We start from the raw sequence: 72,089 nt of genomic DNA on the forward strand, positions 1-72,089 counted from the left end.
CCGACTCCCGGCAGAAAGAGAGCAAGTGAGTCTGCCAAAGTCATGACAGCATGAAAGGAAAGATGGCTTCTCTTTTTACCTTTGGGGCCTTTTTCTTATTTGTCTGGTTATGTTTGTTTTATCTGGCGATTAATTTATACTTAATGATGCATTTATGTTGAAATAGTATGAAGTTTGCCCTAAATGCCGATAGTTTAACATTTACATTTTTTTTAGTTCAGACACATGATGCGATCAATTGTTTGTTCCCTTTTATTTAATTGTGTGTAATTGTTAATGTATGTTATGATTTTTTGCTATATGAAAAAAAACTGAATGGAATTGAATCAAATATTGATATTGTGAAACACATACTGCAAACATAATTTTACTATATTTAGACGTTTTAACTGACAGCAAATTAAATTATATTAGCTCTAAAGACCATGGGGAGGACAAACACCTTAATGGTTGTGCCCTGATCTCCAAGATTAAATTCAGCGTGGTTTTATCCTTTGAATAATGTAGTGACAATCTGTTAAATCCAAATTGTGCCCTTTAAGACCATATCTGCAGCCAACATACTGTTTATTTAATAAAGAGAGGCCTCTGCAGTGGGTCATGTGTTAGGTGTACCTCACAAGTACCTTGATTTCCTCTGTGTACAATTGCATCGTGTTGGAGGGTCTTGATTCATGCTTCATTTGTTCTCCCATGTTTGCTCCTCTGCTCAGTTACCGATGTTGACACTGCTGCCCAGGGGCTTGAACACTTTGTTCAGACTGCTCAGAGATCAGTCCATCGTCTCAGCAGCTCATCTACCTGCACGGCTACTGGCCACTCTAATGAGACTGAGCCTGCCTTGAAACTCTGGCGTCTCAGTGTTGTGTATTTACACACTGGCCATCTGTGTACATAACACTTCTGCAACACAGTGATGCTGCACAAATTCTGTCTGAAAAAACACTTTGGGCATATGCAAGAAAGTTGGCTTGCTGTGAATGAGCATTGATTTTATTTGACTTGGCCCCATTTCATTGGTTGGGTTATAGATAACAGGATAATAATATTTTCTGTAGTGGAAAATTTTGCAAGATCTTGCAAATACTCTGGAGGATAGTTTAAGTATTTCCATGGAGGTAAATAACATGGTGGCTGTGACATCTGACTTGCACCACATTAATTGTAAACACAAATGCAAAAGCCACATCATGAATGCAAATGTGACACATCTACCACACAATGGAAACACAATAACAATGGAAGTGAGTGATACCTGATAACTGATGCTTAAAATTGTATGATGGTCTATATGAGGTGTGATGTTTCTGGTGATTGGAGTTTATATTCAGGAGCTTCCTTTTTGGCTGCGGCAAGCTCCTGTACTGCAACCCCTCAAGCAAATCTTGTTGTGGCTTTCTCATTCATGGTTTCCATTGATGCACTTGTGGGAGATGTCTCGGCCACCAAGAAATGCAGAACCTTCTGGCGTGTTTTTCCCTGTATTAGAGCATTTAGCTTGTGTGTTTATTCGTGTGACTCATCCAGCAGTGATCCCCTGCTGTTCTATGGATCTCTACACTATTGTTAAGCAATCTCTAATTAAAGAAAAAAACAGAAGAATAACGACACGCCACCTAATGTTTGTGATGCAGGGAATCAACCCCCAAAGCTTACAGTGAACATAGAGGAAATTACTTCCTTACATTAATTACTTTATACATACCTCTGTGTGGTTGATTTTCAGAGTTTTGTCTAAAAATTCATAATAATGGCTGCAGAAGGTAGATAGGCGTTTATGATTGCCATCTTTTGCTACAAGGTGCTTTCCGCTCTGCTGTAAGATATGAAGGTTACCATGTGAACCGAATGACAGTCTGGAGAAGCTCGGCTGGCATTTCCAGCTGGGGATGAGTAAGCCTCCACGTCTGAGTGGGCAACAGCAGTGCGCTTTCAGCATTTGCTCTGTTGCAGCAGTAATCATCAGATCTTCTCTGTGGACCTTTAGTCAGCAAAGTGGTTTCGGCTGCCAAAACACAAATATAAAACCTGTTTATTCTTTCATCACACCCTCATTTTTCCACCTAACGGTGCATTATTGAATCTTGCGTTGTCACCTACCACTAGGGCAAGTGAATGGACCTTACAGAAATACACATGGCCTCCTTCAGAGTCTGTTGTGGCTGGATGAGTCATTGTTTAGTTTCCATTAAGGTAAAAGTCTCATCTGACGTCTTGGTGTTCATGTAGTGGGATTATCAGATTTACAGTCCTCTCTCTCTCTGGAGCCTCTCATATACACTGGGACTGCTCTTTCAAATTAGCACCTTTTTCCAACAACCTTACATTTTATTATAGATCTCAGTTTAGCCATTTTTGCTCCTGTTACTTTCCCTTCATCACTTCTTTTATACCATAAAGGCCTGTGTTAGTAGCCAATAGTTATTTCTGTCTGTTGTTTTTCTCTTTTTAATTCATTATCATTCCTCCTCTTCCCCTCTGCCTTGCCTACAGTATTCCCCCTATCCTCTCTTGCTCTCCTCCCTTTTGTTTCGCTTCAGTTGTAGTGTGTTACACTCATAAGACATCAGCTGGCAGGTAGTGTAATGTTCAGTGGCTCAGAGAGGTCAGACCCTGGTGATAGTGGCACCTTCATTTGTGATTCTGCAGCACGCCGAGGCTTGTGGCTCATGGTGGGGAGGGAGAAGAGGGGGAGCATGTGGAATCCAGACTGGGTTATTCCTTTTGCCACTGCTGCATGATGTTTAATATGCCTGATAGAGGGCGACTCGCCGAGGTCTTATACCCTGGAAAAAATGCTGCGGAGCTGAGGAGCTTAGACGGTAAATCCTGCCTCCATCCGATTTTTCATTTTGCCCATTCTCTGTTCTTTTTCATTTGCATTCATAGTGAGGACTCTCTACTTTTACATATCTTTCTCATGATAATACACTGATTCACAATCACTCTTGTTACCTCAGTCTTAACCCTTCTCTTTGTCTCTCATTCTGGGTGTGTGTGTCTTTGTTGAAGGATCCACTTATTGACCTCTGGGAGCTACACATGTTTTTCCTGTAAATCTGTGATTCAGCAGTCAGTCTGTATGTTGTGGTGCATATATACACACACACACACACACACACACACACACACACACACACACACACACACATACTATTGCAGGCGGACTGACGAGTACAATATTAGTGGAGTGCAAGCATCTGTGCCTAAGCATACAGACTTAAGCAGTAGAGGTTATGTAACTTACTCTGCCATTTTAAATGATTTGAAACCACGAGTGCTTTCTCTGCCGGACTAGATTACTGTGGGTCGGAGCCTTGAGAATCTGCAGTATACTCATATACTACATGTTATACTACATATACTAAATGTGCTTCATGGGTGTTGTGTAACAGTAGGGAATCCTCTCTTCAAGACCTTGACAGCACAGTGGCTTGTTAACACTCAGCATCTCTAGTCTTTCCCTCAGGCTTGTTAAAGGCTTTTCTTTTAGCTACAAGAAACAAAGACACAATAGTAAGAAGTCTCTCAGAAGAATAAATGCGTCTCAGGGATAACAGCTGACATTTTGAGAGGCAACAAATTAGCTGTACAGCTCCAGCATGTGCCACAGATAGAGGTGATGTACTATTTTTTTTCTGAGTGTAACCACTCACGGCAAAAAGGTATTTTTTTTCTCTTGGTGTCCATCAGTTTTATTACAATGTAGCTCAGCTGAGTTGCAGCACACTGTGTGCCTGCATATTTTTTGAGGATTCAAATTCTATGTCATAATTAGATGTGAAGTTAACTTAAAAGATTTTGCAACAAGAACGGAAACTGCTGTAAAAAAAAAAAACTAATCCCAAGGCAAGTTGTACTCCTGTGGATGTCTGTCTATATTTGATATCTCCATCAGATTTCTGCTGTTTGCATAGAATCGCCCCCTGGTAGAAAACTTTTTTTTTGCTCTGCCATTGGCAGGATTATTACCCATCATTACGCATCATGCATATTCAACGCAACAAGGGATGAGAGCTAGAGAGAGAGAAGAAATGAGAGAGGGAGTAATGAGGTTACCCCTGCTCACCAGAGATTATACACAGAGCTTTCCCAACTACAAAAGATCAGAAGACTGAACGCTGAGAATAGGATGGGGAAAGCCTCCTGTGTTAATTAGTCAGTGCAGAAGTAATGGTGTAGTATGTGGACCTCATTTCATCAAGATACCTGTGTGCACTGAATACACAGGAGAGAGCCAGAAGCAACAGAACCAGTAGAGGTAAACTGTACATGTATACACCATATGCTACTGGTGTATGAGCTCAGGGGAGCTCTCCATGGTGCTGAAAACAGAGACAGCACTGTTTGTCTTGTTATCTACTTTTGTTGACCTCTTGTTTGCTGTAGTTCTAGTATTGTTAATTATAATTAGATGTAAAGACTGTAAATATTTAAATTTATTTAAAATACTGTCTGTAGTTTTTGTTAGAATGAGTATTTCTTTACAGCCCAAGCGATGTGGGCAATATTATATAGCCATTAGTATTCAGTGGATTACACTAAAAACTACTCACTCTTTAGAAAGATAGAGACACATGTGCTGAAATGATTATTATTTTCATTATTCATTAATTTGATATTAGAGTGCTTACCATTTTGTCTATAAAATGTTTTCAATTAACAACAAATTATAATAGTAACCTAGATCCTAAGGTGTAACCCAAACCCACTTATATTTGATAGGAATAAAATGAAAAGCAGCAGGTGGAACCTGAAAATGTTTGGTATTATGCTTGATGATTAATGATTAATGAGTTTGATAAAAGGCTAAGTTAATTCCCCTGATGGACTTATCGTATTTTCGATAAGTACATCACTAATTAAATAAAGATTTTCTGATCATGAATCTGGATCCCATCTAAAGGCCAAAACATAGCATTGTCATCTTGCACTACTCTCTCACATGAAAAATAAAAGGTGCCATTGCCTTTTCAAAGATGTACTACCGTCTGACAAAATCACCAAATGGTAGTTCACCATGAAAACTGCCTTAACTGCACAGCCGTGAAAGAGGCGCTGTGGTTGCACCTTTCTTGTGCATGCATTTGCATTAGTGCCACTGAGGCACGAATGCTAGATCCAGCCTACGGGGATAGTCTACCTCATCTGTCTTCATCTGCTGTGTAGTAAAAGCGTCTTCACTTAAACAGGAGCTCATTACTCACAATGGCAGCCGTTTGAATCTTTTATCAGAGGGGGATTTTTAATTGAACATTGGCAAATATGCTCCAAACAAATGGTCCTGGGAACAAGCCGTGTGTGTGTGTGTGTGTGTGTGTGTGTGTGTGTGTGTGTGTGTGTGTGTGTGTGTGTGTGTGTGTGTGTGTGTGTGTGTGTGTGTGTGTGTGTGTGTGTGTGTGTGTGTGTGTGTGTGTGTGTGTGTGTGTGTGTGTGTGTGTGTGTGTGTGTGTGTGTGTGTGTGTGTGTGCAAATGTTTGGTTGAAACATTCATCGTGTATGTCAGTGCAATGTCATAGCCGTCTGGTTCAGAAAACTGCACACATTAGATACCAGCCCACATGGGAGATGGAAAGCTGTGTGCAGAGGCTGTGAGTCTATATTGTGCTTATGCATACTTTTTGGAACTTGTTCCATACTTTTACCCTTTTTGTATTTTATATTTAATACATTTTCTTGGTTTTAAAAATATAGGGAATAAGAACGGTGGGGTTTTAGTATGTCTTAATGCACTTAGAAAGTGAAACTTAGAAAGTCCATTAACACCCACGGTAGTTATTATTACTCCCTGATGAATAAGAAAATGAATCATCTCTCATTGATGTCACAGTAAATGTCCTTATTTTTTTGTGGAGATCCTGAGCACAAACATGTCTTGTTTTACTGGCTTTTGGTTGTTGAATGTCATGTTTTGTGAAACGTTTACAAAGCCTAACCTTATCCATTTTACTTTCAACCATAACGCTTACAATACATTTAAACAAATCCCAAACATACAAAAACATTTGAAAACCTCTTCATCGTGAAATCCTCTTTTCTGAGAACATTTGTTTTCAATATCTTTGTGTCTCTGTGAGGGTTTAATTCCTTGACCGGATAGAAATAGTAGAGCATATGCACACATTGTGAATGCAGTTGAGCAGGATCATTGGTGGACCAGCTCCGACAGATAAAGGGTCAACGATTTATTCCTACCAACTGTCACATGCCTGAGGTAAAACACCACAAGGTCACAGATCATGAAAGGGTCAAAGCTTGTTCCTCCTCCTTCTGCTCCTCCTGTTCGCTGAACTTATTGCTCACTGTTTTGTTAAATATTGTTGGCACTGGTGCTGGTAAAGAGGTGAATCAGCAGATGTAGCAAAGAGAAGCATTTTCCATTTAAATGGATTTTGATCTATTTTCAAAGTCAAACCAAGCTGTGAGCGCTGGGCTGGCTTTGATGAAGTGCACGTTGATGAAGGGTATATTGTGCGTTGTGGGCCTCTGGTGGCTCCGCTGGTGCTTATTTTAGTTTTGTTCAGGGACACATGGTGCCATGCTAGTGTGTGTGCGTGCGTGCGTTCATGTGTGAGTGTGTGACACAGATTAAGCCATTTAATTCTATACCCTAATCTTGGAACATTCAGCTGCACTTTCACTCCCGTCCATAGACGGATGTTCTTCATACACTGATAGAAAGCTCAGTCTGCTGATAAACACAGGATCTGGTATGTGATGTAACACTTTCATGTATTTTGCTTTACTGTAATAGCAGTGCAATAGCTGGCTATGCATTAAGTGAATGCACACAAGGAAGATGTGCACTCTCTGCTGGGTTTACCTCTCACTACCGATTTCATTACCTGTGTTATGTCCAGATTAAAGTGAGGTCCCAGATATGTGCAGGAGGACTGAACACAGGCTTCTTTGATGGGGGAATCCCACTCCTAGCTGTCTCCTCCTACTGAGAAGCCAGCAGTGATGAGTTCTCTGAACAGCGCTGATAGACTAAACAAGTTATTCTCCCTGGAAACTGTGGCAGACTTTAGTCATGTATTGGCTCTAATCCTACATTGTGAAGAAAACTGAATTTATTCTGTTCATTGTAATTCCAGCTAACTCAGCATTCAGCTAGCAGCTCAGTTAAGTGGCTGCTTGATGGAAGCATTACATGCAGTTCAGACAGTGAGGAAACATCAGTTCAGAATATTAGTTGTCAGCGAAGCATTGAGGGAACCTTATTACAAATGACCAAAGAAGGCATTCTCCAACACATGCAAACATATTTATCTTTGTTTGATCTCTTCAACTTATCTATTTGTTCATTTCGATTTTGGCTGCACGATATAAGGAAAACATGCGATATGCGAGAACGTTGTTTAATATTGTGATGATGATAAATAAACATGAGCAGTCCCTGGCTATGGACGCAGAGATCATGGACAGCTCCACAGCAAGGAGAAGACACATAACCCGGCCGCAGTGCCACCAAGTCAGGGGCAGACACCAGGGAGCCATGCAAAGCTCCACTATGTCCACTTACAGTGTTAATTTGGATTCTTGTTATCCTTGTTTGGACCGTGAAAAGTTTTTTCTGTCAGTAATTTACATCCTGTCTTGTGTCTCTGTCATTCGCGCTGTGCTCCGCTCCAACTGTGTCAAACCAAACCGAGTGTGACGCTCTCTCCTCCAGCTCTACAAACATTTACTCAGACTGAGTTTACACATGTGTCCGATCCCCCTTTTTTGTTTGTGGGGTAGAAAGAACGAAGAGAGAGAAAGGAAAAGAGTGAGCCTGATGGCTGATGAATGTGCGCGCTGCTCTGAATAGAGATTTAACTCACGCTCTACATAAGTATCGATCATTATGTGATGATCAGTGTTGATAATGTGGCAGCACACAAATACATTTTAAACTGTAGCGAGTCATGAGATTTCAGCTGAAGGAGAGAGAGAGAGAAATACACACACACACACACACACACACACACACACACACACACACACACACACACACAATAGCAGAGTCTGTGTGTGCATGTGCGAGCTGTTACTTCCCTCAGGTTCTCAGATCATTAATAAGCTTCACAATTCTTTTATATAATCAACCACTCATATTGATGAATCTGACCAGGGACAAACATGATCACTAGAAGTTTCCACAGGAGAATTTAGTCGGAGGAGGTTGAGCAAGATTTGACGAGGCTGCGTCGCTCCGTCAAATCTCTCTATTCTCTTCATATTCTCTTGTTCACTGACAGAAAAACCCGTCAATGATCTGAATTGTCTTTTGGCTAAATATATTGACATGCAGAGCGTGGCGCATGGAACACCATTTACCGCTGTTTTTGCTGTTTATTGCGATAAGTCTATCGCTCACGATGATATCGCAATGACGATAGATTTGTGATATATATATATATATAGAGATATATATATATATATATATCAAAGGCTGCATTCCATTCAGAAGTCCACAGCACAGTTTGTAAAAATCTGAATTTTTTTTCAAAAGACCAAGTTTTGCAGGTTTTTAAACAGATTTTGGGAGTTTAATCATGAAATTAGAATAGGGCAAGAACCTTGGGTGATGAGAGGCATCCTCTTGCCTCCTCATTTAAACTGCTCCCATCTTGTTATTGCCCCTGTCTGTTTACAAAAATAGATAAAAGATGTTCCTCAAGCTGCAAAGTTTTATGCACATAAATAAATAAGTCCTGCAAGTGTGGACCAAATGTCTACTTCTGTCAATCCAGAGCTGCTAAAGTTTTAGTGTAAGTGTTTGTTATGCTGGTGTGTGGAAAATGGCCTGTGATTATGCTGCAAACCAATTTCCCTATAGGGACACAAATAATCATATCTGTTCATCACAACATCTCATTCAGTTTTCACCTCAGTTGAAGGCTTCTTGATGTAAACCTTCAAAGTTTTGTGAGGTGTTTAGAGACTTCAATTTAACACCCTCAGGAATTAGTCAGCTAGGTACTGATGTCGCCTCACAAAATGATGGAAAACATATTGTGCATATCCAAACATAATGGGTTGACAAATAATTAACATGGGATACAGAATAGACATTTTAGAAAGTCAGCTTTTTGAAATGTTACAGCAGAGGAAGCATATATGTAGCTAAAGGTGCATTTTGGAGTTTTGGAGTTTTCTTGAACACAAACTAAAGTTGTGTTCATAAATCCTGCATTGTTTACATCCATGCTTACTAGCTTATACATTTCTTGAGGTACTTGAAAAACAAAACAAGGACCGAAGCAACTTGAGGTCTGAAACTACTAATATTAATTAGGAATCTGCTATTGTGGATGCTGCCCAACTAGCAAAGCTTTGAACAGAGCCACTGTAACAATTGTAATAAAACATGTTTTGTGCCGTGAAAAAAGTTTTTGAACCCAACAACTGTATGTGAATAAGAAATTTGAAATAAGAGCACATAAAGGAAAGACATGTTTAGCCACAATCATTGCAATTTTATCAAATAAGGTTTTGGTAAATACACTAACGAAATTCCCTTAATAATAATTAGTTTAATCCTGACTTAACATACATAAGCATGCTATGGTAAACATGACATTTGATAATCAACTTGTTACCGTAGACATTGTGAGCAAGTTAGCAAGCTAAGTGTGGTGGGGGCACTAAATCAGTTAATTTGGTTTCCACAACACCACCATCTGGGGGAGGGACTGGCACCCCAGGATCTGCAGTTTCAAGGTCCTTCTCTGGACACCAATGGTGTTTCTCACAGCCAGGACAACAGGGCACATGCAGGCTGTAATGGAAGCAGTCAATTTAGTGTGCAAGCCACAGAAAAGGAGCCTGGCAGGATAGGGAGTCACTACAGCCCCATGCCAGTATAACTAGCAGCCACAACCATGGCAGGACAATAGCAGAGAGGCTCACAGGTGCTTTATATAGCCTGGCAGGTTAGAGGAGGAGTCCAACCTGGCTCCAGCACTGCTGAACACTATGTTCACCCACAGTGAGGATTTGTCTCCGCAACATGATGTAAGAATTTAAGTCGAATCACCTCTGTCCTTATGTACAATCTCACAGAGCTACGAATGTTGCAGTGCGTTTGTTTCTGTTAGTTTTAATAATTACAAATTCTGACTCGGTCAGTAAAGAATAAAGGCTTTTTAACAAGCTTTAGTTTGATCTTTTTCATAACATTATTTCTGTTGGACCACACCCTTACTCATCTGTACCTTACTCTATTAGTCTATTTTCCTGCAACAAACACATTTTATAACATCTATTATCTCTGGAAATCTCTCTCCATGTCTCTGTTGCACACGTACAAACACCCGATCACAGACATGCACACCTAAATACTGCTGAATAATGAAATGCTCCTGCACCCTCTCTCTCTTTCTCTCTGTCTAGTTCTCTCGGGAAGCTTCTGTTCCTGACAAACCATAGCAGCCGTTCTCTGCTTTTTCTCTCTCCCCAGGAGACTGAGATCAGCACCAGAAAGAAGGAGTGTGAAGCACTTGAAGCAGAGGTGAAGAAGAAAAATCAAACATGTCAGACTTTGGTAAGTGCTCCAAAAATATACAACACCTTGGCCTCTGAGTGAAAGGACAGAGGCTAAATTTGATTTGTACCTGAGAGCCTCGCCTGCTATCATCACAAACAAATGTCCCCTGTGAAAATGAGTGGCGGGCCACTGTAATGAAAGCTTGGTGTAGGCGTTGATGACTGAAATTGAAAAACGGGACCAGTTAAGTTGCAGTGTCTGTGGGTTGCGTTTTGTTTGCGTTGGAAATACGTCTGAGAATGAGAGAGAGGCCTCGCTACAGTAATTATATTCTCTATGTGATCATGCACCATCACGGGAAATACAGACTCCGGTGTTATGAACAAATGTGTGCATTACTAGTGGTATCTTTAGATTGACTATATTATTCTATTTTGTATAAACATTAGTTTATGGAGCTATAATTACATCAGCAAACAGGATTGTGTGAGTGTTTGTTGAGCCATTGCTACAGAGGCATTATGTTTTCGAGGTTTCCAACCCTCCATCTGTTTGTCACATTCCAATCAATGCAATATCTCAGAAACACCTTGAGTGGATTTTTATTACAAATTTGGCACAAACGTTCACTTGGACTCAAATATGAACTTATTTGAGTGATCAAAGGTCAAGGTCTCTTTGACTCATGTCATTCATGTCAAAATTTTCGAACAAATGCTTGAAGGAAAAGAATATGGCACTCAATTTAGACTGAAGGATGAGATCATTAGAATATGGTGGTCGAAGGTCAAGGTCACTGTGACCACACAAAACACAATTTCGGCCATAACATAAAAATGAATGTGCTAATTATTACAATTGAGCCCAAATACTTGCTAGAATAACAAGATGAAGTGGCAATATTTTATGTCTAAAAGGTCAAAGTACAACTTCACTGAGACTTCAACAATGTTCACTACAAAAACTTTTATGGTCATTATTCAACTGCCTAAAAGATTGTTACTATATTTCAGGCAACTTAATTGATTAGCAGAGGCAAACAACTGCAAGATGGAAATTCTAGTTCAGGCTATGGTCACTGCTGTAAAAGGTCAGAGATATGCTACACAAGTCTTTTATTTACATATGTTGTTTTGAGCCTCTTGAGTGATTTTTTTTTCATAATGCCCTAGAAATGTCACTCTGTCAGCTGAAGAGGCCTTGACAGAGGCCAAAAAGTAAAAGATTAAGAGAATCTGCTGATAAGAAACAAATTTGCATGTGTTAATTATCAGAACTGTAGACTGACAAACTAAGTGCCCTAATGAGATTTTCACCATTAGTGGTGCTGTTGAAGTCTTTTGATTAGTTTTCTTTTTGTTTGTTTGTTTCCTTGAAGCATAAAAGACCATAAAAATACACCATAGCAAAACATAGCACACACCATTGTTTTTTATGGTTATCTTGCCACTTGAAAGGAGTTACTAGGGGTAGTGGTCGAAATCTTCCCTTATGATTTGGGACAGCACTTTATAAGCTGTTACACCATCAGTTGTCGTCGTGGAAACCCTGACACGTCATCAGTAAGGTTGCACATCGCAGCTCACCAAACATTTAAGGCAGCACGGCGTCGATCTGAAAGACTGGACAGTGTTTAATGTCCTGGAGACTCCGATCCCGAGTGTGTCATCTTCAGCTAGCCCTAGTAGCACCTCGCTAGCACCTCCACTAGAGCCTGGGGGAGAGGGAGTCGCAACGGCAGCAACACTTGGTTCTCACTGGCATTCAAGGAAAAGTTGACTAACATGACTTGTATGAATTATGTCAGTAGGTTTCTGATAAATAAGATGTACAACAAGCCGCTAAAAACTTTATTATCCACAAATGGTTTAACTTCTACTGATTTCCACTTTGAGAGATTTTTTGAGGAATATATGAGAGATTAATAGTCATTACATATCTTAAAGTTGACAATTACTGATGTAACATTACTTTACAGGGACAATTAGAACATTTTCTTCTACTAATCATCAAAAAGTACAGCCGAGTTGTTTGGTTAATTTAAACACCAGTATCTTCAAGGCAAAAAGTTCCAACATTGCTTCTATCTCAGTTACTGGGTAATGTGTTTAACCTGTAAAATCAGAAGTAGGCACAGAATAGTGCAGATGACTTGGAGTGAGATTTTTACGATGATTTTTTTTTAAAGGCAGGAGCTGTAGGGACTCAGCAGTAATTTAAATGGCAGTGGTTGGTCATAGACCATTTGAATACATTCCCTCATGCCCCTAAGACGTCTTCTTCAGATGAGCTGCTCCAAATTTACACTCCATTAGGACTGTTTACTGTCCTCCTCTCACGTTCCCTGCCCACAGCAGTGCTCCCCTCCTCACCCATTGTCAGCCTGCTGAGTCCGAGGGACGTGGCCCAAAGGAAACACTGTCCCCAAATGGCGAGCAAAAATGGGAGGAAGGTCTCCACAGACTGTAGCACAGTTCTTATCTCCTCCGCACCGAGCTCTGAGAACAGAGACGCAAACACAGACAAGACCAATGTAGGCTTTTGTAAGGGGACAGCAAGTTGACAGTAACGTCACTCCCTGTTTGGTCATGACTGTCTCACCTCTCTCTCCTGTTTTTCTCCTTCTCATAAGAGTGCACATAATTAGATGCAGCTGTTGGCAACTCGGTCGCTCTGCGGGTGGATTTTTAATAGTCACCCTACCAAACACTGTCATCTACTCATTATACAGGGAAATACGTAGATTTTTCAGAAATTCTAACTGGTATTAATGCCACGTTGCCTCAGTTCAGCTGTCTTGTATATCAACGTGTAGTCTGACTGAGTGTGTGCGACAGTAAACACTGGCATAGCCATCTGGCACCTCCACCTTCGTGAATGTCAGGTGTATAAAATTAGCAGAGAATGCCTCCAGTATTTAAGGCATGTTACCATGGTAACAAGCACCAGTGGTGCCAGTGTCACTCAAATATGTAACCGTGCTAATCGAACATCAATACTGAGGCAGACAGGAGGAAGACTCAATAAGTCCGAGGATTAGACCGAGGAGCTGTGGTCTCAAATATAGCTCAATAGCCGTAGTGAAATGTCTGCCTCTGTGGTCGTCTGCTTTCATTTTGTGCTGTTTGTAAACACAAACACCTTCTGTCGAAGGCGTGATTGGCAGCTCTTGTTGTTTAGACAACATGGCGTGCATTATATGTGCCTAAAGCAGGAACTGTGAGAAATCAATTGCAGGATAGACTTCCCTTTCTCTGTTTTAAATGTATCTATGTATTTATTTTTTTCCATTTTACATAGTGCAGTCAATTCAGACATGTAGTTGTCTTGTAAAGGCTACCTGGCTTTGCACTTACTGATTTGTTTATTCATATAAACCAGAGAGAGCTGTGCTGAAGAAGAATTCTGGTTTGTGGTGTTAAAGGTGTGCACGACCACAATAGAATTGAATGTGACTGTGGGTGGTTGTTCGTCTCTGTCTGTTGGCGACCTGGTAGGGGTGGGAGTCTCCAGGCTCAATTTGATATGATTCCTATTCAGTGGGCTACGATTCAATGATGAAACGATTATGGATACATCAAATAATTTTTTTTATGTACATGATTTGCATGAGGTGCATCTTCACTAGCCTCATGATTTGTGCTTCAATTAAGTATTTAAGACTTTTACAAAACAAGGTTTTCAATTCAAAACTACAACAGTCAGTCTATAACAGTGCCAGTGCTCTCCACACTGATTTGACATTGATTCAGATTAGACTTGTGAGCTGCATCTTTAGCCTTTACCGTATCAGGATGCCCCCCCCCTGGCCCCCCCTAGGCAGCATTGAGGCGCATTACTCCGCCAGTCAACGAAAGATTCTGCTCATCTCCTTTTTTCTAATCACTCACACTTAGAGCTGATCTTTATAGAAACCTGCTGAATTTATATTTATGTTCCTTGATAAACTGGGCGTTGCTTCCTCTGCAAAAATATTGGGGGGAAAAACTGCATTGTTTGATAATCTGCGGGAACTTCTCTCCTGTCTGCGACCTGTGTCTGTGCCCTTCTCTGTCGCTGACAAAAACTGATAACCACATGTATTTAGTTATTAATCGATGGTGTCGGATCATGAATCCGGTTTGTTCCGGTCACTTTAACCCTGATGTCTCGGCTGTGTGGGTCTTGTATTGTGTGTAGCAGATGAACTATGTGCGCACTTTAATACGTGAGATACGTGCCTCCTAAACGCGAACGCCACTACTGTTGAGGTTCTAATAACTTCTGATTAGTGTCGGTGTTTATTGTTAATGTGTAAAGTGAGCGCAGGTCAGCGGTGGAGGAAGCACACCCACACAGGAGACGCTGACAAGGTAAAAGAAGACCAGACCTTTAATGTACGTCTGTCCTCATTCTGAAGCAGTGCTGGTTTTACTTATGCAGTGGTGGGACATCAATAAAAACTATTTATGTAGCGTAAAAAACATGAAGCGGTTATATCCTGTTACTGCATCTATGTCGAGTCGTCCAAACACGCATCGCGATGCATCTTAGAATCGAGAAATGTCCCCACCTCTCTACATGTTTAAAATTGTGATCATTTTACAGAAATAAGAACCAATCTGAAAGGGTTTAGATGATCAGTTGTGTCACACTAAACAAGCAATTGATGCTGCTTATGCTAACTGAATCTACAGAACATGAAGTGAGTGAATAAAATGTTTGATTTGATCCAGTCTTAAATGGCTGGACAAAACACACGTCTGCCACTGTAGTCCTCCCAATAAGACTGACAACTATCCTGGCTTGTCAAGAATGAATCATGTGATTTGAACTACTCAATACATAGTATTTTTGTAAAATGAAAATTATTCAAATATTATATTGCAATAAATGAAATAAGTTTGTAATAGGTTGTATGTATTTTTTATTATCTATTCTATAAAGTATCACAAATCTATTAATTTATGTTGTGTCCATTTCAAGTGCACATTGGTCTGGGTACTCAAAGCGAATCTCAAAGAGCAGATCTCACGTCAGCAGAAAATCTCAGCTGAATAATGTCGGAGGCAGCTCAATGTAGGTCATAGTGCGTTCTGCCTGGAGTTCTCCCTCCATCACTGGGCTCTCCATACACATGTGTCTTGCCAAAGGATTATGGCGTAAAAATGATCTTTTTAAAGCGTAAAAACGTCGACAACGAAGGACAAAGAAACAGCTGATTCTGTGTTCAAGACAATTTGATTTGCACCACCGTCACATCCAAATTCCAAAAAGGATTTTAGATGGGAAGGCATTCATGTTAAAATGCTTAAAACAAATACAAGCTTGAAGAATTTCCCGACCGTTTCTCACATCAGTGTTCATACTGTTAAATGTGAGCTCTGTTTTTTTCTTTTTCCAGTAACCGTTTGTCCTTCAGACCGAACACCTGGAGGCTCAGGCAGCCCACACCAACTCTTAACTGCAGAATCAATGGATATGAATAGGAATGCCAGTGCAATCTAGCGCTTGTACGGGAAGCATTAAAATTGACTGGACACACTTGATACAGGGTGAAATGCCGATATGTTTTTTTTTTAATGTGAGTGAAATTAGATTAATGTAACAAACAGCAGATCTCAGTTGTGACTTTGCTGCTGTCTCCAGGCTGTTGTTTACTTATTGCTGTCTGTCCTTCACAGTATTTCTCCTCTATCGTGTGCATTTCGTTGGTACAGTTCATGTCCATGTCAGAATTTATTATCATCATTATTATTAGATGGAGTGAGTAGTAGCAGTAGGGGAATGGAAAAGTAGTAGTAGTAGTAGCAGGAGAATATTTGAGCAAATATGGATATATCACGTCATACATGATACATAAAACATGCCTTTGTGCATTTCATAATCTTCTAAAATACAGACATTAAAACATAGATAGCATGATATTATATTTTAATTTAAATAAATGGATATTTTATATTTATTAAAAGACATGATGACATGATTTAAATTCAAGTTCAATTAAAATTGCAATGTATTCAAATATATAACAATTATTAAATATAATGTCTAAAACCAACTATGTTATATATTTGGCTGACTTATGTACCAAAAATATTTACAACAAAGTTCAAACCCAGAAAAATCCACAATTTTATTCAAGTTAATAGGAAATTTCATTTTAGGGTCCTAATTGCATCAAACCCGCTATTTGCCCATCTCTTCTCTGCTATAACTTCCGGGGCAGATGACATAACGAAGGAAAAAGTCATTATCAACCAGTAAGACAGTCTGTTGTTGTTTTCCTTCAATTGTTTGAATTAGTTTGATCACAATTATTCTTAGCTGTTTGCTACATAATGTGAATAAAACATTAGTACATTACCTCATCACCTCAGTGGCTGTGAAGACAACAATTCCCATGATCCCACGCTGCTTCCCCATGTCATCAAACTAGATCTGGACTCCTAGCAGCCAAAGGGACATATTGTATGTTTGATTAATTTAATGTAATATTAATATCTTTCAAAATTAAATACAAATTCTATCTCATATTTATACAAATATTTGATTAAAATGTAATGTGAATTGTTAATGTATATATAATTAATAAATTGAATAAATACTTTCATATGCCCAAAAATATAAGTACAGGCCAGAATCATTTATAATACGTGTAACTGTCCTGTAGAAATTTTATAATTTTAGTGGGTTTCTCTTATTTGTATTACAATTCATGGTCCTGAACAAAGGTCTGAATGTTTGTCAGAAAACATATTCATTGCAGTTAAATAAGTATTATGTAGTTATCATTTACTTATTTGCATTTTGACCTTTCATAAGAGTAAAAGCAGAGATGTTCCTGATCACTCCAACAATGTCTCTGTTCTATTCCCTGGATACCATGTCAGTGTAACAGTGAGACAGAAAGCAAAGGCCCCTAAAACTGAAGCAGCTACGTGAATTCAGCAGTCATGACCAGCACCTATTTCATTTCGTGCATTAGCCAAGGAACTGAGTTGTAATGCGTTTTGAGCATCTCTGCAGCAAAGGAAATGGCTTAACATATCTAGCCTGTTAACATGTCTACGCTTGCATGCTAGTTTTTCTGTTTACTCCTGTCTTCATTTGCCCTCTGTATCCATCCTTCATAAGTAAAACATAAGGGAGCAGGAGCAGGCACGCCCTTTCTAGCCATTAAGAAGCACTGTATTTACTGTAAATGTATCATGCATGAGCCGGTAGGTTTCTTAGCTCCTGACAAGCACAACACTTGGCCTACATGCGGCTGTGGCTGCTGTGAATTGCATGTCTCAGAGAGCTCTCCAGTTGACACTGCAAATTGCATCCATGGCACGCCTCGTGACTGTTGATTGAATGTAATTAAATTTTCCTCCTCTGCAATGAAAGGATTTTTTTACTCCCATCTGTACACACTTTGTTGAAAACAGTGGAGAGAGGAGGCTCTTTGTGTGTGTGTTTGGTTAAGATGGTATCAGAATACATGTTTGGTTAACAACCACTCACAGGAAAACAATTCATTACATCTGTTACAGTATGTTAGAGACATTGAGATAAAAGCTTATATTATAATAACATATTGTTCTGTTGTATGATGGAAGCTTCTTTAAGTCACGCTTTCTAGAACATACCAGAAAACCTTGCGCAGCCTCCTCTGATAAATAATGCATGAGCTATCACTAACTAAATGCTGGGTTTGATTGCTGTGCTCTGGTCTAATCATGGCGACATCTTGGGCGCTCAACACTGTTTTCTTTTTTCATCTCAGGAGAATGAGCTTCAAGATTTCCTTCAGGAGAACAAGCACTTGAACCTCCAGTTGTTCAACAGCAGCCCCAAGGCATCTGGGAATGAGAAGGTAAGAGGCTAAATGGCCTCGCTTTTTAACATCGCAATGCTACAGAAGAGTATGCTGTCACACCAGAAAATAAAGAAAATCATGTTTTTAGGTGTAGACCAAAATATCCATGTAATTATTGCCATTGAATTGTGTACAGACACTCATTGTCACCAGCTCTGTGACTTGTACTTTGTTGGATAACTCTCTTAATAGTCCATAATAAGAAAATATTGGTTTCTTCAGTACTTTGGTAAATGACCAGGTACCTATAGATTAGCAACCAGGAGAGCAGAAGGCCCAACGGTCCCCTCAAATTCAATCAAGCCTCCATGTTGAAAAAAAAAGAAATTCGTACAACTCCACCTATGTCCAGATCTGTTCCAAAAAGGGTGGGATACTGTCTTGGCCAGTATCCCACCCTTTCATCAAGTTGTGAGGAAATCCATTGTCTAGTTGTGTCATAATCCTGAAGCCAAACAAAGCAATCAACCAACCAACCAACAAATGGACAGGGGTGAAAACATACCTCCAAGGCAGAGTTAATGAGATTCCCACCCGCCTTTTTGGTGCTAATTAGCACTTCATACCGGGTGTTGTTAGCATTGGCATTTTAAGCATAAGAATAATTAGCCTTTTTCACAAAGCATCGGACTAAAGCCTCACAGAGCTCCTAATGTGGTTGTAGAGTCTCAATGTTGGGTCCTCATAGACCACAGCCTCTCTGGTCCTACGTAACACTCTATCAGATGACTCTTTCATACTATAACAATGCTGGATAAAAAATTGATCTGTTTTTCCACTTTTACATATCAATGCAAGAAATAAGCAATTCAATTAAAACCTCCTCACTTTCCTTCAAGGCTCAAGACCTCAAAGGTCTGCAGGGCTGATAACAAAGTCAAAATAGATCAACAAACACAGAGCACAGGGCCTCTCTGTGGACAGGAAGGCAATTTCCTGAAGGAGCTGATTGGCAGGTGGTCGCTTACGGGGTTGAAGACGGGTGAAATACTGGTTATTGATGTTTTATCAGGACTGGGGTGGCTCTCGGAGCAGCTATCACACTGTCGGATATGAGAGCAGCACTCTGCAGGGCAGTGCGGATATTAGCCCTCGCTTATACCTCCCGTGTTCTGATCCTTATCGTATCTGAATGAACTAGGTGGGGCGGCAAATGGCACCTCCTTCTTCCCATAATAGACTTCGACCTGCTTCTGCTGAATCCAATATAGTTATATATTTATAATATAGTCCTACCCGTGAGGATATGTTTTACTAGGGGGTGGACTGGACGGTGGATTCACAAACAAGTTTCCGTTTGGGTTTTGCTCTGTTGGTGTTTGAAACGCCCTCCTGGAGGAATCATTAGTCATTCATAGCAGCTCCGATGAAGGGGTTTCACACCATTACAGCTGCAGGAACCAGTCGTCTCTCTGCTGGTTAGAGGCCTTAAAAGCTGAGCTCAAAAATGTTAAGAGTAATACAACTGGTGTAGAGTATAAAGTGAATGTAGAAATGGAAATAGAAACATTTATCATTTAGTGTTCTCTCAGTATCGACCTCGTTGGTGTTGAATTGATGTACAGTGTTAATACAATGTGATTGTTTCACTCAGTTAAAAGCGTAGTTCTTAGTTAAAAATATAGCATTAATAATGTATTAATGGTTTGGTTTGCAGCCATTGGAATCTGTGAATTACTCTTTCCTTTTAATTGTATTTAAAGGATTTTATCACAGAAACCAGCCAGTTCCAACATCCGACCTTTAACAATTTCTGCCTGTTTTGAATGCTTTGAATAGGTTGAGTGGCATTAAAACTAATCTTTCTTTAAAGTTTCATGTGTGTAAAATTAGCACTTCAATACCAGAAAAATAGCAACAGCTCTTAAATATTATTCAATCCAAAGTAACAGCTCTACTTTTATACAGAATAGTATCTTCAGTTGTTGTTGACATTGTATCATAGATGCACTGCTTTGGCTCTGTAGTCAGTGGATAGAGGATGTTGTGGTGTTTCTCTTCCTTAGAAAGGAATACCCTGCAACTGTCACCGATTAATATGAGCCTCTTTAATTTAAAACAACAGAAGCCAAAATACAGTTGTATTGTCATTTCTGCCATATAAACAGGACATAGACAGCTGACTATATGATTCGTAAAATGACAACTTTATTTTTCATTTTTTTTTTTAAAGAATCTGATTCAAGAAGTAAGAATTGAAATTTTGAAATTTGTCATTTTACTACTTTGAAAGCTACTAGTGTCTGCAGCTATGCATTTAATTTAAAGCTCTTTAAGTACATTTATATTTACAATATTGCCTGACAAGATATGGTGATGACACCATGAGCCATACTTACAGGTACTCTGGTATTTTTGTTCTTATCAATTAAAAAATAGGTGTAAATGTGCACAATATCCATACATTTGTTAATTTTCTATACCTATATTTTTATTGATGTCATCAGATGATCATTTTATCCGACAACAACCACTACACCTAAAAAGTCTAAAAATCAGTTCCTGATGGTTTGGAAACCAAATACAAAAATGTATTAACAACCTGGTTTGAACTTCTGAAAACAAACTTTAATGCATCTCTGCTCTCTGTCACTCAAACTCAGCCCCTCTGCTCCTTGCTTGTTGTGTCTGCACAGGGGAAGTCTGAGTATGCCCAGCTCAAAGAGACCCTTGGTGCTGTGACGCAGGAGAGAGATTTAGCCCTGTGGGAGAGGAACCAGCTCCAAGGCAAACTGGAGAACCTAGAGCAGGTGCTCAAGGTGAGGAAGCTTGCTCCAAGGACACTGTCAGCACTGTGTGCATTGGTAGTTTTAGTAGTCCATCTATCCTGGGATCCTAATTCAGGTGTTTTTACACAGCCTAACCCTTTACCGGTACCCCTTCTCCTACCTGTGCTACACTGCCTCCTTCTGGTTATCTTCTGCAATACTGTCTAATGTCCCTGACATGTCTGTTGCCTTCCAGTGTCGTGTTGGGAGTTCTGACCAGGAGCTGTGAAAGAGTAGAAGCTTGGAGCAGTCTGCCCCTCTTTCCTTTCCTTTTGCACCCTGTCATGTTGTCCTACCAGCCCCAACCTTTCCTTTCCTGCCTGTCCTCTCTCCCCCCTGCTAGATTTATAAGGTATCACTGCTATGTCCTTTTGTAAGGGAGCAGTCCTGTTCAGTCCCATTCTGAATGCTTTCTGTCACCCTCAGTGGCTGTGCTTATCTCTCCTTTTACCCGTGGGCTGCTTACTAGACATTACGTATGGTCACCTGGCTATATGACCACGGCACTGTGGAATGTAATTTTGCATGAGGCAGGACAAAGAGTTTGGCTTTGTGACGACGGGAGGGGGAGGAAGAGGAGATAGAGAGAGTGGGTCACCCTTCACGATGATAATGTCACCTTCAAGTTTGATGACATTACCTATCTTAGACCTTAATTTCTTACTGGCATGAATAAATGTCATTTGCTTCTTTCACCTTTACAGTGTTGCAAAAATATTCACTTATAGTGGGAGTGATGTGACTGGATGACACAGGCATATTGTATTATGAAGAGTCCCTTGTATTGTATGGCTTCTTCCGTTGTTGTGGATGACCACAGACAAGTGAGCACGCTATGGAGTTTGCTCACCCTTTTCATGTAACATTAAACCCTGTATTGATCACACAAAGGCAACATCGCTGAGGACCGCTTTTCAAAGAGTCCTCATAACTAGACTTCTAACAGGTATTGTGTTACTACCTAAAGGGGGCAGCAAACCTGACTGTGGATTGATGTTAGTGTGTTTTTTGTTCACACAGCAAAGCACCTCTAGTCCTCATCCATGAGCACCATTGTGCAAAAATTATCTCTCCCGAGGATCACTTCAGATCAGTACACTGTTACTCAGCCTCCGTGTGTGTGATGTGTGTGCACATGTGACACCTGTGTTGCCTCTGACTGTGGAGTAGACAACTGGAGATTTTTTGCATTTTGTGTCGGCTCAGTGCCGTTTGGATTTTAGCTCCACTAACAGCAGCCCTCTCTATGCTCCCCCTCCCCACAATCCTCCCCCTGGTCTCTCCATCCCTGCACCTCCTGTGGACAGCATATGCGAGAGGCTGCAGAGCGGAGGCAGCAGCTAGAATTGGAGCATGAGCAGGCCTTGGCTGTACTCAATGCAAAGCAGCAGGAGATTGACCTTCTACAGGAGGTAAGGAAACATCACACTGCACAGCACCAGAGGGTCGGGCTCTCTTGTTTGCCCAGCCTGTGTCTGTGTCATGGGGCAAAGAGCGTTTTGTCGGGCACCGGTGCAACACATGTGGTCGGACAAAGGTGAACGTCAACTCATACCTTATTATAGAGAGCACAGCATAGAGTAGTGCACTCGAAAGGCCATAGCACTCACTCCTCTGAACATTTCCATCAGTGGCGCTCCCAACAAATCCTCTCAACCCCATCCTTCATCTGTCTATCACTCTCCAAACCCTGAGTGCTCAACAATTCAGGAGCACTCCTCTTGTTTGTTACGAGCGACCACATCCAGCATTCAAAACGCAGAGTAGATATGACACTTTTTGGAGGCTTACTTGAACAAAAAGCGAATGCCGGCCCATCTATGGTTGGTCTTCATCTTCTGTGCACTGGAGCTGACTGTAATGTCAAAGCAAGCCTAGCAAGGGCCGAGATTGCTGATAGTGTGAACGTGATAGGAATTGTCACCAATGCCTCCTCCTCTAGACACTGTGTGTGTACACCAGTGTTGCTGTTGCTGCAGTGTGGCTCTAACTTCCTTCCCAGTCAGCCTTTCATAGGCACAGTTCTCAGCTTTTTTCTCTCATTAGCAGAAGCTCATTACTGCCTTATCTTCCCTCAGACACTCTGCTCTCTGCATTCTTCTAAATTAATTGCCTGCAAAGTAGATTTATGAAAAGTCCACAGATGCTCCCATATTCTTGTGGAACGCTTGTTTTTTTTTCCAGAACAGATGTTTCTGGTTCCTATAAGACAAAATGGCATGTATTATGTTATGTTCTGATACATTTTTATGTTTCTCTAAACTCGAAACCTTTGTACAAAAATATTTTTGTTTGTTTGTTTGTGAGCCTCATTCATAACCACTGAAATATCCACCTCCACAGTTTGAATGAGCATCTACAGTGAGTAAACTGTTGGCAGTTTATTAGGTTCACCTAAGCTAAACCTAAAGCATCCAATACAGCGGTCCTATAGTAAACCGTACTCTCATCAAACTGAACATTATACTCTGCATTAGTTTTAGCCAGGTGTTCCTAATAAACTGCCAACTGGGTAAACTGTAGCTGTAAATATTCTTCTGGTTTAGTTGCAGAATGACATAGCTGGGATTACGGTGTCAGGACATCAGGGGTCTTAAAGTCAAATAACCTCAGGGCCTGAAGCGAGTTTGTTCTTTCCTCTGTTGTCAAGTGAACTCTCACTTAAAAAAAAACTGATTCTGAGAAGAGATATTTGTTGAAGGAATAACTCTCTTCAACTCTCGGCCATAAATCGAATAAACATAGTTCCTGTTAGGCCTACTATGTCCTTTAATGTGAAATAAAAGCCACTTTCAGTTATATAGGCGTAGTTATAGCTCAGAGAGGAACATTGTTAGGAAATGGCTTGACTTTTATACTTGGAAAAACCAAGATGAGAAAAAAAAAGCATTTAAATATAACATCAACTCTTTTATGGCCGGGTGAGGCCCCTGGGACAGTAGTTTCAGGCCCCTACTTCAGATGTTCTCAGGCAAATGGTTTTCACACAGAAGTGTAGTAAACTGATAAATGTCTTCTTTCCTGCATGCACAGAATTGTTTCATGTTGCATAACTCACTGTTAAATCGGCTTAAATAAGCATAAATTATTAAAGGTAAGAATGGTGAAAGAAAAAGCTACTATATCTTTAGCTGGTTGGGGTTGAGTAAAAAAAACATTTCTGCTAAAATTAAGTCACTGTAAGCAAATTTTAAATAAAGTGTATAATGGGGAAGAAGAAATAAACTCTCAATGTTTAAATGATCAGAGATGGTGGCTTTCTTTTAAACCATTTTCACCTTGAGCACCAATGAATGAGAATGTTTCTGTTTTGTCTGCACAGGCCTTTCATTGGTGTAATAAACTGCAACTAAACTGTAATATAAATGAAGGTGAACTGAAACACTGCACCCTGTGTTTCCTAGGCTCAGGTTGAGGCTAAAAAGGAACATGAAGGCGCTGTCCATCTGTTAGAGGTGAGCGTCTGGGCTCTGGGGGGTGAGAGGGCTTCACTGTCTCTTTATGTGGTTTCTGCTGGAGTTTAAGGGACTAGTCAGCCCTGAGGCAGACCTGTGTAGACCTAGAGACATGTCCTGCTTTTTTGTCTTGACCTCGTACCTAAATCTTTCTGCTCCTTTTTTTTTTTAACTCTATTTTTTTGTATTAAACATAAATACTTGGTTCAGCACATAGATTTTTCTTTTTTTACAATATTGTTAAATTGACTTATATGTTGATATGTATGCGCGAGTGTCAACGCAGCCCGTTATTTCAAGAGTCATGTGCTTTGAAGATGTGTATGAGTGATCACATGTGAAATTATGCTTTATTTCTTTCTCACATCTCTGTACGGGTGTGTGTTGATGCTTATCAGAACCACTTGGACAGCATGCAGGTATTTCAGAATTGCTTTTGTTTACTTACTTGATATTTCTTTGGCTAGTTTAGTCAGTATGGTGTAGAGTCCACACATTACTTTGATCCAGCAAGCGTGAGCGTGTGTGAAGCTTTGGGTTTTCACAGGGTTTCTGCAGGGTCATAAAAAGTCCAAAATTCAATTAAAAAGTCTTATATGTTTAAAATATTATGAACCGAGATTGGTCTTGTTAGGTCTTAATCACGTTAACTTTCATTTAACACAACTTCTGTCACGTTTTTTAGGAGAAATGTTTTGGCGGCATGCATAGTTTGCAATGTCTCCATTATAGATATTAATATGCTGTAATCAAACTACAAACAAGACCAACATGGAACTGATAAGTGAGTCTACAAACTCTGGTCAGAATTTATCAGCTCGTCTGTGGGAGACTACACATGGTGTTTCGAGGGTTGTTCTCTATTCTGCTACTTCATCTTATCTTCCATTATGGGGAAGTGAAAATAATTTTGGGACTCTGATATTCTATCAAGACCAATGTCTCACTTGAAATTGGTCTTAAATTTCATGAATTATGCTCTTGAAAAGTAACTTCAATTGTAACCTAAATGTAACTTGTTGAAACCTGCAGGAACCCTGTTTTAAACTCTTTTTATGAGCAGAAAAATAGAAACACCAAACATTTAACAAATCTGAGTTAGATTAATTCCTCTTCACTGTGCGTAGACAAGGCATAAGTATAATAACAATTCTTATATTGCTATTGATGAAAATAGTAGTTCAGAGCTGCTTCAGCACAATCTTTCTTGGCCTTTACCACAAATCTATGTTTCCCTTCCAAACAAACTCACGAGGGCTTTTAGACAGATGTGAGTGACAGCATTAACCAGACATCTCTCTCAGATGATCATAAGGAAAAATTCAGCTCCTCTTAACAATTGATGAAAAGATTCAGAAAGTTTCAGAATACGAATCCACTACAATAAAAAATAAATGCCTGGGGCTTCTCTGACCAGCCTCAATTCCACACAATCAAAGCCCATCATCACACTAAGGCATAAAAATTTAAATTTATAAGACAAGACATGTTTTTGAAGCCGGTGTTAAGATATAAACAAACCAAGACTATAAAAAAGGTAGCTACAGTAAATTAATCGAGAAAGTATATTACATTAGTAAAATTGCAGTAAAAAAAATTGTGTATTGCAGATTTTTTACAATTAAACATTGGTCATTATATCTAATAATATTGATGCATTCAGTAGGTAGCAGTGTATTGTTAGCAAAGAATCACAAACAGTAATGAATGTGATTCTTTCCCCTTGTAGCATTGCATGCATGTTCTCCAGCATATGTTTTACAACCTTCTTTGCATGCACCTGAGAACTGTATGATGCTTTTAAAATGAATAACACTTCATTTACTAATTCTATTTTAAAACTTCTGGAGTTCCTTTTGTTGTCTGTTTGCTAACAGCATGTGATATCCGGCAACAACCAGTCTGCATGAAATGGAATGTTTTCACAGAACAGTGAACACAGTGCTGTTGCGGCAGGCCTTGCTGTGTGTTGGGCAGTGAAAAAAAATGCCACGGTAGTTTCAGCGTTTCAGATAGAGAAGTGGTTGCTGATGCATGACATTGTTGAGAAACCCTTGAAATCACCGTAGCATTTGGAATTTCCTTTATTTCTGCCCAAACAAAAATGTCATGTTGTACAGAGAAGTTTCCTGCTCTTAAAGTATAGATGATGATATTGAAAATTGTTGTTATTGTTCACTGAACCAACGAAAATGCCGTAACCAACACTAGGGTGGCACTCATTAGAGCACACACCTCTGCCAAGGCTCAACAGTCCTCTTGAATTCAGTCAAGCTGCACCTCATTGGACACACAGACATAGGTTCCTTTAAAAGGTTTTCCCCTGACACATACCAAGTCTTCTGCCAAATTTTGTAGAAATCCGAGCTGTTGTTTATGTAATCTTGCTTACAAACAAAAACTAACAAGCAGAGAGGGATGAAAACAAATCCTCTTCAGCGGAGGTAAATATTTACCTGTGGAGATTTAAATAATTAAAAACAGATATTTTAAAGTCATTGATATGTCATTTGTAAAAAATACCAAAATAATAAAGCAGCTACACACTCTTGTATTATATTATGGAAATTTGTTCATATCTAGATCATATCTGTAACAGCGTAATAGTGTAATTAAATTACATTACCTGTGTTTGAATGAACATGGTAGCCAGAGCAACAGTGCGGCTCATTAATGTGTTTGTGATAGATTTTGGACAGTGGAGGCAAAATCCATACAAAGACAATACTTTGTTCACTTTGTTGATTTTGGTCTTTTCAGGTATTTACTTGACAATAAGTAAACATTTTGAATATCATCAGACTCATCGTCTAAGAAACTGCAGCTTGGTTTATGCATACTTCCTTGATGAGGCTCGAGGCTTTTTTATTTTTCAGTTTTGTGAGCAGTAAGTGTAGCTGTGCATGTGATTTGTAAACTGTACTGTCAGTAGTAGTTAAGTAGGTTTTTCACTGTGATGACTGATTCAGATGTTTTAAGTGCTATAATTTCATTCCTCCTTCTGTTTTTGTTTTTTACAGTAGAGGTTTATACAGTACCTGCTGTTCATATGTGTATTTCTGTGTGCAGAATGTTCAGCCCTGCGTCCTGTGCTATCCTTATTTTTTGCTTCTCTCTTTTTACCATCCTGTCTCTCCCTCTCCTCCTAATCTGCCTGCCTGTCTGTCATCTTTTCTTACTGTCTCTCTCTTCCTGTCTCTCACCCTTCCCTCAATGACTCTCCTTCCTCACCATCATCAGGCCAAAGTCCGCGAGCTGGAGGAGAAATGTCGGAGTCAGAGTGAGCAGTTCAACCTCCTGTCAAAAGAGCTGGAGAAGTTCCGGCTCCAGGCTGGGAAGTTTGACATCCTCAGCACGGAACCTTTAACTCTATGTGAATCTCCTGGATCGCCAAACAAATCTTTGTCTCAGCTCCTCAATGGATTGGCTGCCCCCCTAGGAAAAGGTGTGTAAGGGATATTTTTATTTTACAAATACATACATAGAATTAATGACACAGGACTTTCTTTATTATCTAGTTCGACAGTCATAACTGAAAAAGAACATAAATAAACAAATCTACAAAATCACAACAATTACTTACTATATACTTATAGCTCCGAACTGAATGCTCATATATTTGCTACATCTGGCTAATGCTACACAACCAGAAATCACTTATTCTTCTCTGCTTCAAAAGCAGTACTTGTCAGTGGCAGTACAGTGCAACTGCTGTTTTCTGGCAGCAAAGAAGTTATTGCTTAGAAAAGGAAATTGCAGTTTTGTCTGGGTGAAACTCATTTAAATTTCTGATATCTGTATTGGAACTTCTGTATAATGTATAATAATATCTAATTTATGAATTAAGTCAACAAAAAAAGACAGGACAGCATATTAATTCTGCTTGATGCTGCCAACTCTTATGCTTGGTTAAATAACTTGTTCCATATCCTCTCTGTCATGTTAGAGACGCTGGAAGTAACTGAACATACTGTACATCTTACAAGTTCCTTCAAAATAGAGTGAACAAATTTGCAGCTACATTAAGAGGTGTCAGTTCAGAGTCAGACTTTATCTGTAGTAAACATAGACTGCTAATGAAGAAATCAATCATAGTGTAAAAGTGAGTCCAGCTGGCAGAACCTGTTCTCAAATACACAAATGCTTCATTAATTACAGGCGTATTTACCAGTCAAGTCTTCAAAATGTTATTAATTATGTTTGGTTATAAGTCGCTGATACCTTATCTTACAGGGTACAATCACAATTGTCTTACGTTTGAGATTTGTGTCGCTTATTGAATATTTCAAGGATTCTATTTCTGTGTCCTTTATCTGTGTCTGTGTCTCTGAATTGGACCTAGAGAGTAGCTCAGTTAATTAACTCTATTGTAATATGATTGATCAAAGTTAACTTAAACATATTGTGATGTGAGGATCTGATGAAAGACGTGTTTGTTCCACAGGCAATGAAGCTCCATCAAGCAGATCTTTGATATCGGAGTTCATTCGACCGCTCCAGATCAGTGGAGACAAGCCTGAGCTCCTCTCTGTCAAGCCAACATTCCTCACTCGTGGTCGATCCAGCAGCCCGGCACAGGCCTTCCTGTCTGAGGTATCCCATATTGTCCGTTTGTTTGCCATATGGCTCCTATTTTATTGCAACTTTCTTCAAGCTACACATAGTAACTATATCTCACCATCATAAATTACAACATGGGGCTTCAATAGATATTCATATTTTATCATTTCACTGTTGTAGTCTGGTCTCCTAAACAGCATTGACCTCTTCTCATAAATCTGCTTCCTATCTCAGAACTGTTATCCTTTTGTACCGACTGCACTTTGTAACAATTTTGTGAAATATGCTGCTTGGTCTTAATCTGAGTAATGTGTTATGGTTGAACAAGAGAAAATATATACAGCAGGGATACATGAGGCTTCCTGGTTTTACTCATTCGACAGACCTGTTTGGGGCTGATCACAATATTTTAGGGCACAGGAGGAGAATATATGAAATATAAGAAAAATCATGTTTAATGTGTGCTTTAGTAAAATAAAAAATAGTTGGAACTGAATACAGTTAACACTTTGGCTGTGAACATCTTAGCATTTTTCTTTGTTTCTATTATTAATTTTATTTTCACAAATAGTTGCAGTCCTCAAGAGGGGTGTTTTCATTTACAGTCATTTATCTTAGCATTTTTTTACAAACAGTTGGTCCTCTCTTGTGTTCTGAAACATCTGAGAGGTAAAAGCATTTGATGTTGGTGTTTATTTGTTCCTTTATTATTTTATCCAGATGGACAAAGAGCTGAGCTCAACCACCAGGTCCAAACCAAGATTCACTGGGAAGGTTCGTCTGTGTATTGCTCGGTACAGGTACGTAAACACAACACACAATTACCAATTGATCTACTGTTCACAGTATATGTAGTTTCATTCAATACCTAAACATCCATTTACTGGTTCCAGAAATCTCTGTTGGTCTGTCTGTATCTGGAACGTATATCTCCAGATCCGTTCATCTTATCGGCTTCGCACTTGACATCTGTACCATTTAGGGCCAAAGGAAGTGCAGTGCTGAATGTGGTGCGATTTGTCCACACAATACGTTCAATATTAATACAGTTTGAACCAACAGGCAACCAGCACTCTGTAGCCGCAGCGGCTGTGACTCATCTACGTAAATGAAGTTGTCGGGCATGTGCTTCACCAAACTTTGAATAAACAGTTGCACAGCTCTCAGTGCAGCAGTGGCGGCTTCAGGGTTCTGCAAACCTGTCCTGCAGCTGGTCTTTACTTGCCTAGCCTCAATCACTGCAGGTCACTTTCACAAAGAAAGCTGCAACAAGTCCCATTCCAAACAGGCATTTCACAAGTAGACTAAATAATGATATGTTAATGTTGTTATGAAGCGTCGTTGTAGAGGGTGATCATTAAGAGAGATGGCAACTATCCTGTGCATGCCTCTTTACAATAGACTGAACTGGCTGCTTAGTGTCCTGGACACATTTTGCTGAGATTCTTTTCTTACTCTCACGGAGAGTCTGTGGTCTTAAAGATGATTCAGTGTTTCTCTCTCTGAAGAAAATGACCTGTCAGCACAAAAATAATTGGAATTCTCACAGCACAAGAGTGTGAGCCCGAGCCAGAGCTTTCAACCCACACTGTTTCTAGCTCTGTCATATTTGTAAACCCCCCCAACAAATTTTTTAAAAATGGGATCAAACTTAATACCCGTCAGAGCAGCACTCTGAAAATCATTTCCCATGTCATACATATAAGAGTATGTGTTTGACATTTTAAAAATCCTTTAGTAGAGAAACTATAAATATACATTTAATAAATATATGACTTTGGATTAATTGTCCATTTATGTTTTTTGCTGTAGTTACAATCCTTATGATGGGCCTAATGAGCATCCAGAGGCAGAGCTCCCCCTGGTGGCAGGGAAGTACCTCTACGTTTACGGGACAATGGATGACGATGGCTTTTATGAAGGTCTGACCTGACTTGTTTATTGTTTGTTGTTTTGTTCTAAGTATCACGACAATACCAACTGTGTTTTGCCTGTTTCTCAGGAGAGCTGCTGGATGGACAGCGGGGTCTCGTCCCATCTAACTTTGTAGATCTTGTCCAAGATGAGGAGACAACGTCTGTCCAGCGACGGGGCACAGCGGCTAAACAACCTGGCTACCTCAACCACAGTAGCCTGGGATCTCAGAGACTGGGGGTCGGCACAGGAACAGGAACAAGCATTAGCAGCCTGCTGTCTGACAGTAAACTAGACTGTCTAAGTTCAAGAAGCTTGGGCATTGACCTCATGGGTTCTTCCAGCAATGGGACGGGAACGCTGGATGTCAGCATTGACGAGATCGGTGAAGACATTGTGCCTTATCCCCGCCGCATCAACCTGATTAAACAACTGGCCAAGAGTGTAATTATTGGTTGGGACCCACCTGTGGTCCCACCAGGTTGGGGTTCCATCAGAGGCTACAATGTCTTGGTGGATAAGGAGGTGCGCATGAGTGTCCCCTACGGGGGCAGGACAAAGTCTCTTATTGAAAAGCTCAATTTAGCTACCAACACTTACCGTATCTCAGTGCAGAGCATCACTGACCGGGGCCCGTCGGACGAGCTCCGGTGCACTCAGCTGGTGGGAAAGGATGTGGTGGTGGCACCTTATTACTTGCGGGTCGACAGCATCACGCAGGTCTCTGCTGAGCTCTCCTGGATGCCCAGCAACAGCAACTACAGTCACACCATCTTCCTCAACGGTGCAGAGTACGACATGGTCAAGGCCGGGGGCTACAAGTACAAGTTCTTCAACCTGAAGTCCATGACAGTTTACAAGGTGAAAGTTGCGGCGCAGCCCCATCAGGTGCCTTGGCAGCTTCCCATGGATCACAGGGAGAAGAGGGAAATCTCTGTGGAGTTCTGCACTCAGCCTTCAGGTCAGCCTCCGAACCGTCTCTCACACTCACACTTCATATGCAGGCCCTTTTTCACTGTGAGGTGAATAGCCAGAGCAAGACTTACTGTGGTCGTTTTAGTCATCCTAGCATGGCTCTAATGTTGATCAGATGGTTGGTGGGATGATCCATCATTTGTTTCAGGTGAAAATATCTCCATTATATTTGGTACAGATATCCATAATGCCCTAGGCATGAATCCTAATGATCCCCTGACTCTTTCTCTAGAGCCACAGTTAAGTTGATATCGTGATATGAAGTGAATTATCTCAACTGCTGCTGCATTGATTATCATGAAATTTGATACAGACATTATTGCCCCCACTTCCCCCCAGGGTGAATTCTAATAACGTTGGTGATCCCCTGATTTTTCAACTGGTGCCATCATTAGGTCAAAAGTATAATTTGATCAATACTTAAGTTTGGATTAACAGCATTGCCATTATCATTAGCTGTATTTTTTAAGTGCTAATGAGCTAATTATCACATCATTCACTAAGATAATAAACATGGTAAACACTATACTGGCTTACCACCATTAACATTGTCATTGTGAGCATGTAGCCATGAACATGTAGCTCAAATCAGCACCCTACCTCAGACTCACAAAATGATTTGTATGACTTAAGTCTTGTTATACTGCTGTAATTGATTTTAGTTCAAATCAAGGCTAAACTTCCATGACCTGACTTGTATTGACACTTGGGGACAGTGTAAATTTAAGATTAACTTTTTTGCAAATTGTTACTTACTACCCAGCAAACATAAAAAAGACATTAGCATTCATTTATAGGAATATTTCTCCGCTGATGGCACCATCATTTTCTAATTAGTTTTCTCTATGCTATTTGGAGCTGAGCAGGTAACATATCTGCTGTAGCTGGGCAAAAAGGATATTTGTGAGCACGCAAATTAAATCAAAGTCTTGAACCTTTGTTGTCTGCAAATTATGTATGTGTGTTTTGGTATGGACAAAGGTTAGAAAGGTTTAACATTGTTCTCTCGTTGTCTCCTATCTGATGTTGCGATTGTTTAAATTAGTTCTGTTTCAATGTCCTGCGATGTTTTTTCAATGAAAACCATCTGATAATTTACGTCCAACATGGCAATATTTGTATTTACTCAGGCAAACACTTCAAGTACATTACATTTATAAACCTGAAAAACATCTCTGCCATTTAAATGTTCACCCGGCCACCCCTTAGATTGCCCTCAAGGATTTATGTATTTAATATGAACTACTAAGGTAACTCACATGCATGGTAGAAAAACACTGAAGAAAGGTGCAATAAGAAAACATTGGAGAATTATTTGCTGAATAGAGCCACGTAACACTGGGAGCAAGAGTCTCTCAAAGCCAAATTAGTGTATATATAGTGAGCATAGATTTCTTCTCCCTCGAGGCTTGTTGATGCTTTGCGGTTGCAAGCGTTAACTTGGGTCTCACAGCCTGGCTGTCTAGCTACAGGAAAGTGAGAGTGTGAAGTGAGAACATGCAGCTACAGTTTAGTCTGTGCGTCATAGTATAGGTATAATGTATTTAGCCAGATGGTTGCAGCTAAAAAAAGGTTCAAACATGTCATATAGTTTTTTTCCATCACTATGTACTCAGGGGTATGTGATTCAGATTTTTTATTGACGTGGTAAATAAACGGAGGTGTTGGGATAAGATGAAAGCTTATTAGAACGTTTGAAACAGATATTATGAAGTTATGAGTATTTAAAGGTTAAAGAGAAGGAATAAAGGAAGGACACAGAGGGACAGACAGAAAAAGAGAGGCGAGGACAGAGAGAGAACGATGCTGAAGTTTGAATTGACGTTTTCTGTCGGCAGCTGACAAGCGAACATGCCGGGAGTTCGTTAAATGATCTGTCTATTGAACATGTTAATCAGAGGCATCAGAAGTCTCAGTGTTGGTGGTGGGCAACTCAATAAGGCGGACAGTGTCTGGAGGGACTGTATTAAAGCTTCCACACTCAGCATGTGCCCCTCAAACAGGCAACTTCATTAGTTGTCGGCTGAAATGTGATTAAGATTGCATTAATGTAGATTCTCTGACCCACACACAGCTGCACGCTGCAGCTCGGAGATACTGCTGACTGCATCTGCTCTCGCTCTCTCTCTCACTGTGTGACTGCAGGGGAGCAGCAGCATTGCACAGATGGGGCATGTTGTTTAGTATGCAGGCATCGCTGGCAGATTGTGGAAATTGCAATGTGTCAGTACATACACTGATGGGTGAATGTTGGCAAACTTGGACTTTTCAACCAATGTTACGCTTTCAGTCGATATGCATAAGAATGAATCTTCTGGAAACTGCAGAGAGGAGTATGAATACAGAGAAATCATCAACAATACTTAACAATACTCGACTTAATCTCCCTTCGGGGATGAATAAAGTTATCTATCTATCTATCTAATATTTGAATATCGTAAATACTCCATTCATCCGTCACTGGCTCATTGTATCATAGCGAATGTCAGCTGTGGATTTCCATGGAATAAGTCAAATTTAGTTCAAACCGTTTACAATACAGCTAAGAGTAAAACACAAGGGTTAGGCTATGTGCAGTCCTTTAGATTGAGACGTACTATACGGCTCTCCGTGAATGAGGATATCCTTACTCCACTCCTCTGTAAAATGGTTACTGCATGTGAGATGTCCATAGTGCTGAGGTCAGCACATTCATCTGTGATCTGATTGGCAGAAATGCCTCAACCACTGTTGAGCTCTTTGTTCTTTCTCTCCTTATCCAGAGAGTGTGTTATGCTCCTCAGGGCCCCCCCTACCTCCCCAGGAGGTGCATGTTCAATGTGGTCAGACGCCTGGGTTCCTGCAGGTCAGATGGAAGCCGCCACCTCTGTCGCCTTCAGGAACCTCCAACGGAGCCAGTGTGATCGGCTATGTTGTGTGGACAAAGGGAGAAAAGGTACCATGTGTCACAAATGTTGGAACAAATTATATTTTGGAGTCTCCATCAGGTGGCCTTTACCTTCCTTAGTGACAAATTCTGTCTGTAGTACTCTATTGCCATCTCATGGAGAAAAGATATAATGCCTCTGTGGGCTGTTGTGTTGTGTTGTGTTGTGTTGCTATTATTAAAACATGGTCAAATGTATTGTGCTGGACGAATATAATAATCTGTGTTATGATATTAAGAAAAAATTTGGTATTTCTCTTAAGCCAACATATAAGAGCTACACATGCCTGTTGTTATGTCTTTGTAATGGTGTGGGTACAGAGGGTACAGTGCTTTTTCAGCCTAACTTTCTGAATTGCCCTTTGGTAACTTTGGACTCTGGTTTCTTTGTGAATGCAGATCGCAGAAGTCTTGTACCCCACAGCAGACTATGTGACCGTGGAGTTAAACAGGATTCAGGGTCTGGAGGCCAGAGAAATCATTGTAAGGACGTTATCAACACAAGGAGAGTCCCAGGACTCTCCTGTGGCCGTCATCCCACACAATCTCTTGGGCTCTCCACGCCTCTCCCACCGGACCATGGCTCCCCCTCCCCCTATGCCTCACCTGCAGTCCCATCCAGCGCACTCGCTCACCCATCCTCCTTACCCGTCAACGTATCCCCCGAATCACCCTCAGCCCCAGATGCAGCCTCTGTCTCGACCGCAGCCCCACACGCTGCCCCACACACAGTCGCACTCGGAGCCGGACCATCATCACCCTCCTCCTCCTCCTCCTCAACCCCAGCCTCACTTCCAGCGCCACCCAATGCCCAAGTCCAAGCCGTTTGTAAGTGCCAGAGAGCCAGAAACCAAAGAGCATGATGTGGGCCCGCGGCCGGCCCAGCCCTGGGAGCGCTCCTCCTCTCCGCTGCCAACCATGCGCGGCCCCAACCTAGAGCCGCCACAATTCCAGCAACGGCGATCGCCCTCTCCTCAGAGGATCCTTCCGCAGCCTCAGGGAGTCCCCATCACCAACACCATCGCCAAGGCCATGGCCAGGGAAGCTGCCCAGAGAGTGTTTGCCGAGGGTAACAGGGTGCGTGGAGACTTTAGAATCAAACTGTATTTATCTCAGTATGCGACAGAATCTAGGATTATGCTGATGGTATTATGGTTTATCATTTGAAAATTCTTAAGATACTAGATTTGTTATGACATTGCGACATTCAAATTCAACATTGTTACATCAAATTATTTGGATCCCTTTTAAATCTAAAAGTCTCACGTTTCTCTCGTCAGATTGACAAAAGGAATATCTTTAGTGAACGAGGTAACACGTTGCATCCACTCAACTCTGACGAGGAGGAGGATGGATACGACTCTCCTCACGCGAGGAGGAGAGGAGCCTCGGTGGATGAGTTCCTCAGAGGCTCCGAGCTGGGCAGACAGGTACTTAATAGTAATAACCACAACAAGCTGTGCTCAGCCAATCAGTGAGTGTTAATCATTTGTAGCTATGAAGAACATGGAGTCAGTTCCCTACATGTTGACAAAATCAAACCGAATTAAATCAAATCTTATCCTATCACGTCCTGTGAAATTAAAACCTTTCTTAAAGTTTATGTAAGAATCTGTATAGAGGTTGTATCTGTTGCACTACAGTTTTAGTTAAATACTTTTAAGGCAAGTCAAAATAGTGTTCAAGTGTAAAAAAAATCCAGCTCATTTTTGTACATGTTATTTTGCCATACACACTTTAGCTGACAATGACTCTGTTTACATGGACTTGTATCTTCTAACTATTTACCTAATTCAAAATAAGATATTGTTACAATTATCGTGTTTGCATGAGTTGCCAATCGAATATTCCATTCATATTCCAGTTTTCATGTTACAGGCTGATAGATAAATGTACGTGGCTATACAATTTTGGGGGATTTCTTTCTAATTTTGCAAAACCTACAACTCGTTTTTATTTTGTTTACACCCAGGGCGTTCATGGTCAAGTTGGGTTAGGGTTGGTAAATAAGTGCTGAGTAAATCTTGATGTCAAAAAATTCTATGAACATTCCAATGATGTAAAGCCTAAGTCCACATAATGTGACGGTGGTCGGAATACTCCACGTCTTAATTCAATTATTGCTTATTCTGAGTATGACCTTACTCAGGTTAAGGGAATCAGAAAATGCTTCAAGAGTCAATATGATAATTTCTTTGTATACTGATTATTGTATACTGTCAGACAAAATGAGACAACTGAAGCAAAACCTTTCATCCAGGAATGTACCAACAAAAATTAAATGTACATGATTACTTTGAAAGAAAAGTAATTGATGAATCCAAAGGTTATGAACGCTAGAACAGCAGCCAGTGGAGAACATACCTCCATCTCACGGTCCCCTTATGAAATCACATTTTAATTCACTAGATCCAGATATTTATTTCCAAATCACACAGACTCACAAATGTCTTTACCCTAATCCTGTCAGTTTTTTCTTGTTTAATTAAAGACCAATTAATTATTCTCTGAGAAATCAATGAAAGTATTGAAGAACACATCATTCTCGCAATGTTTAAGCAGTTGAAAAGAGATTCTGGATTCTCGCAAATATTTTATGGGTTCTTCTTTTAGATGACCCACCCCTCCACAAAATTGAATGGAAATCAGTTGAGTAGTTTTTGCCTAATCCTGCTAACGAGCAAACAAACACATGCAGACAAAAAAATAACATCTTTGACTTTCGTTGCTGTCCAGGTTATTCATATTGCCACATAATCCAGCACCGAATATGTCACCAATTTAAAAAGATATGAATATACAGTTAGGAACTTGTTGCTCTCTACCTAATATGCGTCAGTTTCTCTCTCTCTCCCTCAGCAACATCATCACCACTACAGCCACAGTGAGGAGTACCAGACCGAGAGCAGCCGGGGGTCCGACCTGTCCGACATCATGGAGGAGGACGAGGAAGACCTGTACTCTGAGATGCAACTGGAGGAAGGCCGCAGGCGCAGTATCAACTCTCACAACACTCTTAAGGTACTCAACTGCACGCCTTCAGTCAGTGGTGGCACCCGGGGGGAAGATAGAGGGGGGGGTGAGAGTTTAGACAGAAACAGGGAGGGAGGGTCTTGCCACCTGCAGATGTACCCGCTCTCTCTCCCAGGCTCTACTGCCAGGCCCATCATGGCTTTGCCTGGCTGGGCTCCCGCGCTTTGCATTAGCTAAATCAGCCCCCACCCCCCCACACACACAAGACTGCTCCTCCACCTCGACCCCCCCCAGCACCGCTTAATTCATTCAAGGCTGAGCTCATGGGAATGGCTGCGTATACATACCTGTACAGCATGAGAGAGGGAAACCAAAATTATTGTTTTGTTACATTTTGCGTTGCATTTTGACGCTCTCTACACTGCACTGAATGGAGTGTTCAAATCGAATGTTAGAATGTGATATTGAATTACAAATTTTAATAATATACTGTGCTGTATCAAAGGGTCATGGCATATCAAGGGCATATGGGAATCTCATTTAAGTGAGCACTTAAATGGAAATATTCACTTTTGTGTATGTCTGTCATGTCCTAATGTTTACTTTTTTTTTCTGTTGTCGATGTGGAGGTTAACATTGTTGCTACATGATCCTGTGTTCATTTGGTCTGTCACTGAGGAAATGTGGATATTAAGCCAATCTGCCCTGTAATATTGTGAGAGAGAGAGAGAGGTGCTTTAGGGGCTGATTGGTCCTCTGTGTTATGGTAGACTTGATACCAGAAGCTATATTAGCTCAGGTGTTTTGGTTTTCACTGGTGTATAAACTATTCAAATACACAAGTACAGCACCTCCTCTTTGTCATTCCCCTCCAATCTGTAAATCTCTGTTGCACATCATCCATCCCTTTCTGTAAAAATATGTTAGGTCATGCTATTGTTAAGAGGATAGTTAAAGATGAATTTGTGTTTTCCGTTAGCCCATAGAGGAAAGTTCTGTATGTTTCACTAAATTGTTGCTAAACAAGCTGTGCTCAGCCAATCAGTGAGTTTTGATCATTTGTAGCTACGAAGAACATGGAGTCAGTTCCCTACATGTTGACAAAATCAAACCGAATTAAATCAAATCTTATCCTATCACGTCCTGTGAAATTAAAACCATTCTTAAAGTTTATTTCAGAATTTGTATAGACGTTGTATCTGTTGCACTACAGTTTTAGTTAAATACTTTTAAGGCAAGTCAAAAAAGTGTGCAAGTGTAAAAAAAAAAAATTCAGCTCATTTTTGTACATGTTATGACAATGACTATGTTTACATGGATTCGTATCTTCTAACTATTAACCTAATTCAAAATAAGATATTGTTACAGTTATCGTGTTTACATGAGTCGCCAATCAAATATTTCATTCATATTCCAGTTTCTTTACAATCTGTAAATCTCTGTTGCACATCATCCATCCCTTTCTGTACAAATATGTTAGGTGATGCTATTGTTAAGAGGATAGTTAAAGATGAATTTGTGTTTTCCGTTAGCACTTAGAGGAAAGTTCGGTATGTTTCACTAAAATTGTTGCGTAAGAAGTGTCCTAAGGAGACGTATTACTTAGCTTCATGTTGTAGTTTTGCGCTTTTATAAGGGTTTATTTATTCATCTCATCCTCATTGATGTTTTCATTAACCCTTTACCTGTGGCACTAACTTTTTTTTTGTTTGAATATTTCTAATTTCCCACAAGCGAAATTCCCTTCTCCTCTTTTAACCTCTGTGCTCTCGCTCAGTTTCTCAGTTCTCACTCCATATGTTAGCCTTTACAGATTCCTGTTCAGAGCATGCCATTTTCTCCTCACGGAATGAGACTGCATGTCTTACTACATTGCCACAAGTAACTAATTCTCTCTTTATTTTGTCTTCCCTCCCCCATTTGTTCTATTCACATTCTGTGTTGTTTCCTGCCTGTTCTTAAAAACCTCCGAAAAACTTTCCAACCCCCTCACAAAAACAATCTAAACTGAACCTTTTGAATTGAACTAACCGAACTGTGAAATTGTGGAACTTTGCCTCCTGGTCATGACCGAAGGCCTATTACAAGCGTCAGGACTTAGCTGAGGAGAGAGACTGCTGGGACCTCCAGAGGGAGGTGGTGAAGCAGAAGTCGCTCCGCAGCAAACGTCTCCACAGCATCCCCGAGGTGGCCGAAGAGGAGCCTGAAAGCCTGGACAGCATGGGCCAGCGCCCGGGAACGCCGCACACTCAGCGGAGGATGTACCCCCATGACACCAAGACCCACAACCATTTCGCCCCCGACAAGACCTCCCGCCATCTGCAGCGCCAGCGTTCCTCCCCTCGCTTCACCGACAGCCGCTACTACTGCAACCCGGACGACCGCAGTCTGGGACGCCCCAACCGCCAGAACACCAAGAGTCCCGACAGCGGCTTAGACTGCGGCAGTGAGGAAGAGGGCTCGCTTGGTCGGGTTCATCGAGGGTACTACACTCACGGAAGCCCACAGCGGGGACCCGTGCGCATCATTCATTGTGAGGGCCCGGTAGAACGGCGGGCCCTGGCGATGGGCCGTAAAAGAACTCTGACCCGCCAGTGCAGCATGGAGGAAGAGTTCTCCGACATTCCAGTGACTGCAGCCCAGTTTGTTCACACGGGTGACTTTAGGAACAGGGATAACTTTGGGCCCGGTCGGGAGGCCGGGCAGCGAAACTACTCCCGGGACGGCGCCCTGAGCGAGGGCCGGCTGAACGAGCTGGACAGGGTCTATTACAGCCCCCACAGGGAGGCTAGGGCCCAGTCTCTGTCCAGGCTCAACCGGGACCAGCCGCTGGTGTGTGGTCCACACTTCCTGCTGCACTTTCCATACGCAAGCTACAGCCATTCTGTTTTTCTTAATGTCGTTTTGTTTTTTCTTTAACCCTTCCTTTCATTTCGCATTGAGTTATTATCACACGTTCATGGTTGGTCTGACTTTAATTTTGTGTGAATAAGTTTGCTTGTACTCAGAATTGTCAGGTGGCTTTTTTAAGTCAAGCTTTTTATTACCTAAAGGCCATTTAACCAAGTTTTGACTTCTCATGTCTTTGAGGGGAAAGATTCCACTTTAAGGGAAGTCTCTGTGCGGTGCATGGGAAACTGCTGCTTCTGTGTTTTCTGCCCTTGCCCCTGCCAGCTGCTGGCTTCATATGTTGCTCTTCACATCTCACCGTCTGCAGCGCTGCACCACGTGCTTGGAGCTTTATTTCGGCCTCTCATTGCTTTTCATACAAAACAAGGCCAGATCGAGACTCTTGCGGCCTGCTGGGCTCCATTTAGCCTCCAACCCATTCACATCATCTCTCGCTCGTCTCCTTCACTTGTTTCTGCAAAACAAAAACAAAATCCCACCATCACTTTGAAATATTAAATGTGTTGATTGTTGTAACACAAAGCCCCAGGATGAAACTATAATGGCTTTGCTCATCTAACCACATCTTTATCCATTTTCAATCACACTCACCCTCTGCTCTCGCTCTTTTTTTTTCTTCTCATCCACTCTTTCTCTCTCTTTCTTCTCACCATCTGTCCGTGTTGCCATCATTTGCTTCCTTTTCTCATCAAGGAGCTGACATGCACAGAACAAAACAATCCAAGCAAATGGTCTTTAGCTAAACATCTGACCCGTTCGGACCCCCCAGTTCTTGTTGTTGTTGTGTTGGGGGTTGATTTGATTTGATTGTTTGTTTTCGATGGTTTGTTGGATTTCTTTGTTGTTTTATGGTATTTTTTTCACTATCATTTTGCCTCCCTTAGGACAAATGGAAACCACATCATTTGCTCTTGTGGTTTCCAGTTGTTTGAGCAGGATTTTGGGATTCTTTTAAACAGTTTTAAATGTGTGTTTTAATGTACTTGTCTTTTTTATTGCCGGCCCTTCTGTTGTTCTAACCTCCTTATCTGTTGTTTTTCACTCTTAAGATCATTGGGAACTCGGCGTCGCACGGAAACGAGGATCGTCTGGACCACTCGGGGAGGAGGCCGGTTCACGTCGGCACCCCCCCTCAGCGACGACCCATCCCATCCATTGGTTAGTGAGGTCACCATGTGAGGAGACGCCTCATCCCCACCTGCAGGGCCACTGATGTTTGTGCTATTTATACCATATGTTTCCCATACCCATGTGAGCCGAGCTGTACATCTCTCCCAACGAGCTTTAACGACCTGGTAGACCCTTGTGTGTGGGGGGGGTCTGAACACCCTGTAGCTCTCCATCCTCATGAGCCGGATTCACCAAATGTTCACATGCAGATTTGCAGGAAGGTTTCCCCCAGATTCACCCTTTTTACTCTTGTGTTTACTGTGGGTTAACATGTCTTGTCTTGTTGTGTACGTGTCCACCCAATTTGACCTCCCCCCCCGCAACAGTGAAACGCATTGCTGTTTTACACCCAGTGACTCCAGAGTGAAACCTGTTGCCTTGTACACCTTTCCCACCTCAGGGCAACCTCATCATCTTACTGTCTCAGCATGAGTGAGTGGGCCATGGGGTAGAGCGGAGTGTGTGTGTGTGGGGGATCTCTGACCGTAACGTTGTGATTGGTGTCTTCTGTAGAGATCACCATGGACAGTAACAGTGAGGGGAGTGAGGGGAACCTCTCACCCGTCAAGGACGATGTTTACTATGGCAGTGTAGCTCGGCGCAGGATATGGCGATCTATGTCCTCAGAGGATCAATATGGTATGTGATACAGCTTCTCTCCAAGATGACAAGTAACCTTAACAATGCCAGAAAAGGCCCCAAAGAAATCATTGTTGAACACATGCAGTGATATCATGGTGGTCTTTGTTCTGATAGCTGCTTTGTTTAGCTTATCTTATCTTAGCTGAATAAAGCTGACGGGGGAAGACAAGACTGGCCCCCCTTTTTCCGTTGCTGGAGAATGAAAATCCCTTTTCCCTGTATGTACTCCTACTCCTTCAATCCCAAGAAACCCCCTAAACCACCCACTCTTCCAATCCAACCTCCATATCCTGGCCACTCTCCCACCCTCACCTCAACTCAGCCCACCCTCCTCTTTCCTTTCCTTTTTCGCCACCTCTTCTTTTCCTTCTCCTTCCACCTTTTATGAGCCAGCGGCCCGTTTGTATTGCTGGTTTTTGCATGACCTGTTTACAACACAGTGAGAAGGAAAGACGCATTACTGGAGGAGTTTTTTTGCCTTGTTGGTGTCATTCGGTTGCACGTTCATAAACTCAGCTGCCATCGAAAACACATTTTACATCTTCCACAAAAAAATAATATCTCAGTTGCTTAGTTGGTATTGGTTGCTATATCCTAAAGCCATTATTCAGACTTACGATCTGCCATTGAAACATTTAACATGGTGATCCATGAGAAGCATGGGGAACTGATATCAGGTTCATCCCTTCTCCCTCACTGTCCCTGATATCTGCGTTGCCAGGAACGACTGGGGCATTCGATGTGTCATCTCCCTTAGGAATGTTTCTCCTTTGCCTTTTTTTTTTTTGTTTCTTTTTTTTTGCTGCACATTGTTTCCAGATTGTGGCCTAAAAAGCATGACGCCACACCTGCATTTAAATGTAGGAATGCTCTCCTTAACATGTCCAAGTGGAAGCATGCATGCTGATCAGCCTCTGTGAGATAAGGCAGTGAAACAGCAATGAACAATAGTGCAGCGTTACCTGTGTCCTCCTTCCGGTGTCCCACAGTCTTTGAGTTTTCCCTTGCAACCCAAAAACTGCTTGACGTGTGTTTCCTGTGCGTGCTGTGTTGTACCGTGTCCTGTGATGTTTGGTGACTGTCACGCCAGCAAGCAGAAATGTGTGAACGAAGAACCCTGCTGTGCTACGATTGTATCGAGCCTTTGATGTAAAAGCATCCTTTTGCTTTTAGTGCGTGAACGCAGCAGGAGAATCGTTTTTTTCAAAATAAGAGAAATTAAAAACGAAAAAATTTCAATTATGGTATTTGATCTCTGGCTCTTTTTTCACACATGACTCTCATCGCCCTCTCCCCTGTCAGCTCTAACAAAGAGACATCTTCTGCTCTCATTGCCTCTGCAGCCAGCGTGGCTGTATAAGGCTGGTAGTAGCAGCAGAGGCCTCCTCTATGTTTCAGACGGCTATGGCGGTCGCAGGCACGGGCGGGGACGGCGTTCCCAGGAGTACTACGAGGAATCGGAGCCAGAGGAGACGACCCGTGTGTTCGTGGCACTGTTCGACTATGATCCCCTGTCCATGTCTCCCAACCCCGATGCTGCTGATGAGGAGCTGCCGTTCAAGGAGGGCCAGATTATCAAGGTAGGGGAGGGATGTTTCATGCCTATCGAAAAAGAAAATAACGAGAAAAATGATTCCCGTTATGCTTCAATGGTGTCTTAGATCATGCCTTTGGAATTATGGATAAATTGTAGTAATCTTTGTTGGTATCTGTTAAAACGTGTTCGTTTATTCTTTAAGAGAAGATGAGCCGAACTCAGTTTAGTCAATCAAGAATTTATTTAGAAAAGCAATGAACAGGTTACAGCAAAGCAACGGCTTCCAGTACATTAGTTGTATCAGAGCGCGCTGAACATACGGCATCTCTCTATTTTATAGTAGTAGTTCTTCGTTCCTCCTCCTCGGAAGTGCGCAGGTGTAATCCATCCTCCTGGCATTTGTTATACGGAAGTGAACAGGGAGACCCTCCCAATGACGCTATAGTTGCTAGGCAAACCTGTTTACTTCATAAAAGACCTTCAACCAGCAGATGCAATGTGGGGCAAAATTGTTGTCCAGCGAAGCAAAGATTATGTTAATGTTTCAGCTATATCAAAACAAACCTGACTGTGTTAACATTCGCAACAACTTAACCCAAACAATGTCATACTGACTTTGCCCCAAAAGGGACAGTTCCTGGATCTCTGTGTGAGTTTAATGAATCTGAGAGAATAAGCCTTTAATATCAGAAGTTAGAAATGAGTGAAGAAGTGAAAGATTCATTATCAACACTAAGCAGCAACAGTTATTAAAATCATTTGTATGAAGCATAATATCTAGCTAAAACTCTTCCTATCTTTATTGTTAAGAGTTCAGTCAGAAGCAGACTAAAGTTAAAAGTTGGAAATCCCAACATATCTGTTTTGTGGTATCTGTTTCTGGCTGCGTGTCTTCCCCTGACACTCTGTCCTTCCTTCAGGTGTTTGGGCACAAAGATACAGACGGCTTCTACAGGGCGGCAATCCGAGAGCGAGTGGGTCTGATCCCCTGTAACATGGTCTCTGAGATCCAAACGGAGGATTACGACATGATGGACCAGCTCCTCAAACAGGGCTTCCTGCCTCTCAACACTCCTGTGGAGAAGTTAGGTGAGACCTCATTTCCCATCCAGTACCCGCTCCCCCTCAGCTTCTTTGGTTTTTACTTTGACCTTCTACCCTTTACGTCTTTCTTAGGCAACTTTATATGTTCTGCTAAATTGTCTTTTACTGACACAATGTCTCCTTTCCTCTACTTTTCCCACCTAATTACGTTTGTCTGCTTTCCTGTGAAGTGAACTGCGACCGTTTCAAAGATGGCCGCTCAATAAATCGCAGGTCCAGAAAATCCAAGAGAGGTCTGTGTCCAGTGAAACGCTCCACTGCTCTCTGCTCTATCTTTACTGCTTTTTTCACTCCTCACCATCCTCATTCATCTGTGAACTCATTTCTCCTGCATGTATCGTCTTGAAGCATCTCCCAGCTACAGTACTCACATGGACATAGTTCATTTTGAAATCCTGATGGTCACATATCGTAAAGATTGTCGGACTTGCCACGCTGTTCTGTGTTGTCACTAGGGTTGCAAAGGGACGGAAAGTTTCCGTTAAATTTCCGGAAACTTTCCGGAAACTTTCCATTGGAAGTTTAGCTCGGGAATTTTGGGAATTTTGAAAGAAAAAAAAAAACTACGCAAATTAAACGCTGAGCAATAAAAACATCATTCAAAACTCTATTTTAAAGATGTATGGAATGCAGCACATGCTCCACGTTGAATTTCAACCCTCCACTGTGCATTCTTCCATCACATGCACAGATAACTCCCAGCATCCTTCACTCTACAGCAGGGCTATTGAGGCCTGCTGTAGTGTGCAGGACGAGTCAGGTAAGTTTCCATGATATTACTGGGGAAATATATTAGCATGCTGATTGAGGATTGTTCATCTGTTCATCTAAACTATTTCCATTCATTTATCCATCAATTGTAAATTATGTTAACAGACAATTCCAATTGCTTGGCTAACTATTTATATCTCTGGCATTGCATTAGTGTTTTTTTACAAACTTTTTTCTCATCTTATTCTACAGAACAATGCCACGTGCACTATCTCGTGATGAGACATTTAACCCCATCCAATGTAGAAGGAAAGGCTGTGTACATTTGCAAATACTGTTAATACTGTTTACCTAATGTTAAGAATGACACAACGATGCAGAAGCATATAGTCAAGTGCCCAAAGTTTCCTCAGGGCTCAAATTAGCCTATAACAAAACAAAATGTTTATATTTATGTCTGTATATGACAAGGTAAATACAGTTAGTATAAATTATCCACAAAATTTCCAGTTTATTCCTGTTAATTCCCGTTAATTCCCGTAAATTCCCGTATATTCCCGTATATTCCCGTTAATTCCCATGGAAAGTTTCCAACTTTGAATATTCCCGGAATTTTGCAACCCTAGTTGTCACTGGTCATCGCATCCTTCAGTGAAGTTTTGTTACCACTGATTACTCTTATTTTTCTGTCTTTCTGTATTTCTTTATCTCTTTACAGAGAGGAATAGGCGGAGCGGCCGTCAGCACCCAATGTCGACACGAAGGATGGTCGCTCTGTATGACTATGACCCCAGAGAGAGCTCCCCTAACGTTGATGTAGAGGTACTGTTCTCCTGTTCCTCCAGCTTTCCACTTTGACTGGACCATTCTGTCATCATCATCAGCATCATCATCATCATGTGACAAATGCATATAAACAGCTAAAGTAGATAACATTTCCAGGTGAAGTGAGATAGTTACTTTGATAGTCATTTTGAAGATTTAGATTATAAATAAATGTATTTGACATTCTGAGAAGTATGCGTATTAACATGCTTGCCAAGAGTTTGATGAAAACATTCATATTACTTGTATGTAAATGTTAAATGTAGTGCTTCAGAAGCTGGTTAGCTTCGCCAGGCAAAAAGGAGTGGAAACGGAGGGAAACAGCTAGACTGGATCAGTCATCAATTTGAATAAATCTACCTTCCTGCACCTCTGAAGCTGACAATCACATTTGATCTTGTTTGACTGTAAAATGACAAGTTGTGTTTTACAGCAGGAGAGAAGAACATCAGTATTCTGACCCTCACTGTGGCCTTGTAGTTACATTATTTAAATGAGCTGATTTTGCGGAGTTAATTGGAGGGTTTCCTTAAATGGTGAATCTAATTTATTGTTTTGGAATTGTATTTATTTGCATGAGTCAATTATCGCAGGGCCAACATACAGAGACCCACAACCAATTTAGATTCAAGATTCAATGTGTGAATCAGTCAGCTTTAGAGGAACTGGTTTTCTAACTTCTGGACAGTGATGCTGTTTTCCTTCTCCTTCCATCTTATTGTCATCTGGTTTTACTCTCATCTTTACCAGGCAGATAACGGAGTGGTATCTATTTCTTATGACTAACAATTGATATGACTAACTATTTATTTAAAATCAAGATAGTTTAATGAGGAGTGTCAGTTAGCACTGTGTTAGCTCGAGTATTGAAAGTTTTGTCCAGTGCTGTTGTTTTGGCCCCTCCCTCAATTTCACTTACTCTCACCTTTCTATTGGCACTGCCACCGACACAGTATGAGGGCAACAGACTGAATGAAGAGGTGAGTGAGGGTGAGGAGGGTATGGCACTGTCTGCTCTGTTTGTGTTTCCTTCCCCAATTGTTGGCGTGCAAATCAGGAGGTGGGCTTTTGAACGAGGAGCCACGGCCCTCTCTCCCTGGCAGTCATGAATATAAAGCCCCTCATGCATTGCCCGAGCCAGCATCTCCCTCCACGGTTTGGTCTTTTGTGTCGACCTGTCCCCTACACATTGTACAATGTACATAAGCCGTGTGTGGTCTGTGTGTTCTTAAGACTCCCAGAGGAGAGATGTGTCCACTGTGTTGCAATCCTGTCTTCACAGTTCCAACATTTGATGCATTTACAGTTGTTCGTCTGCTCGGACTGAATTGACACTGGTGTTTAAGATGCATCATATTGATTTGGAGAAGGAAGCACAGCATTTCAAACTCATAGAACCCCAGTGGATTTGATGTGTTGGAAAATTATTTGACTCACATTGTGTAACTGCTGTAAACAACAACTACAGTAGAACAGGGCAGTTGTGTCTCAAGCCTCTTTCTTCTCCGACAGGGTGAACTGACTTTCTGTGCCGGTGACGTCATCATGGTCTTTGGTGAAATAGATGAGGATGGCTTTTACTATGTAAGTACCAACTATTCTTTGTGTTTATTTGTTTACACTTTTTATTACGCAATACATCCTTTGAGGTTTAGTATAGTAGACACATCTTTACATAAAAACACATCTGTACAAACTTATAGATTACGTTTAACCTGATTATGGCTCATATCATTACGTCCACTACGCCAGTTTTAAAACCCCAACCTGAAATAATTTAATGTTCGATGCTACCATATACCAGTTGTGTTTTCTTTCTAATTTTGCAAAAGCTACACCTCCTTTTTATCATTTCATCTTGTGAACTCTTAAAATAAAAACTCCAATAGGACGCTATAATATATAAGACATATACATGTATACTTAATGTGACTATGGTCAGAATACTCCCCATCTTAATTAGATTATCGCTTATTCAGGGTATGACCTTACTCAGGTAAAAGGGATAGTAAACCAAAATATGAAAACTCACTCATTATCTACTCAACACTATGTCGATGGAGGGGTGGGGGAAGTGTTTGAGTCCACACAACACTTTAGGAGTTTTAAGGGTAAACAGAATTGCAGCCAAATCCGATACAATTCAAGTAAGTGTGGACATAAAAAATAACAATAGAAGAAACATAACATGACTTTCTACTGCTCCTGTGGTGTCATTTGGTCATCAGAAAATGCTCTTTACATGTCTGTCGTCTTCAGACACGTGGGATTAATCTGGTTATTATCAGAGTATTAGTGTCCATGTAAACCTAGTCAAAGAGTTGTGAAGAGGGATGATTCATTTTGGGAATCCAAGGTCCTGGACATAAAAGTGTCTTCTTCTGCAGAGGAAACCCTTTTTCAGTTGATTTGCAGACTCACCAGTCCCAGCAGCAAGTCTCCATGTTGAATCATCAGCACAAAAGATGAGCAACTTCTAAAGGAAGATTAAGGTTCTGTGATAAAAAAGACACAAAATCAAAAGACAATTCCTCCCCCACATCCCTGCAAGAAACAGCCACAGAGTTTAAAGTCTGCTGTGAGCTCTGGTCATGCCATGTTGAATTATACTTCATGGAGCTCTGCTAATATATTCAGCCTTCTTCAGATTCTGGGTCAGATGAGTTTAGCAACAACAAAGCAAACTGAGTCTGTTTAAGCTCTTTGTGCTTCAGACTGGAGTCTTCACACAGCAATGGCAGCAGTTAGTGAACCCAGCACACCACATCTATATCGGAGAAACAGTGGAGGACAAATATTTGTAACCTTTTGTAATGTATTGTAAATATATATTCAGGAGACACCATCATGTGTCTTTGATGACGATGAACACTAATTCTCATTCATGTTCTTGAATAATACAGTGTTTATCAAAACCATTGGTTAGAGTCATTTATCTTATATCATTACAAATGAAACATACACTGTAGAATATGAAAAGGTGTGTATGCTTCGAGTTGTGTTAGAATGTTTGTGCACGAACTTGACCTGAGCCCGATGTTTCCCCGAATCCAGGAACGTGCAGCGTAACAAAATCCAGTAGATAACCAATAAGCAAATGTGACCAAACCCAATATCCTTTCAAAGTGTTTGTCCAATCCAGGTGTCCACTTTCTTACATCATGTACAAACTGTTGTACTAGCCAGGCCAGCTCATTTGTTTCTGTCGTTCACTGAAGACATTTTGATTTAAGAAGAATATGAGATAAGAGTTTAGGATTTCACTGAATTATCTGCTCCTCTCCTTCCTCAGCTGAATGTTTAAATGTGTGTCTAAAGTTTGCTGCCACCAGAGGGCGTCTCACTGTCGTGTGCTCCACAGGGCGAGCTCAATGGACACAAGGGACTCGTTCCTTCCAACTTTCTAGAAGAAGTGCCTGACGATGTAGAGGTTTTTCTCACTGACTCATCATCTCGATACCCCCAGGACAATCCAGCTCGGATAAAGACCAAAAGGGTACATGCTCCTTCGCAGTACTAGCCCTCTGTCTCCGTTTACTCTCTTTCAGTTCCCTCTATCTCCTTTAGTTCCGTGTCTGTGTGTTTGTGTGTCACATTGAGCGAGTTGACTCAATGGGATTTCTGACTTTGGAGCATTACACTGTAAATAATATAGATGTCTATGAAGATCTATGAAAAAAAATAAAACTTATAAGACTTTAAAACTAATACTTGACAGAGGTACTTTTATTTTTTGTGTTTACTGCTGTGAGGTGGGGGGGGGACTCAGCTCTGTATTGTATAATACGAGGATATATTGTACTCATAAAGAATTCTCAATGAGAGTAAAATGGAGACAGAGAAGCTCCTGTGACTTTTTACTTGTTCTGTCCTGTCTTGAGAAGTTAACACCTTTTGCACATGCATACTCAGCATTCTGTGTTTGATCCCCACATGATTTCTAATAGAGTCAATAGTTTTGTTGTGCTGAAAGATGAACTCTGTAGTCTGTAGCTCAGCATGTTCTATAGTCCAGATGCATGAACTCTTGAAGATTTTATATCAACATAGAAGTCCAGTGTAGTTCAACTTTTGTATCTGCTCCTGAACGCCTTGTTTTGTAAATTGCTTTCTTGTACATTAGCACGCACTTCAACGACGTTGCCATCAGAGAATATACTTTCAGACGTAATTATTTACCGAGTGTAAATATGTGATGTTTTTTTTGTGTTGAACAAATAATGCAACTGTTGAAATAATATTAATAATAGGTGTCATCAGATGTTTCTTTCCTTGTGCTTCTAATTTGCCATTGCCATAGTGCAAACTGTATTGAAATGACATCACCATATATATTTTTTTATTTCTTTTCCTCACCCGCTTGGCAAAACAGAAGAAGAGTGTTCATTTCACACCTTAAAGGCTCTGTTTCCGTCACGTAAGTGAGCAACTGAGGATACCACGATTACACCCCCCCCTCGTCTAATGCAGATGACATGGGTACCCTTAGTTTCTGGTATGCAACATGTGCACTTTGTCTGACTTTCCCTCCTGTAGGTAGATGTTATAAGACTCTTCTATGTTCCCCTAAAAAACACGGAGTGCTGTTTGTTTGGTAGGAGACAGAGAGCCCAGCCAATGCATTAGACAAGAAGTATGGTATCTTCAGTTGTTTCTCTTGAGTGTTGTACCTGACAATGTCCGTCTCCTGCAATAAGTCTCCTGCTGTAATTCATGGGAAGCTAAAAGGCCGTTGTTGCACAGTTGAATGAGAACGTGGGATCAGATTAACGTCTCCAGCACTTCTGTCAGTGCCGTGTGACCTGCTGCATCGTAGAAAAGTATTAAAAGAATCCACAAACAATTCTATGCAAAAACCCAAAGAAAAGCATCAAGTGTTCATTTGGTTTCACACTTGTAGTTTTACAAATTTAGGACCTATTTTCTTGTTTATGAAGAAGTGTAAAAATGTTATGAATGTCATGAAATCTAAAAATAACAAATCCGTCAAAGCAGTTGGATTTTTGTTTTTTAAAATCAGTTCTAGTTTTATGAATCAACTTGAATGTTCGAATTGATCAGATTGCAAAGTAACAGATATGGGTTTAGAGTGAGACTTTGTTGCTTCTGCTGAGACACTGTGGCCACGGACGACTTATATAGCATTACGCTCAGGGGCACATCTAGCTGAAATCTGATTGGCCCCCAAAGTGCCCCTGTCCTGTCAATTGTCTATTCGCACATGAACTAGTCACTAACTAACAACTAATACTTACAGGAAATCTGACAATTTGTCCAGATTTTTAGACAAACACAATGTACTTGAACAAAGAACAATTTTTCAAAATATATTCAATGATGTGTGGTTTTGTTCAAAGCTATATAGCTAAAATTAAACAAGGAATAACTTAAATTACTGAATGGTGTTGGACATATAATTGGCCCCTCTGTGTAAATTGTGGCCCCTTTATGGCCCCTGATTTTAGGAAGGTCCTAGATCCACCTTTATTTAATTTAAGCTACGTCTGAGCCAAGTGAATTCAACTTTTCATTTGTGAGAGAAGGAAAAAGTTTTGTTTTCTCAAAAGTTCCATAGTCTCACTCTAAACTCGGCCAAATACATGATGCAGCAGAATGATTTTAAAATGTAACGTTAATGTTCTGACGTCCAAATTATAATCACACAAATTGTACATAGAAATATAAGCTCATACAAACATCATCTTTAACCACCTGTCTTTCCAAAGTGCAATTCAAAGGAGCCTTTTAGCTCATGGTTACAGAGAAGGAATAGTGACTCGTAGTTTCTCTGTAATCCAGTTGTATTCGTAAATATTTCTCTCTCTCTCTCTCTCTCTCTACATATATATCTATACACCCTTTGAAGAGGAAAGGAAAGTGAATGTGATATAAATGTTCCCAAAATACAAATGTATCTGTTGATGTGAGGGGAGCTGCCCCGCCTTTGATAGTCTCTGATGGGAAATGTTTTCACCCTTCATCGATGTGGGAGTTAGTGGATGTCACGCCTCAGTTCTCTGTCGTAGCTTATCCGTAGCAACTTCATTATAAAAAAAAACCACTTGACGGAGGGAGTGAGGGAGGGAGGGTGGGTGTGTTCTGACTCCATCCAGGCAGGTAGACGTCAGAGCTCTGGTGGCCCTGCTGAGTCATAAAGAGGAGTAGGGGAGTGGTGACTGAGGTGTGTGACACTCGGCTTGTTTAACACCCTCAACTGTCCCTTACGGGTCTCCCATTAGGTTCCACTGGACAAATCGGGTCCGCCCAGAAGAGCAGCCTCACCCACGGTGCGTCCATGCGCCCTGGACTGGGGCCCGGCCGCCGCGGGGCCACTGGACTTGTACTCCTCCAAAAAGAAAAAGGGACTGATCTCCAAAGGGAAGAAACTATTGGGAAGACTTGGCGCTGTAAAATAATTTCTTGAGTGTCAAACACTCCTTCATTGTGTTTGCAAAAAAAAAAAAAGAGACATGAAAGCACCACAGTGGACAAGACAAGTTGCATTTGTGAGCTGAGCAAATGCTTTATTCTTGTACATCTGTTGTATACTAGAATATTTGTATTTTGTTAACATCACAGCATCAACGACATATTTTCAACAACACATTTCATACCAAGGTCCTGAGACCTCAGCAGTGCTCGCCGTCTTACCTCCAAAGTCTCTGGAGGGAACCATCCAGTTTTCACCTGGTCGAGCCTGATGAGCCTTCGCACACCGCACGGTGAGGCCTGTGTCTCTGAGCAGAAATCTGAATATCACTCAAGGGCTGGCTCTGGGGGTCCCGTTAAGAATCTGAGGGTCCGAGACGGACATGGAGGCCAGCTGGCTGTTTGTGCAACATACGACAGGTCCACATGCTTTCAGTTCAGCACATCCCCTGATGGGCTCAGAGTGGAACCTGGAGAATGATGTGACATTTACTGTGACAAATCACCTGAATTAAGTCCCACTCATCTTCTGCCTCCATCTCAGAAGGGAATAGTGTACAGTGACCCCCCCCGCCTCCCAAAACAAAATGTCAGACACCATGGAAACAAGCACACATGTTCTTACTTCAGGGTCTCTGCAGTAAAATGAGCCTGGATGGAAATACCTAGTGGATCCAACCTTAATGTGTTGGCCTTATAATCGCACAATGTTTAGTAGTTTGTCCAGAAGAGCGTGAAGCTTAATGCTTCTATTTACAGGCAGGTGACAAATTAAAGGAAACCCCTGAAGAATGTCCCCCATCCATACCACACCAGGCGTCACATCTGAAAATACAGCCCAAAACAATTTAGATTTTTTTTGGGGGGGGGGCCTTTTGCCTACATGAGGTATTTAAAAAAATTATAATATTGGCCGATGCATATTTATTTCAAAAGGCAAATATTCTTAAGATTCATGCAATTATGGCTTCATGTTTTACAGATGAACCTTAAACCTCAGAGCTATAAACAAAGAAAACAGAAATACACAACTTCTACTGATTTGTATGGAACTTCAAAAACTGATTTTTGTAAGTAAAATGTCAACACATACATGCACATCCTGCAGTGTTCATTTCGTAAAATAAAAGTTGTAATATCAGCCAACAGAAAGGCAGATACTGATGTCTGTAAAAGGCTCTATGTGAATACAATGACATGTCACATGTTGTGGCCTCTGCAGTCACCACATCTCAGTCTGTAGGTCGGTAGATTTTGGGCCGATTCCTTTCCAAGTGTTGGATGAGCAGTGTTTAATGGAAAATACACTATATTTATAGAATGCTCTCATATCGACTAAGTTTTAGAGTCAACTTCACACAGACAGCTTCTGTTCACCACCAATGATCTTTTATTGGACCTTCTCTACCCCCCGAGCCACAGCCCCTCAGAGACCTGTAACATCTGGTCCTACACCTTCACCCTTATTCCTTAAATTTGTCACCTGTATTTTGTCATGTTGTAACATCTGACTGCAGCTGTGTCGACCTGGGACGTGCAGGGTACAATGGGACTGTGGTGATGTCCACGGGGCCAGAGATTACACGTTACCAGCCCATCATTCATAACTGAGCCCAGAAAAGAAAATGTTTCTATTAATTTTGAAAATATTCCCTGAAAACTAGATCATTGAAATACTCGACCTGCAAAACCAAATTCTGGAGCGACTGATGAAAAAGAAAGTTGTTGGTGCCACACTGATTAAAAACAGTGACTACAATGTAAACTGTTACGTAAACAGATGGGAGACTTAATAGTAGCTGAACTTTTCTAGAACATCAGCTAATGACCGGTTTGTTGATCTGCACTGGTTTCATGACGTGCACTCGTGGGCTAGTCGGAGACAGTGTGACGTCTTTCAGTCGATCACAGTGAGACACAAGGCTACCTCCACCCCTCTGACCCCACCTCTTAGATCTCAAGCGTTTGTTCCAGCCAGTCTGTCAGCGATGCCTGTTCAGTGTCCCCAGTTCTGTTGGTGCAGGATACAAGTACTGTATATCAATATATATATATAGTATACATATATATATCTACACCGTAGAGTAGTGAATGTATGATGAATTGAAAGCCAATGTATTTTCAAAGCTGCCCAAAAACGATTGTGCAGGTGTCCATCTTTGTGTGTGAAATGAAACGGTCCAACTTTATCTCCTCATATCGTTGTTTTCTCCACTTCATCCTCACGTGTATTTTCAAATCGAGCCTATATTTTCTATAACACAAGAGTTGAAACTGAAACTGCCAAAAAAGAATGTATGCAAAACATTCTGATACTTTCTGTACTGATGATCTTCAGCCATGTTGACCTAAGGTGACCTGATGTACGTTTTCCTATTGACGGACCTCGTCCTCAAGACATGCTTCTGTTCATTTTGAGTGACTGTTGCTCTTTTTGTACTTTGTCCATTTGTAAAATTGTTTTTAAATGTTTATACTTGATTTTCAAACTGCCTTTTTTGTACATTTAACTTTATAATCAAACAGTGCAAGCTTTCCCCATGGTGTCTTTAAGACCATATTGTTTAAAAGTCTGCAGTTGTGTGCTAGCTTTATGAGAAGAATTATCAGCCTATATTGATGGTTACAATTTATCGTGTGGGTGTGCATGTGCAATTTTTTCTAAAAAACAATCTAAATAAATTTGATATTTTGTAATGTTTTTGCGTCTGACTTAACTAGAATTTAAAAAGCACAAATCACACAAATGAACGTTTATTGAAACCCTTAGCAACAGAAATGGGATTCAGGGCCTACATGTCATCTTATTACAAACAAAAGAAAATGTACAACTCCAGATGGTTTTTACTCATAACTTATACTTTTTTATAAACAGTGAAATCCTCTGAGGCCAAAATTACTAATATAACACAAATTTTAGGTTCTTCCTAACAAATGATTTGATTCTCTACTCAGATCACAAACTGTAAAGAATATTCAGAATTGTGTAGTCTTTGAAATATTTTGTATTTCAGACACAGCCTGGATTCACTTTGAGTCGTTTCACTCTGAACATGTGAAGCTCACGAGGATTTGAGATGTTCAGGCTTTTCATCTCGTCCTTGTTCTTACATCAGACCCGAGTGGGCTACAAACATCTAATACACAGGAATTCAGAACTCTGCATCTTGAAAACTCAGCTTGGAACATTTTCACCTGAAGAGAACCTTTGTAATAAAACTTGACATTGGTGATGTTCTTCCTGAGGAAACCTCAGAGATGGAGCTGAACACGTTGCTCCTCTTTGTGTCCTCACAGGTAGAAGAGGAGGTTGTCCAGGTGCATGTTATGCTCCCGGTGGATGCTCTCACCCACCAGGAAAGCCAACTTGTGTGCATACTGGCAGGGAGCGGGAACTCGGACGATTCCCTACAGAAGGAAAAATAAAGATATATATTCTATTGGGTTGCAAAATCACAACGACACTTCCCTGGAATCACACGCTTGGCAGTGGGCTTGCCTGACTCATAATGACATCAGTTTCACTCTTGGGACGCAAAACAAGGCCGGCTTTTGTGCCAACGGGTCATGCTAGCCATTCACATTAACGTGATATGATTGGCTAGTGCCTGTGCTTGAGGATTTGTTCCAACAGAAACTGATTGGCTGGAACCTTGTCTGTCGTATGCAACACGAGCAATGAATCCGAACTCCAAGGAAGTTCAGCAACTCATTGCATGACCCGATTCAAAGTGAATGACCATTGTTTCAGTCGAATGTGTGTGAGTCCTGCGCGACTGCTACTCTCTTCAGGAGAAAAAAACAACATACTTAATAATGAAGTATTTATATAGCATCTTTCAAAACAGTAAAAAAGGATAAAATGAAAAACAAGATTTATAAATACTAAAATTAGGTAAAGATCAGAACGAGGCAGGAAGCACACATCAAAAAATAAATAAAGGAGGTCAGACGGATCACCGCAGGGAGATTGTTCCAGAGTTTGAGTGCAGACAGGAAAGGTCCGGGTACCTCTGGTCCTCAGCTGTGGAATAGCGACCAGGGCCTTCGCTTTAGGTGCTAATCTTTACTTTACTTTAGCAAGTACATCTTAAAAATATGCTAAAATTCACTGGAAGCCAATGGGGAGAAGCTCAAATCTGAGAACTATACTCAATGTGGACTCTGATCAGTACAACTGCACTGCTGATCTGTGGGAACAGCATTTAATACAGCCATCCAAAATGGGAATTTGAATGCCTACCTGCCAGTTGTAGTACATGTGGCACAGTTTGTAGGTAAGCCGCTGCATGTGATCAGGCTTCAGTCCGCTGGTGTCGTACAGGACATTGTAGTGGGTTGGGGAGACGCTCCCCGAGCGAACAGCCTGGCTCACGATGTAGAAGTCGTACCTGACCCAAGGTTGCAACAGTTCAGTGCTGAATACATCAATGAAAAGATGAGGAAACAGTTTAGAAACATACCACTCAGGACGGGTGACCTCTGTGTCGATGACGGTGCCGGGGGGAGGGTTGTTCACTTTGCCATTAAAGTGGGCGAAGAACCTGCTGCTGATGCGCTTCTTCACCACCACCACACTCAGCTTGGGCCTGTTGGCAACAGATGGAAACGTTCCAGTAAAAACTGACAAATTACAGGAGGATTTAACCTTCATTCAAGTTATCTTGCTGCTTCAATTCTAACTTGACCAGATACAAAGCAGTCACTGTCAGTCCATCAAATTTACCTGATTATTAAGCAACAATTGCTTTCAGTTTCAATCCTAGAATAAAAAGTTACCAACTGCAGCTGACTTTAAGTAAGAAAACTGAGAAAATAGAAAACTCACACGTAGTCTTGCCCCATGGACTTGATGCAGTCAAGGATCTGTGTGATCTCATAGTTGACCACGGTCTGCAGCTGACCGTCTCCCACCCCATCTCGGTAGATAATGATGCGCGAGGGGAGGCTGCTGTTGATCTTCAGGTATTCTTTCAGTGCCTCTGTTAAACAAGGACCAAGTTACTCTGAGACCGTAGACAGAGAATTGTTGTGTGTATTGAAATTAAAAATGATTGAAAGCAACTTGCCACCCAAAGCCATCTTCAGTCCGTCCATGATTTCCTGGCTTCTGTTCTGCAGAACAACCTTTGAGAACCACCTGAAAATGTTTAAATTTCACACCTTATTGGATGTAGTACTGGGCTAAAGCAAAGATATGGAGTCGGCACAATACCCATGCAATGATCAAGGGGCAGTTAACAAACCGTTGCTGTTCACACTGACCTGCTCATGGTCGGGTTGAGGCTGGCCACTAGCGCTCCCACAGATCTTTTCCCAGCAGTGGTGTCATGGTAACAGTCAATGCCCACAATCATCAGCTGTTTGAGCTGCACAAGAGATGCGACAACTTATTAGTACAATACCAACATTCATCATTACTTCTATTTGTAGAATTTGACTGTGTGACTCAAAAACTGTAATGCTGACTAATATTAATTAGTCAGTTTTAAAGAAGAAAATTAAGGAATAATTTCACTAAAATAGACTATGCAGAAACCATGGTATTGCATATGTGAAAGTAAAAACACAAAGCCTCCATAGAGCTGAAGATGGCCAACAAGCACAAAAAGATATTTTGTTGTGCTGTGGTGACCACTGGAGCTTTGCCTATTTGTCCAAGAATTTATACTTTTGTGTTCATCTGTGGCTAAACAAACTCCTTGTTGATCCTCTTGTGTTTAGTTTCACTGTGAAACAATGGCAACTACCATTCTTTATCTGCTCTAAAACATCTTATAGGATCTAAATTTGGTCAGAAAAGTCTCAATTCTTGTTTGTCCACAAGCGACCTAACTTATTTTCTTTATTGTATAATTTTACTGATGATGTTGACTTACAGGGATTTCCACGCTCCACAGCTCTCCTCCCATCTTGCAAGCCATCTGCAGGGCAATTTTGGTCGCCACAGTCATGAGTGTTTGAGGTTTGCTGATGGTGCGGGAGATCACACACTGGCTGGGGACAGGGCAGTCCACACAGAGGAACTTCTTGACGCTGTCGTACTTGTCCTTCCTGTTGCTGGGGAGGACCACCACCACCTAACACATGAAAAATACTTCAAGGTGACGATGCAAACATCACATTCATCAAGGAATGTCACAGGGCCAACTAAATAACAGGAAAAAGCTCAAACTAATGGATTGTGGTCACTAACCATCTGTGTATGTTGTCCAACATTCTGCTGTAGGGCTCTGAGGAGAGACTCCTGTTGATCCTGGTACTCAATCCTGTTTCAAACAGGTGAAATTAATAAATGGGATAATTGTCAAGGGCCAATGAAATCTGGGTGATAGGAGGAAAAATCTATTTAAAGGTTGGATTGGTGAGTTGTTTGTGAAATAATTAATTTGTGGAAATCCTCTTCAAGTTAAGACATCAATAAAGTCATCTGAAAAAACAAGTTAGTGTATTGTTCGAACATTTAACTTCCAATTCAGAAGCATGTAGAAGCAGACTGGGTGAATGGTAACTATCATGCTCCTAGATTACTTCCTACGCGAGTGAAAAAAATATAGATGCTAGAACTCACATGACAGCTCTCTGCATGCGAATTCCAAGTGGACCTGACACTTTGTTGAGGGTCTGCAGGAGGGCCTGAGCCTCGTTACCATTGCGACGGGTGTACAACATGAGCCAGTTGTTCAGTGGAGGGGCGCTGATCAGAGGTACCCCACGCATCTCTCTGGTCCAGTCAGCGGCTGGAGGGTCATACTAGGTGACACAAATAGTTGTGAATCCCTCAATTAGGATCATATAAAGAGATTATTTTATAAGTTTGTTTGCCAGAACAGATTTACGTAACCCCATGCATATTATACCGATCTGGATCCCTGGAAGATCCTCTCCGTTGGGAGGACTCTGCCAGTCAGTCTTAGGAGTTCCTTATCGAAGCTGAGACCCCACTTATCCAACTCTGCCTGTGCATCCGGGTTCCTGTGAAATCATTCACAGGATTTAAATCTAAGCATGGATTAACTGCCTGAAGATGTTGACAGGAAAAATGCTTCTGCGCATATGAACAGACAAAATAAGGAAAACATTTAGAGAAAACAAGCCTGCATAACCAATTGTAAAAATGAGCGTTGGGTGCAGTCGGATCTCCAAAAATGGAAGCGGGTGCCTGCAATGTTTCTGACAACAAAATGAGAACACAGATAAAACACAGTTCCCACATTGATCATCACCTACATCTGTATGTTAGAGACAAATTTGTCCAGACGTCCCTGTCTCTGTGCTGGTTCCAGTCTGGTGTGGCAGGCCAAGTCCTTCATTATGATGTAGTCGTTCCTCATTTTATCAGTCAGCCCTGTCAAACACATTGCCAAAAACAAATTTCACTTCAGTTCATCATGTATGACAACTGAACAAACCAAGCAGATTGGCTGCAATTAACTAACATCACCAACTTTTACTCGTGCTCGCAGCATTCAAGCCTTTGGTTCAATAGATTTGTGTACTAAACAAGTGTGCAGCTGATATTAAAAAGCGTTTTATATTATACATTCAATCAAATGATTGTGCTCTGGATAGAGCAATAAATTGACATCATGTCTAAAGAAATGGTCAAACCAGGGTTCCCCTCTTTTAAGAAATACTTGTCCTGGAGTTTCTCAACAATTCAAGTCTCCAACATATAATTGGACAGTAAGCCCATTATTGACACATTGACAATATTAATATTTCTCCTACTTAAATGCTTAATTTGCATACATCCTTCATGGTCAACTGTACTATAAAGGGCATCTGCCCTCTTGTTAATAGTTGTTAACATGTTTTGGATATTACTTAAACACTTCCTTGAATTGCGGCAGTCATCCAAACATTCTTACCCAGAGGTCCCTAGAATTAACTTTAAACTTGGACAAAAAATAACAATGCTAAACCTCTATAACAGTTTCAACATGTAGTTTATCAAACTCACACAGATTTTTACAAAGAGTGGGTTACATTTCAACAATCCAAAAAATAGGCCCTATTGGCGATCTATGCAAGGGCATAAAAATCAGGAACACTCCAGATGAATGCAATAACCTGTAAGGTAGCACAGTTCTGGGATGAGCAGGGCAGGACCAGGAGGAGGTCCTCCAGAAGGACCTAACCTCTTCACATGGCTGACCAGCAGCGCCTGGTTCACATCAGTGATCTCCAGGTTATATTGCTAAGAACAAAAGTAGAATTATTTGAGCACGTACTGAAACAGTAGTAACACTATACAACACTTAAAGCCATTGCCATCAGTTCTAATCCATTGCACTTTGTCAATATCAGTCAATACCTTCTTGCGGTTTGCTTTCTGTCAGCTGTGTGTGTGTGTGTGTGTGTGTGCGTGCTGCCTCTGCTTGTGTGTGTGTGTGTGTGTGCTGCCTCTGCTTGACAGGTGTGTTACATAAGCTCTAGGGACAGAAAAGTTGTGTGTTTCAGTCTGCAGCTGGTGTGCTGGCTTTGGGAAACTGTCATGTCCTCTATGCATGTTAGCCTCACAACAGGAAATTTAGCAACAATGTCAGAACACACAATTTTATGTAACTGTACAGCCTGTGAATAGTTTTACATGCGCTTGCATTTCCCCAGTTATATATACTTTTGTTGAGTGCATGCCACCTACTGTCTTGTAGTAGTCCCTGAAGGAGATCTCTTTGTCTGCCTTTGTAAATGTGTTGTTGGGAGTGTGATCCCAGGAAATGTCGTCAATCCTGTAGGTTTTGTTGTTGTACCTAAAATTTCAAAAAGACACGTGAGTCCAGTGCAGGTAGTTCACATTGTGTTTTAAGGCTGTATTATAAACACACATGATTTTCATATGAATACAATTATTTATGTGCGAGACGAGGAGCCTACTTGGTGAGGACTATGAGTCCAACGAGCTCCTTAGTGCAGAGCTCAGGGAACCGCTGATCTCCACACCTTTGCCTCAGGTTGACCATGAAGTCCAGGACTGTCTCACTGCGAAGCACTTTGTGACTCAAGTCAGTACACATCATGATCGATGTCTCGTACTCCAAGATGGCGGTAGTGAAGCCCGGCCAGATTGTCAGCCTGATATAAAAGACAGGATCAATTGTTTTTCATCTCTTATCTAATGAAAACTTTATTTCCATAAATGAAGATTACACATCAACACTTTACGCGAGTGAAGTCTGCGGTGTCTTCTCACTGGATTCAAATCTTCACTCTATTCGGACAAATCATTTAGTGTTTGATCACCAACATAACACTTGTCGAAATATACTTTTCGTCAAGGATAGTCCTTCACATTATACGCGTTTCCTGCTAAGAGTAGGCCACATTTAGGTATATTTGACTGCATTTCGACCTAGAGCTCAGTTTATTACACTTTTCAGAAAGCAATATATTCAGGAACATAAATTTAAATTCATCAGCTTTTTATAAAGATCAGTTCTACGTGTGAGTGATTAGAAAACATCAGAGGAGCAGAGTCACTTGTTGACCAGCGGAGTAATGAGCCTCAGTGCCATGGCGCTGATCTGAGTTAAGTTTAGATTTAACTTTATACATCCACACAGCAGTAGGCACGTCTGAATGAGGTAGAAAAGAGAATAAAGAAATATAAAGAGGCAAAAGAATAATATTTTTTTGTACAAGCATATGACAGCTCTCCCCATATCGCCCAGCTGTAATCTCTACAAAAATTTGATTTGTGCCGGAATAAATTCCCTAGCCAGTCCTGACATATCACATTCACGTGAGGTCACTGTAACCTCCACCTTTGACCTCTTGGCACCAAAATTGTCATCTTCAGTTTATCTGTACCAAAGTGAATGTTCATTCTCAATATTCAGACATTCGCTCGAGCTGATCTTAAGAAAGCAGATTCAAGTAACACTCCCATGTGAATGTTTGTGCCAGATGTCCCTTTTGACGGCGTTCTAGCGACATCTAGAGGCCAAATGTGCTTGTTGAGGTCACAGGGACTTTTGACCACCAAAATCTTATCAGTTAATTCTTTAGTCCAAGTGAATATTTACACCAGATTTAAAGAAATTCCCTCAAGGCATTTTTGAGATATGGGTTTAACAAGAATGGAACGGATGTACAGTACAAGCCGAAAACATGATGCCTCCGGCCACTGGCGGAAAGTCATATTTTAAGTAAATATTCGTATTTATTAAATGACTAATCTTAATTCCTTCTTTGTGTGTAATAGCACTGTATGAAGAAAGTACCTGTGCTGTGGAATGTTGAGTGCATCTTTGGGGTTGTAGTAGTTGCGTCCAATCTGCTGCATGTCCAGAATTCTCAAGATCCTGCAGAAATTAAATATCAATCATGAATCATGTTTGGAGGCTTCAACAGGCCAAAAGGGAAAAGAATAGGCATACACACATCTAAACTTTTGTAAAACATGTATTTATTTATCTCCATATAAACAGTAACAACTAAATGCTAGTATTGAAAGTAACAGGAAACTTGCCTTCTGAACAGGATGTTGTAAAACTGGATACACACTGGTGATGTGGGGGGCAGTTCATTTGTCAGTGTGACAGTGATCTGAACTTTCTCCCCATGCCTTGTTTCGCTGTGAAGCACAGTCTCCTAAACACAAGATTAGACATTTATTACGAGGCATTAAACTTCCATAACTTTAACACTAGTATGACTGTTGTGGGGAACTTAAGCTTGCAGTAGTAGAATACCTTGTTTTGCAATCTGTTAGGAAGAAAGAGAAGAGCTCCATCAAAGCTCCTTGCTGAGCCTAGTACTTCGTCATGGTGGAACAGGAGGGCAGTTCTCAGACGACGGGACTCCATTGGTGGGTTGAAGTCAACGTGGTACTGATACAGAACCCACTGAGGGCGGGACATGAGGCGAAAGTAGTTGGCTGTCAACTGAATGGCCTGCCCACTTGAGCCTGAGGAGGAACAAACAAGTTTGAGGAGTGAACCTTGTACACTTCAATTACAACATTTTAAAGTGCTTTGGAAATTTAAATTAGTAATGAAGACGGACCAGACTTTGACTCCTTAACATGCTCCATAGCCTGTCTGGTGTTAATGCCTCCATCATGAAAATCCCGACGACGTCCACCTCTCTCTCCCAGCTTCACCTGCTGAAATCCCGCTGAAATCTGCAGAACAGCTATTGACAAAAAAATAATAAAATTCATGACGTTGAAAATCGAATTAGTAGTTTGCACACATTACAGTACCGAGGATAGAATAGGCACAACATAAAGCTGTGCAGGAGAGTACATACCCCACTATACTAGCATGCGATTAACTAATATAATCTTTTCTAATTCAATCCAATGATTTTAACCAAATTCGCTGCACCTCTTACCATTGTTAACGTGGCTCTTGAATTGCAGATGGTGAAAGGGATGAAAAAAGGTGCATTCATAGTTGCATTGTTCAATACTTTTGTATCACTATTGCATTTCCACAAAGACTGTTAAAATTAAAGAACCAGCCCAAATCATTATAGGTATTAAAAAGTATCATGATGTGTTTGATTGTACCTTCTCTAGCGTATTGTCCTGGAGCTCCTTTCTGCCTCCCTCTGCCAACCAGCTCTCCAGCCGTGCCAACAGGTGCTGGTTCTACAGCCTGGCTCTACAAGAAAAAAGAAGAAAGTAGAGATTTGGGAAATGTAGTGTTATAGAATTGTCCATATTCTTTCCTAAGAAACATTCTGTTCCGTCATTACTTGCGTTTAGAGTGGAAACGCTTTGTGTGCAACCAGGTTCACCCACCAGATAAAATAATGTTTTTAGTATTCACTTCACTATATATGTGCATCAGTGTCTCTGTCCTTCTGGTAACAACATATATTTCTTATAGTTGTACTACGTGATGCAGATATTAGGATGATTAGTCACTGACAATGTTAACATCTCTTGCACAGAGCTAATATTTACCATTGTGAGCTAATTTGAAGTTTGAAAACAAGGCTCATTAATTATTTTAAGGTATTTCTATTTCTTTTAAAACAAAGTACCTCTTATGAACAATGAGGTCCATGGATCATCCTCCATACTTGTGTGATTTTGTATCATGTGGATGATACATTTCATTGGTTAACACCATACTTGACATTACATTCACCTCCTATATATTTTTTTATATACTGTGTAACAATAACATTACCATCATATCATCAGTACTATTACCATCATCTTGCCACTGCACCTTATCTACCTATTTATCTTGTGTTCTGTTTTTATTCTTTCTACCTCAATATTTTTTATGTTATTCTATTGTATTGTATTTTATTGTATTCAAATATACCGGCTGCTATGACGACATAATTTCCCTTCGGGGATGAATAAAGTAATCTATCTATCTATCTAAATCTGATATCGTGATAAGAAAAAAACCTTTTTACGGTATTCCTTTTAACATTGATTGAAATATATTGCATTATAATTCAAATAATTATAAAATATATATTTACACATTAAAACAAGTCATTAAGGACTCAACAGGAGATAGTCACGGTCAGGAGGCTGGACATGACAAAGAGAATCTGCTGTGGAAACACCAGTTCTTATCACCAAACGTTTGACATCTTCTACATGCCTTACTCCTCTTTTTCATCCGGGGATATTTTAAATTCTTCCAATTTTGCATCTCTCCCGTGTTACTGATCTTATCAACACATTTAGGCTCAATCATACATTTTACAAGGGGGGTGCGGCCAGGAAAAGTAATGGAAAACGTCTGGAGCGACTGACAATTAGGTTTTCGTTCTCCCATAAAGTCCCTAAAGGAGATTTCCAGAAATTGTCCGGACTTCAGTGCACGTCTGAAAGCAGCTTTTAATGTACCAACGTGCACAGATAAAGCTACACATCTAATGGAAAACAGTGAGAAAGGATTAATACGCAAAGATCTTTATTGAAACTCCTAAATACAGGGTTCATACACATTTTGAACAATGGATTTCCATGACTTTTCCATGACTTTTCAATAACTTTAACCAAATTTCCATGACCAAACATTTTGTGAAATCTCAGTGTATACACGAAAAAGTGACAAAATGTAGTATTCAAACTAACAATGAGAATTCCAAGGCATACAGTATACCTTAAACGACACAAACCCAAGTATTCCTGCCTATATTTTGAGCGTATTTCTTTAAAAGCATATGAATTATTTAAAACTCAGCGTAAATGAACTAGGGATGGGCATTCGATTAAATTGTCTTAATCGGTCATTTATTAATTATGCCCATCCCTAAAATGAACGACATGAAAATATGACAATATAACAAATTTCAATGACTTTTCCAAATTTTTTGGGAGCTTATTTTTTTCCAGGACTTTTCCAGGCCTGGAAAAACACATTTTAAAATGCCATGACTTTTCCAGGCCTGGAAAAACACATTTTAAAATGCCATGACTTTTCCAGGTTTTACATGACCGTACGAACCCTGTTTAATGTACCAACGTGCATAGATAAAGCTACACATCTAATGGAAAACAGTGAGAAAGGATTTATACTCAGGGATCTTTATTCAAACTCCTTAATATTCGAGTAACACAAAGATCGGTGAGTATGTGTATGTTGTGTAGAGTTGTGCAGATGTTTCAGTGCAGACTTGTCTCACCGTTCCTGGCGGTGCAGGCTCCTGACCACGGGCCCGGCCTCTGGATCGTGCTCGTCCAGTCATTTTGGGGAAAGTCTCTGTTTAGTAGTAAAGTAGAAAAGTCACGGCCGCTGCGTTAAGAGCAATGAACTCAAGTGATGTGAAAAAACGGGACAATTGTTTTAAAACAGCTTCAAATATCACAAATGCGTCACACGATGTTCCAACGTGGCAGGTGCAGACTTCGAGACGTGCTTCCGACGACACAAAATGGCGGATGCTAATTCTCGACATGTGCGGTTAGTCGCAGCTAGCATGCTAGCAGCTCCGAACACCAAGTCATCTCCATACAGTCTATGGTCATATCCAGCGTTTTCCCGGATATGACACCGTCTAATTACTCACAGGTGCTACACAGGGAACATAGTTACAATACTGTTATGTCGACTAAGCTGGATGGATGCACTTACACATTATGGATGTGTGATTTATGTATGATGATTTTATGATGTATGATTTCGATTAAAATCTAAAATACGTTACTTCACTGTTAAGAACAAAGTTAATATTTGACAATGCTATCAAAGTGACTCACCTTCGAGGAAGTTTATTGATAGACGACGGTCTAACCTTCACCTCAGGTGCATCCGCGAAGAAAAGGAAAGTTGACCAGTGCACCGCCGTGATACCTAGGTCTCTTCACAGCAGATTAATACACTTGTAAAAAAAAAAGGACAAAATTAACGAAATCTAACTTTCATTCAGGCCTCCCTCAGTTCGTACATGAGATCACTGTGTTGCAGTTGAGTGGTTTCAGAATCAGAGCACCTGATTGAGACATTAAAGAAACGCGTTTGTGGAAGTTAATCAGAGAAGTCCATGGGGACTACTTTCTAAGCGAAATGATCCGTTTAACCTGGAACTGCTGTCTGGTTTTTAACAGTTTTAACCGATCTCATCAAGTGCCAGTAGATGGCAGCAAAACTCACCCAGTAAACGTAGTGACTCAGTTCCCAGCCCTCCAGTGACTGGTGAAGCTCTCAGCTCTGACAACAACATGTGAAGCACAGTCACAGAGACGCCTGCTCCTGAAACATCCACTCGATCTTTTGTGATCAATCAGACAATAAATCAATCAGTCAGACTTTATTTTATTTGTATTTATTTGATTTTACTGCACCTTTCGTACATCATATCGTGTTGTATCATATAGTTCAAAGTTTCACAAAATTGACCGATGAGCCAAGGCTAATTAAAAACAATTTAAAGTGCTGACATCATAAAGTAAAATGTATTATAAAAATATTATATAAATATGTAATAATAATAATAATAATAAACAGGTAGAATTCACATTTAGATAATTTGATCAAATAAAATAATGTCTTACATAGGCATAACCATACATAGGCAGATTCATGAGATTTACATATACTCGTGTCACTCAATATGAAAATGTCGTACTTTTGTGATGTGAAGTAAAGTACCAAAGTGACTTGTACTTTGCATACATTGAAAGACTAATAACTGCAGGATAAATCTCGTCACCTTTGGAAATATACATTTATTAATTCTTATTTTTTATGAATAAAAGTGTAAATATAAATGTACACCACACACGCTTCTCAGTTTGAAAAAGTGAGTGAATTGAAGATGGATGTAACCTTTTACTGAATAAAGGGCATCAAAAAGAAAGAGTGTGAGTAGTATTTTTCTTAATAGTATTGACGGATAGACCAAAATTAAATGATGTGTGAAGTGAAGTGAAGTATTATCTGCAAACTCATGACCCTGTTAGGGTGATGTATGAAATGAAGACATGAGGGCTCACCCTGACTAACAAGGCCTTTGGTCAGGAGTTGATCATTCACTTCACTTTCCTATCAAGTTTAACTTATGACCATGATGAAAAGTGAAAGATTTAGAAATGTGTTATGTGAATGCTTTGACAAAAGAAAAAAAAGGTGCGTCATTGTGAGCTGTTCATTCTTCCCAAACTTTCCCTCTCTTCTCCACATGCACTTGAAAGAGAACTTTGCACCTCAGAGGGCATTTTTAGAAAGATGTAAAGTCTTTCATGTGTGAGATCTAAGAGTGATTACAGATTCAGACCTGAGGGACCAGTCTGGGAGGACCCGCTTCAGTCGCTGTTTACCTGCTGCAAGGAAACTGTGGAGAGATGAAGAGGAAGGCTGGGACATCAGTGTCATCGGGCCTCATTATGGGATAGAAAGAAAACGTCTCACCCGATGACACAGAAATCCACCATATGTGAGCGGTTACGAATATAACTTAACATTACACAAACACACACACACACACACACACAGTAATATTATGTTTACAAAATGCTGAACAATATGCATGTGGCACAAAAAAGTTCAGCTCTGCTAAAAAAACAGCAGAGGCCACTGAAAAGGAGTAAAAGTGAAAGAAGAAGACAGAAACGTGGCTGGTGAGAGGGCTGCAAGCTGAGCGGCGTGAGGATGAGAAAGGTGCACCCTGCCAGGGCCGTTGATGAAGGCGCTTCAGGCTTCAAGCTCGCCCTGCGGCCCCCCAGCGGCGTGGCTTCCACGCTTACGCTAATCATGCTCCGTGAGATACCTCGGCCCGAAGCTGATGAAAGGAAACCCGCAGCACAGTTGCTATGTCAAACTGGCTCCACTTCCACAAAATACACACCCCTCAGTCTGACGTTATTATCATCACAGCCGAGGATGCGAAGGATGAGTCATCACCACCACCGTCCTCATCTTCATCGGCACCATCAGGAAGGCGGTTCTGTGTTGGTTGGTAGTTCAGGCTCACTTCCTGTTTGAAACATGAAAACAAAACAGGATCAAAGCTGCAGTTTAACATAAATCACAGTGGCCCCGTGAAGCTCGAAACCCCCTGATTGCCAAATCAGAACAGGAGGGGATTGTGAATAATAAGGATCTACGGTGCCATGATATCAGTAAGCCGGTTCGAAAATTAGATTATTTTCTAGCCTGCCGTGGAACCTAATCTGCTCTGCACCAGCGTATTCCCCCTTAAAAAGACAGCAAGTGATGCATCACACACACACACACACACACACACACACACACACACACACACACACACACACACACACACACACACACACACACACACACACACACAAACTTGCACCATGGGTTTCCACAGCCCATGCAGGATCAGCAGTTGGTTCGACCGCACACAGTTCGTTGAATCTAAAACAAACTGGTGTTTTATCTGTAGCCAGAAAAGACTGTAACAGTTTCAGGCTTTGTTAATGATGGTGCACAGTTGTTATGTTCAACATCACTAAAGGCTATAACTTCCACCAGCAGTCCTCCAACAGGGAGAGGATCATATTCATGTAGATTCTGAATGAGAAATAAATGAATTATTGGAAAAATAAACAAAGATAAGGGATGGTTTTCTGAGCAAAAGCATCAACACTTCTCTTGTTTTTAAATATTTATAGATATTTGATTTAAATGTATTGATAAGCCATGAATTGAATTGCTTCTATATTTTATACAAAGTTAGAAATAAACGAATGTAAAGTATTTAAAGGACAGCTCCCTTTTTGAAATGAATCAAGAGGCAGATTTTGTATAGCACAATAACTCTTATGAACATTGTTGTTTTAACTGATTAGTAATGTGCATATGAAATATGAAATATAATTAAAAGTGACAGAGGATTATGCGACTATCTGATTGCGCCAACACTTACGATAACTGAGCAGATTCCATTCACTAAGGAGGAAAAGCCTAGTAAATGGAACTTGATTTAAGATTCAGCACCTTCTTCTCCAGTGTAAACTGGATAGGTCATGTATTATATTTAAATGTATCTTATTACGAGTAAATTGTATTATTTTCCAGCACAAAACTGAGATTTGAAATCAAACTTTATTTGTATTTTGAAGTCCTGGTGAAGTTAGACATTTTTACAATATTGATTTCCCCCAAAAGTATAATTGGTTCAGTTTATTGTGCTGATTTCATGATAATTTTGACTTATATTAAAAAATGAATAACTCTACCAGTTATTTATTTTCATGCTTTCCATGTGAATGCTAAAATCAACATCAGCAAGAATCTGTCAGAGGACAGAGGTCAAGTACTTTGGATTGTATCTGGCCCGGAACAGGGACTAAGCCAGAAATAGCCATAAAAATAATCAACAGACACACTATGGCCGAATTACTATGTAGCCCGCTCTAAATAAAACCTAAACAGTATCTGGGTTCCCACAAATCATCATTGCAGCTTTAAAATACGGTAACTTTTTCTCACTAATTATTCATTCCCTTATCCACACTTCCTGCTAGCTTCAAGGTGCCAAGGACATGTCCCATTCAAGCACCATTTTGTTCCTACAGTGTTTGGCAAATACTGTTTCCTGTTCATTTGATAACAACACTCTGGCTGGTGTCCTTGACTTGCTGAGATTATTCGTGCAAACATAAAAAGGGAAATAGAAAGAATTCAGTCAACAGTCTTGGATTTGTCCACTGAAATCTGTAAAAGAGTAAACTAAGATATGGTGTCTCTATCAATCCTTTGTCCGTTTGCTAAGTGCCAGGAATAGCAAGAAAGAATTTGGCAAATGTCTAAGTTGTTGTGTTAGTTAATATGCTTGGTGTGTTCAAACACCAGCCCAAAGGCGGGCGTTAAAGGCAGCAGGAGGAAGAGGAGGAGGCCTGTGCTGACCACAGCAGAGTCCTGCCGAGGCAGAGCCCCCTCTGAGCCAGCCTCACTGAAGATGCCATGTGATCTCTGAAAAGTCAACAAGGGTTGGTCCACAGCTGGGCTGCAGGAGAACATAGAGCAGGCACGTAGCAACACCCTCCTGCTGGGAGCAGCCGAGGAGACGGAGGACTTGCAACCTGCCGGTGGATCTACTGTAGATTTTCGCCGCTGTGCAACGTGAGCGGACAGTGGGGAGCAATAATCCTCCAACTCAGTTTTATCATCACAGAAGCAACTGCTAATTTTCACACTCCTGCTAGTCAACCGTGTAGCATGGCACCACACCGTCTGCTCCGAGCAAACTCGCAATACATCTCCCCTGTGCCAGAGAGCCACCGGACAATGGGAGGGCTGCAGCTTTAATTTCCCCCCAAAAGATTAAGTTGCCTTCTGCATCACTGAAACTTCTTGGGGTTTGAAGTTGAAGTCTCGGTGGTTATTCCTCTCTTTGTCCAAAGAATCGGTGTGAACAAAGGTGCAGTGAAGCATCGGCAGCAAAGAATCTAATAAGCACAATGTGGGAATAAAGCAGAGGGGA

At 40.8% G+C, this 72,089-nt stretch overlaps 2 protein-coding genes across 6 annotated transcripts; one reads left to right on the forward strand and one right to left on the reverse strand.

Moving 5' to 3' along the window:
- Positions 1-22,395: 22,395 nt before the first annotated feature.
- On the forward strand, positions 22,396-53,203 carry rimbp2b (RIMS binding protein 2b). 5 transcript variants are annotated; one of them, XM_061071860.1, is made up of 20 exons: positions 22,396-22,497; positions 24,490-24,540; positions 27,781-27,985; positions 28,985-29,112; positions 29,821-29,900; positions 30,913-31,022; positions 31,103-31,975; positions 34,773-34,924; positions 35,315-35,468; positions 35,685-35,992; positions 36,196-36,345; positions 37,775-37,936; positions 41,848-41,956; positions 42,482-42,607; positions 44,009-44,190; positions 45,068-45,236; positions 46,681-46,784; positions 48,300-48,371; positions 50,149-50,283; positions 53,027-53,203. In XM_061071860.1, exons 1-20 carry the CDS (start codon positions 22,396-22,398, stop codon positions 53,201-53,203), a joined length of 3,549 nt encoding a protein of 1,182 aa, XP_060927843.1. The 5 variants fall into 5 exon arrangements, with proteins under 5 accessions (XP_060927843.1, XP_060927844.1, XP_060927845.1 ...); XM_061071861.1 differs by lacking the exon at positions 42,482-42,607; XM_061071862.1 differs by lacking the exons at positions 42,482-42,607; positions 53,027-53,203 and adding an exon at positions 51,160-51,186.
- A 3,304-nt stretch (positions 53,204-56,507) lies between these two features.
- piwil1 (piwi-like RNA-mediated gene silencing 1) lies at positions 56,508-66,887 on the reverse strand. The gene is made up of 20 exons (XM_061071830.1): positions 66,825-66,887; positions 64,735-64,828; positions 64,227-64,355; positions 63,914-64,128; positions 63,691-63,812; positions 63,443-63,523; positions 62,097-62,294; positions 61,864-61,972; positions 61,290-61,416; positions 60,447-60,564; positions 60,077-60,191; positions 59,788-59,969; positions 59,413-59,485; positions 59,096-59,296; positions 58,482-58,585; positions 58,286-58,356; positions 58,045-58,198; positions 57,680-57,805; positions 57,460-57,607; positions 56,508-56,624 (listed from the first exon to the last, which is right to left on the reverse strand). The coding sequence occupies exons 1-20, from the start codon at positions 66,885-66,887 to the stop codon at positions 56,508-56,510; spliced, it is 2,547 nt and encodes an 848-aa protein (XP_060927813.1).
- Positions 66,888-72,089: the final 5,202 nt, after the last annotated feature.

Source organism: Limanda limanda, chromosome 5, assembly GCF_963576545.1.
Source record: "Limanda limanda chromosome 5, fLimLim1.1, whole genome shotgun sequence".
NCBI lineage: Eukaryota > Metazoa > Chordata > Actinopteri > Pleuronectiformes > Pleuronectidae > Limanda > Limanda limanda.

Excerpts from the sequence above, each read along its gene's own strand:
- piwil1 (XM_061071830.1), bottom strand. The coding sequence starts at position 66,887 with ATGACTGGACGAGCACGATCCAGAGGCCGGGCCCGTGGTCAGGAGCCT. Across the intron at positions 64,829-66,824 it reads AGCCTGCACCGCCAGGAACG|AGCCAGGCTGTAGAACCAGC; the intron begins GTGAGACAAGTC and ends TTTTTCTTGTAG. Across the intron at positions 58,586-59,095 it reads TGTGGAGCGTGGAAATCCCT|CTCAAACAGCTGATGATTGT; the intron begins GTAAGTCAACAT and ends TCTCTTGTGCAG.
- rimbp2b (XM_061071860.1), top strand. The coding sequence starts at position 22,396 with ATGCGAGAGGCTGCAGAGCGGAGGCAGCAGCTAGAATTGGAGCATGAG. Across the intron at positions 31,023-31,102 it reads TGACGATGGCTTTTATGAAG|GAGAGCTGCTGGATGGACAG; the intron begins GTCTGACCTGAC and ends CCTGTTTCTCAG. Across the intron at positions 37,937-41,847 it reads ACTCTCACAACACTCTTAAG|ATCATTGGGAACTCGGCGTC; the intron begins GTACTCAACTGC and ends TTCACTCTTAAG.